Genomic DNA, 72089 nt, shown 5'->3' on the forward strand with positions numbered 1-72089 from the left:
GTTAAAAGTCATAACTAAGGGTACAACTTTCCGAGGAAAAATTTTCCTTCAATATTTTAGCGAGCTTTGGAAAATATTCACTTGAAAATCATGGAAAATATGAGAATTTCGGAGGATGCATTTTTAATTGAGGGTTTCCAGCTCTAAAGAAAGTAGGATAATGATTATTGCAATTAAATGGTGTCTTTCAAACTGGTGACAACCGGTGCCTCACCTACATACTGCTGCGTTTGGCCGAGTTTCGTTTGCGAAATTGAAAAGCTGAGGGCTTTTCAGCTGTGCACACCGCGTTCGATGCTATCATTAAATGACAGTCTACCGCCGGGAACTCAAATCCGGTATGCTGTTGAACGATGCAACTATTTATCTTTCAAAAAAATGACATCCTTTTGTGATTATTATGAAATAAATGACTCATCCATAGGAAAATTTTTTTCTCGGATTTTCGCTGAGGAACTTTAGTAAAAACAATAGAAATAGGTTCGCATTATTAATGAACATCCAATTCAATAGTAAAAGCTTTCCATGAGGTTTTATGCCTTCACCTAGTCAGCAAAACACTAACTTCTCGGAACGAAATCAAATATAATCTATTCATCGAACATTATTTAAAAAAAAATGTAGATCTTACTACAAAGGCACACTGAAATTATCAGCCTTTTTAAACCCTCCACAGGCAGGGAAATAATTGCGGCCTTGATAAAAATGACTAACGATCACGCGTGGATATAAATAAAATAAATTAACGATTAACATGACGAAAATTTCACAGCCTCGAGTTTTTGGCTCGGCCAAAACCACGGCACCACAACGCTCTGCTGCTTGAAAACACATTAAGCAGCACCCGGTGGGCCCATCAACCACAGCTCACCGGTCACAGAGTGACGCACTTGAAATTCTGTAGAGTCAATTCGGAAGGGACAGTACGTCCACAGATCACATCAGGGCGAACCGACGCTGGCGAGTGTCACAGCTACTGGAGCTGGCGAGATCTCTCCACCGTGTTCTGTACGTTCTCTTCAATCCAGTCCATGTATTCGGAGATCCTGGTGTACAGCCCGGGGAGTTTGGGCCGCGCGCATCCGATCCCAGTGGACACCACGCCGACCACGACCACAGGACCGTTATGACCGTCCACCATAAGAGGGCCACCGCTGTCGGCCTAAGGATGCACAGATAGAGAGTACGGGAATGAGATTTTCGTTTTACCAGACTCCAAACTGTTCCCTAATTAGGTCGGCATGACATTAGTACTGCGACCAATGGATGAACATTATATCCTATCTCAGTTGATGAAAAATGTCATCATCGTTTCATTTATATCTTCACCTAAATGACCTGAATAAACGTGATGGACCTGAATAATAACTGCTGGGGATCAAATATAATATTTTAATAGCATTATATAATGAAAAAGACCGAGAATCTCAGAACTCACATTCCTCAACAAACTTGATTATGTACACAAATGATTTTCTGCAGGTAGGAATTTATAGGTATATGCTGCCAATTCACACATATAGTAGAATTAATAAAATCTAATTCCTTCACGATTTTTTTACCTTATTTCTACCTTGTTAACAGATGATAATTTAGATAAGAACATCCCAGATATAACACGAGGGACTTGCCCACATAATCCCCAGTTCGGAAGTATTTGAAAATATAAAACAGCCCATATTTCCAATTGATTAACGCTACCGCAAACAATGCCTGCGTTCGTATACATGCGGGCGTGCAATAAATGGGCCTCAGTTCCGAAGCGCATATGTTTACTCAAGGTGCGGTGCCGATTATGTCGTTCTCTTAACTTGAGCATCGATACGAAAAATTGTGGCGAAATGATTTTCTCGAAGAGTCGATACGTTTTCACAAAAACACAACCTCTATTTTTTTCCATAACTGTCGGGGGAAATGACAGCGAAGAAATTTCAACCAGGACGGATGTTTCCGTAAACAACACACAATTTATGGAAAACACGGTAAAGAGGTTAAGGATCGAAAAAAAAACAAGAGAAGCCGCGCTGAGCGCTCCGACTTGCGGATGGAAATTGGAGCGAATTGACACGCCCACACACCGTCAATGTTTACCCTTTTAAACTGACGCGCACTCCCTCCACCTCCCACTCCTCTGATCCACCTCCCTCTAGCGTTACCACACTTAATAATGCCTTCGATAACGTCTTCATAATTTTTGACGATTTCGAAAATTGGAATGGGAGTAATGAGGGTATGGCTGCCACCACCATTGACACCTGCGCCCCAACGTTTTCAAAACAAACGGAGGAAAGCTGCAGAAATAAATAAATAAATAAAAGGAGAAAAACAAGAGAGCGTCGGAGAGCGGGCAGGAGTGGTGTGGGTTCGGGGGTCCCATTGGTGTGAGGCAGGTTATGAGCCTAGCGCCGGATGGGGTGTGGGTACGGTAAGTCGCGCAGAGGGGGGGGGGAAGAGAAAAGGGAAAACGAGGGAAACGTGAGGGAGGAGGGATGGAGTAAAAAACAAGGAAAAAAATAAACAGACCAAGTCGCGCACGAGCTGAAGCACGTGCGCCAGTTTAGGAAGTGAGAGAATCCCCGAGTCCGAGCGGGGGAATAGGGGTCAAAACATTGCAACTGCCCCGGGCTCCTTCATTTTTCTCCCCCACACATCCCACTTTTGTCGCCACCTTTTTTTTTACGTAAATTTTTTTTTTCGCTCGCGAATATTTATTTATTCCCACCCACCGCCCCACGAACACACCCACTATAATCTTCCTTCCCTCCCCCGGCTGATGGCACGCTTATGCACGGGAGAACGTATCTTTTGCTCAACAACGCGGCGCCTCTCCGCTTTCGGGAAAAAACTGGGGCAGAGAGAGAGAGAGAAAGAGATAGAGGAAAAAAATTAACAGGAGCCTCCTGCAGTAATCTGGTCCGGGGAGTGAGCCGATTGTTCCGCGGAATTTAGTGAAAGAGTGAAAGCAGGCGGGGGAGGGAGGGGTGCGATCGAGGGGAAAGGGAGAGGTAGAGAGAGAGAGAAAGAGAGATAGAGGGGGACAGGAGGGGGGGAACTGTATGTGTGAGTACGCGAGAGAGAAAGTTATGTAAGGGCGGAAAACGAGGGGGGAGGGCGAGGAGGAGGAGGCGCTGAATTAACGCCGCGTTGGAAGGGAGGAGCTGGGCTCCATTTGAGGTCATGCGTCCTTGAGAGCTTGAGTAGGAACGTGACGGGTGACGCAACGCACGCTTTAAAGGGAGCTGTGAATGGGCTGAGAAGGTTGAGTTTATTTTCTTCCTTTCTTTTTTTTCAGAAGGGCGGAGGGTCGCACCTCGGGGCTCAGCTGCAGTACTTGGAACGGTTTGCGATCGATTTTTTGAAGATACCACTCGCGAATGTGATTTTAAAGTCCAGAGCGTCTAACGGGACACTTTTTGATCGAAACGCTTCGCGTGGAAGAGGACTGTTTTTATTTTGGTCTGATTCGTTGCCCGATTGGCCTTTGTTTCGAGTTACCGATCTGATTTTATGGCAGTAGTGTGGCAAAAATTGGCGCCATTTAACTCGATGCTTATCGATATAGAAACCCCGTAATTGGCGTTTTTGAGTTATTTTCCCAAGTTGGCCCGACTGCAGTACGACACAGCTATCGTGAAATTAATGCAGCAATGACAGAAACTGTTCAAAGAGTGCATTTTGTCGCCAATTTTTACGTGAAATGACGAGAAAATGCGACATTTTTCTTTGAAAAAATTTATTGGCCATCGCACACGTAATGTAAGCGGAAATATCTCAATCAAACGACGGACCTACACGAACCTGTCCATTTAACATTGTGTCGCTTATGGCAACATATTGCTTTTAGTCGTTTTATTTAGTGGCTCAATACTTAATAACATTTTCTGGGACTACATAAAAAAGGAAACCTTCTTTAGATAATTTTTTCAATCTGTGGGATTAGATTAAAACAATATATGATAATACTGATTTCTACTATCTTATATTATAATTTAACGATAACTATGCTCTTAATCATATTAACAAATAATCGATCACTGAGTTAATATAAATTCTGAAATAGTCAATATATCACATTAGGAATTCAGCGATTATTAAATCCCTTTTTACATTAAGAAGAAAAATCTGGTTTTCGCTAATGTTACACAAATCCTTAATAATAATATCAACTAATTGAACTAATCACATACACGAGATTCTATTTTCAGTTTTAAACTTGTAAACTATCAACTACTTTAGAATGAAAATTGAATTTTGGTTTTTATTTTAAGAACCTTCAAGAAAATAAATTTTATTCGTCGGGATAATTTATAAACGGCGGTGTTTCTGTGAGCAATCGAAAATACGCATTAATCGTTATGGGCGACTTGAACACTTAAAATCTTAACTTAACCTACTTAAATCAGCGTATACCTACATGTTCAATTCTTTTCACCTTTATTAGCTATGAGGAGATGATGTTGGTGCATTAGATAATGTGTGGAAAGGCGCAAGAGGTGGGCGCTCTAACAATCGAAAGTATGAGACGATCAAAACCGGAAAACTTGGATCAACGGCTGAAGTAACTACTTGAATCATTTGCAGAGATTTCCATTTCAAGAGATTAATTACATATTGCGCAAAAGAGAGCACGGTTTAAGAACGCCAAGGATCTATTTACTTATAAGTCAAAACAAACTGGAGGTTCTTATACAATGTTTTCCTTACAAATGACGTATTATTAGTAATTCATTTAAGTTTACCATGGTTTGACTAATATTTTAGTATTTAATTCAATGCATTCTTTCTACCGGTAATTATATCGGTTAACAATTTAATATTATTCAGTCGGTAATTTTATTAAAATCATGTTGTCGTGTTAGTAGAATTATGTTTTAATACTTGGATATTCTAAGTAACATCTCACTGTAAACATTGCGTCAAGAAAAATATGATAAAAAAACAAAAAAGTCCAAACCGGGTGGGGCTTTGCTTGGAAAACAATGATCAAAATTCTTTTGAGTGAGTCACCAATAGGGAATCCATCTAAAATTTTCGATAGATTATTTGCTCAAGCGTTCTATTATTTATTTAAAAATATACGTTCGGGCCCACTACAGTCAGCTTCACAGATAAGCGATGACATCGTTAACTCTCGAAAGAATTTGTCAGTGGAGGGATAAAATTGTTTTTCCTTGCAAAAAATACGAGAAATTAGTAGCTCTCCCATATTTCCTCTTTTTTTAACCTGTTGACACAAGTTAGTAGAGTTTGTTAATTAAAGTTGACGAACGATGAAATCATATACTCGAGCTGGATTTAAAATTCATATGGGATTTCGGTGAATTTTATCTGATCGTGCCTGTAAAATCCCTGGACGTAACAATTACACGTTCTTTATTGAGTAACGACAAATGGGAATTAATGTGAGAGGGTACTGATGCATAAAATATTATCTGGAGACCAACCGAACACTGACCGCCGGCATTCTTTATTTGAAAGATTATTCTTTAGAGAAATTTATTTCTATGCCAAAATGCTTATGCCTTCCTTATTACAACTGTGAATAACCTCTATCTTCCAAAAAGAGAGGGAAAATTACTATATAAGATGTCTTTCAAGAAGCAGATGATATTTTTTTGGAGGTTTCTATTGTCTTGCAGTGTGGGATGAAATTATTTAAATTTCACGGAGAAAGCAGTAAGAGTTTCCCTTTGCTCACATACTAAATAAACGTCAAAGAGTAAATTTATACCATTTCATTGCAATGGTTGACGAAGCGTATTTTCTACGTTAACCGACTTTATTAAATGTTATACATTCGTTGCTAAAACTTACGAATTTATGTTTCTTTTATTTATCCGCATGACATTCCTGGTATTTATACTTAATAGGCATTGACTTATTCCGAAAAAACCTCATACAGTAAAGTTCAACAAATTTTGCGCTATTCCCACCGAGAGGGCCCGGGCTCCAACCCTGGAGACAACAAATTGTTCAGTGGTATCCCGATATCTGTTTGAGGTGCTTCGTGGAGAGCACTTGGAATGAGCACGACGTCCGTCGGATGGGACATTACACTACGGACCCCTTGGCACCTTTCGACAAGAGTAGGCTAATGCCAACTCCGGGTTAGTCTCCACCCTTCATCCTTTCCCGCAAATGACTTTAGCTGTCGGTCTTCTACTATAAAAACTACTTCTAATTTCACGCTTACCCGAATGGGACGAACTGATAAACATTCATGTTTAAGGAAGTGTCAATCCTTACTAAACAAATATAGCATAACCAGGGAGAATTTAACCACTTCGTTTAGTATTAATTTATGGCATTGTGGAATATTGTGCCACTTCATTAAGTCACTTAATTTAAGCACGCAAAAAATTATCTTAGTCAGAGTCACCATTTTCAGCAGAAGGGAAGCTATGTATGAGAATGAAGCGTCCAAATACTTGAAAAGAAAATAACTCACTATAGTTTACTTTTAGGGGAATAAAATACCTTGCAAAAAATTCTGTCTATTAGGTTGTGTTTAATACTAACCCAGCAAGAGTCCCTTCCTCCATTCTCGTGTCCGGCACACATCTGGGAATCCAATATCTTTATTTTCTTTCCCTGGGAGTGATACCAGTCAAGGCACTGATCGTTGTCGACGATGACCACCGAGACCTTTTGCAGTTTGTCCGCCCTTCCTCCCTTGGCGGAATTCTCGTGAAGCCAACCCCAACCCGCGGCTGTTGCTTCCCATTGGATGAACCTGTGGCGAAAGGAAACAAATCACATTTTAATTAAAGGTTCGCTTTTTTTGATTAGATTTTTTAAGTGATACGGAATAAATGCCAAGTTGATTAAAATCCAAGCAGTGTCGCGAAAAACTTTTATAACGATAATATTTCTGATATTAGCTTAGTTATCATAAATGTAGACTATTCTTGTCAGTGACTGTTCCTAGAAAAGATATTGCACCTATTTAATGATTTTAGACAAAAAGACGTATTCAATTGTGTGAGCGATGGTGTAAATAATTAAAAACACGATCGAACGAATACATATTCCATTGCTTTTTATTTAATGTATGATATATTCAGTGAGAGACAGAGGAAGCAAAGTTATTATTTCGATGTGAAAGGAGAGTGAATTTTCAGCAGGTTTACTATTACTTTAATTAACTCTGGATGCACGGAATTGTTATAACGGTGAGAAACATACTGATAAATTGCAAATGAATAGTTTCTGGCCATAATCTTTAAACAGACTGAGATTGGATGCTGTATAATTTCCGTAGATTTATCAAAACAAATTATCTCTATTCCCAGAATTTATCTCTCCACGTCTATTTTGATATTCATCGCATCGACTCCGAGAATCATAGCATTAATAACAGAGCATCCGACAGTAAATTAACAAGGAGAACGTGACATTCAGTTACCTCGGGCATTTAATTTTTCAACTCTCAACCCGTTTTTAATTCGTCAACTCTTTCCCCGTCCACTTCCATTTGGAAACGCGAGATTATTTACCTCTCTCCACGTGACTGCCCTGCTGCAGACCTTCGAATTTGTTGGTCGTCTTCGGAGATGATGCCGACCTTTCCCAAGCCAGTGGGTTCGGGCAAACATGCCGGCCAAGCGGAATCCGACCAGACTATTGGAGACTGGAGCCGGAGTAAGGCGATGTCATGCGTGTACCCGGGGCACTCATAGGCCGGGTGCAGAACAGCTTCCGCCACTGGGATCTCTTGTTTCCGCAGCGCCGAATCTTTGTTGGTTAAATCGTATTCTCCCACAGTAACTCGGATTTGAGTCATAGGTAGCCGAACTGGACCACTAAAAAAGGCATGGGTCGGACATGTTAAACAATGTATATGGCAATTGAGTGTTCCTTAAGCTGCTATTTTTTTAATACATTAAATCAATATTTTCGTTTACTTTAGACAGTACCACACTCCAAAAGCCAATATCAGACTTATGATCGCATCCTTCTCACAGAACTTTTTTGGTAAAAAATTGGCAAAAGTAGGCACATATCCAGGTTCATGATTGTTCATGAATGTAGTGTTGTCAGTAGTTCTTACAAGTTTTTGGACGTTGTATCAGGGAAAGCAGCGCATATTCAGCATAGAGAATTAATGGTGGATGTGAATGCCAATGCCTTCACTAAATATGCTCTGACATATAATGAGAAAGAAGGTAAAAAATATGAATTAACACAAATACATGGTCTTAGGCATACTATGGTTGCAAAGAAACCCAGAATTCCCAGCTATGTGAAATACTTAATACCAGATGCCGCGAAAATCGAAGTGCACCAGTCTCAATAAATGCGATCGTTTTTGAATGCCTTTCTCATTCATTTTATTCGGTACCCCTTCATCCCCATGTGATGATACATGTAGCTCAGAGTTTTAAAGGGTTTGCTGCCCATAGAATTTAGTGACGTAACCACAAAGGACTTATGCCAAGTATTTTACAACTATCAGATGAAATCTTGCAATTGCCTTCCATTATGACCTTATTTTGGTCAAGTTTCTCAATGTTAACCAAATAAGGGAAACTATTGTTTACTGGAAAGACTTTTTTACTCACACAACGATATTAAAAGAATAATCTCAATCAAAATAATTTTATTCTGCCATTATTCCATCTGTTGGGGTGTCTGCCCCTGGGATACACACGAGCCACTCTCGGCTTTTCCCCTCTCACTTCATCCCAAGGGTGGAACACACAACACGAATGACCAAAGCGGGTCTCGAACAAACATCGAACCATGGGTTACCAGATGGGCACCTCACCCTCCAGAATAACCCGGACACGTAATCTGAATGTTTTTTCCTTGACGAATATCAGTTTTCTGGTGTTTTATCCGATGCCGATCAATCACCAAGACACATTTCTCCTCACCTGCAGAGGCAATGAGCCGCGGTCAGAACCCAATTCTTGTTGAGCAACGTGCCGCCACAGAAGTGCCCTCCGCGCCGTGTGATGGACACTAGCCACGGGAATTCTCCCCGCTCCGCAGTCACACCCCCAACTATCCTCCCCTTCCGATTGGATCGACCACACGGCACGTCCGCCACTGAAAGAGAAGATGGGAATTAGTTTATTTGTATATTCTCCGCCGTCGGAACCATCCGGTGTACTCCACAGTACACGCCGGTTTAATATAAGGCTCCCTTGACCTATTCCCTTCCAGTGCCCGGGGGAAAAATCTCTCACCGAATCCACCAGCCGTAATTACTTGCCAGTGAAAATTTCTAAAGTTAATCATGAGGCAGTAAAATTTGTGTGGGTCCATTGATCGACTATGGGCTCGAAGCCAAAAGCATACTACGTAGATAATGAGCGCTTGTGCCAAGAGAAAATGCTCCTTATTTCTCACGAACCATTTAATCAATTTTAGATTAAAATGAACTGGGAAGAATTCCTCGGTTCTAAAGGTTTGGATTAATGCCGTTTCAAAGGGTCTGGATCCTCTAAATTAAAAATTTATTGCTGTTTTAACTTCGAGTTCATTAAAAATAAATCTCAATTATCGAAGACTCTTGAAGTGGGTCATTTTCTCTAAAGTGATTACATTAGGCATTTCAAAAATTTCCAGCACTACGGAAAGAAATGTTTTACCTTGAAATTAATAATTAATCAATAATCAAATCGGAACCAAAATATTCTTCCCAGTACTCTATAAATTTACAAGTCCCTATGTTATTGACAAAAAGAGTCATAAACTAAAATTGATATGTCATTAAACTATAATATGTAAAATATTTGACCAGAGCAAACAAAGACCCAGAAGATCATATTATATGAAGTCGCTTTATGTTTAATGAGCGAATCCATAGCGAAGAGTAAATCTTTGTTTTGTCCCCACAAAAAGTAAAAATGTTTAATTATGAATGAGATCCTTTTGAAAAAGAATACTTTTCTTTGTGTTGGGAAGCCTAATGATGAAAACCGGTTAGGAAATAACGAGTTAGCCTCAAATAAAAACATGAAAATTGAGGAAAAATCTATGAAAGATTGCGTTTTGGAGTAATTTTATTTTATCGGCGAAACTGTTCCCATCCATGATAACGAGCTACAATTCGTGAGTTCTTAACAATTGTTTTACAATACCTGTTAGAGAGCTTGATTCCAAATATAATAATTTAGAGTTCACTGTAAAGAATTTATGAACTACTAATGAACTACTTGTGAACGGATAATTAATCATTGAGATAAATAAAATCCTACGAATCCATATTTTGTGATACAATAGTTTCAGATACCAACTACGGTGTCAAATATTCATCCCTGTTAGGTATATTAAATGATTTTAAGCTGAAATTAAGTTTTTTCTTGAACATAAACTCGCTTAAAGGGTGAAAATTCCCGAGATATAGATGAGAAAATGACATTTTAAATGTTCTTTTTAATCTTTTACACAAGGTCGAGGACAATATATTTAATTCAATAACAATCCTCAATTTAATGGCCGCCTTAAAGTTAATTTCTTAGACATAGAAATAGGAGCTATTCATGAATGATTTTTAGGGCATTAGTCGAGGATTAGTGCCGTAGATAGGTTTGGAAAGTTAATTATAATGGCACAGAAAATTTCAAATTCGCTCGCGACCTATCCGAATCTCTTTACCAAGGACCTACTACCCCCGTGTCCTTGTTGAAACTGTCTCCGAAAATAATTGCCTACTTTGCCCCGTCTAATTAAGTTTATTTATCTTATGATTTTAACGGGACGGGCATAAAATCGACAATTTCGACATTCAGAATTGCATTCGAACAGCCTTGACATAATACAGGTGGGTAGGAAATTTCACTGATTGAAGTGGGGCATCTGCTCCTCAGATCGATAGCGCGTGTCGACAATCCTTTTAGGCGTGATGTGTGATAAAGCGATGCGGCTCCGCATCAGGTGCCATTTCACTCACCTGCACACATCGAGTTTGATTGACGTACTTGAGAACAAATAAATGTTAGAGATAAATTTTGTTCTGAATAGAAAGTGTGTCATGTTTCGAGGTGAAGTGACGTTACGGATTACTACGCACCATATAGTACGCGCTGATTAAGTCATCAATCCATCTTCAGAGCGCGGGATGGTGTTGCCGCCTACATCGCCTGTCGCAGCAGCTTTTGCGAGTAAACTTAATAATTGTGATCTAGGACAAACAATTTCACCAAAAAACATCCTCAGAATAATATCGCCCGCCCTTCACGATCGATAGCATCAGCCTCTCGAATAATTAATTACTCAATGGAATTTCATTTTGACATAAGAAAATGGATTTTCAACAGGTGGATTCGGTTTCGGTTTTGATTATGAAATACCACAGGAATGGATTTGACATTGGCAAAGCACTTCCGTTATCCGCGCCATTAATCTTCGTTTAGTTCATAATTAACTATATTATTTGGTTATGAATTTACACGAAATGGCATGTCATGGGCTGGCGATAGCTACTACCATTAAATACCTAGTATATGTTTTCATGCATGCTTTTAAAACTATGCAATTATGATTTAAAGTGCAATTTTTGTCATTTTTGCACTATCTATTCTCATTCGCCAAGTCCAAGTAGTATGGTTTGTTTTCTATTCATGAGAAAACAGTCAATCTCAGGGGATATTTACATTTAGAAGTTTGACACCGCTTCCTAAAGTCTTTGATTAAATTTTTAGTAGCACATAGGAGAAATTGAGACTTGTGGAAAAAATAGAAATTATCCTTTGGTCTACTTACTATTTCTGGCTCCCTCCGCCCATCCTAATAGAGCAACAAAGGTGCCGAAGGCCAGGAATTTCAATGCCGACGCCATGACGAGTCCGCGATGATCAAATCGCCTCGATTTAATGCAAATTCTTCCGAAAATTCCTATCAACTCGAACATAAAACACTCTTTATCGCCGTATTTCGCTGCTCGTCCGATGACCGCTCTGTTATCCCTCCTTAATTTGTCGTATCCGGTCGTTCAGTACTCCCGCTGCCACTTTCAAACTCCTTGTCGTATTTGTTCCGGAGATCGCTCGATCGAGTCGTAATATAACTAACGCTCCTCTTGGATCCCGAAACCGCAACAGTCGAAGCCCGGATGGTGCGGGCTTGTCCGAACCGCTGCTCTCTGGGAGAACGAATGCTTGCCTGACAAACGTATCGCGAGTATTTAAGAGTCGGAGCTCAAGGACGGGACCTACACCTTTTTTTCTCCCCACCACCAGCCTACTGCCATCGGCGCTGCAAAGCCGTAAGCGAGAGTGACTCCCTCCCTTCCGCGAACCCTCTCCCAACGCACGCCCCCTCCCCCCTCCGCGAGAACCCCTCGACACGCGCTGACAGAGTTGGCTTTCCTCGTTCACTCAGAATTTGAGACAGCCTCGGGGCACGAAAATTTCTTCCCATTCTCCCCTCCTTCGCCCCCACTCTTCCACCAAAATAGGTTTACGGTTGTGCCGTACTATTTTAATTTCTATATATCGCAAAAGGTGGATATTTCTGATTTTACTGGCGGATTCGTAATTAAATATTTGCCACATTGCTATTGCAATAAGTTTTTACAGCGTGATAACATTTTTATGGAGTGTAGTATGCTTATTTTCCAATTTCCGTTTGATACTAGCGAATGTCATCAAGTCAAATAGTGTTTATTTTTCCAAGTAGTTGTGCAAATAGTAACAGTAACAAAAATTTATAAAATAACAAAAGTGGAAAGATAACAGTACAGCTAACTAGGAAGCCCTGTTACAGGCAACATGACTCTTTAGGGTATATAGCGGCATCTGTGGAAGTCTGACTAGTCAGCATTTGCAGAAAGAACCAAAAACAAATTGGAATTATTTTCGTTTAGTGAATGACATCCATATTGCCATTTTATATAGTGACTAGCGTGCATAATATTGCTGCATATACCCACTCTCTCTCTTCCCGTAACTTTGATTTATTACACATAAAAAATCGACATAAAAATGAGAGATATTACGTATTAACATAAGAGATATTTCAAATATTTATATTGGAGGTAATGCTTGTGCAAAACATTGCATTTAAGTCACATTTTTATTAAGTGGACAACATCACAATGTGATATCGCTTGCACTTCACGGTCGATGCAATGCAAGACGCAGAGACATCAAAAAGGCAAGCGCGCCTCCATGCCATCCATAATTCCCACCTTGTTCTCGTGCGCAAGGACTCTCGAGGAAAGAAAGGGAAAGTGAACAGTTGGCAACACCCTCTCTCACCTTTCTCCGTGGCCTTCCATCACTAATTTTCCCTTCCCATCTCTGAAAGAATTGATCTTCTTGCCCCAATCGATCGCCAATAACGCGGTGGTACCATCCCACCTCTCCCGCCTTCTACGGCACGTTTTCGCGTGTCCCTACATTTTTTTTATTCATTCTTTTTTTTTGCGTTTTGTGGGTCTAGTTCAAACCACTTTAAGGTCGCGCGAGGAGGGATAAAAAATAAAAATTAAATTAAAAACCACAGAACGAACACGACAGCAATGCAACCTGCAACGGCGCCTTGAGCTCGGTTTTCCTTTATTCAATTTAGCGAGCTTCCGTTCGGCGTGAGTGAAAGTGACGGACGTAATAGAGCTGACTGGATCAGCTGGGACTGTACGCGTGGGTGTGTGTGTGTGTGTGCATGTCTGCGTCGAGATGTTTTGACGCGCGGTGAGAAATAGGGAGGAGGGGGGGGTGGTGGGTCTTCCCAAGGTGCAGCGTGAGTGAAACGAATGACGCATTCGTTTCACTCACGCTGATTCTCATACGAATGACGCTTCGTGCATTATGCGCGTGCATACGAGCATAATGCACGAAGTGCATTATGCTCGTATGCACGCGCACGACCGGCTTTGGCTTTATCCCAGGCGGTGCACTTCGTCCTGAAAAAAAATAGCAGGGAGGGTCTGCCCTACTTTTTTCAATTATCCCTGGCCCGCGGAATAAAAAGGAGATCAAAGCCGCACGAGGATTTCCTCGATGTCTATCAAACGCGAGGAGAAGGGAGGGGCTGTCAGCTAGCTTATCGTTTGGTAAGCACTGTTTGCTGATGACATCATCTAAGGGATCGTTTAATTTCGGATATGTTCTGGTAATGGCTGAATGTAGGTCATCAGATGAGGTTAAGTTGGATCGAGATTTATTCATTATCTACTTTCGGAGACTCTTCCTAGTAATGTCTACCAGTGATTTATCATCACAAAACTTTTGAGATGCTCAAAAAACTCGTCAGATATAGGTCATAGGGTGAAAGTAACGTAGATGTGATTTATCACTGCTCCATTTGTGGATTTATCTGTCCCGTCTTGTGTTTCTTTGCATATTGGTTGGATATAAGATGTTGCCTGAAATAAATTCTGTTCGTTTAATATCATTTACGTCACTTAATTTTATTCTCTTTGACATAAACAGAATTATTTTATGAATATGAATAAATGTGATTTCTAGCCAAGGGTGCTGCTTGCCCTGGGTAATACATTTATAACCTATTCCACTCAATAATTTCCAGCTCAATAAGGTTTTCACGATAAATTAATCTTTGGGGTTTTTAATTTAATTTTATGTGTTAATATAACCGAATAATTAGTTTCTAGTAATTTCTATCAAATCATCTGTCTTTTTTCAGATTTTAACTTCTTACATGCACGTTATAATATGAATGAATAGCACTAGCAATATCAGTTACTTATATTAACTACCGCGATACACTTTGTTATCGTTTTATATTAGATGCAATATTTTACAAAGGGTATCGCAAATTAATAGAATATGATTGGCAGCAAAGGCGATGGTATTAACAGAAATATACTACTCGGAAAGAGATTGGATACTCATCGTACTAAATGTAATTATACTATCAGAGAAAATAGGAAAGTTATTATTTAGGCTTATTTTTAGAATACACTGGCTACATATCAGGCATGTTGAAACATTTGCTCAAATCTCCATAGAAATAAATACATTTTTAAGGGGAGGATTTCGTCAAACAGTGTTATGGTCTATTTCCACCATGCCACGCATGATTCTCAGCAATTAATAACTACTAGATGAACTTAGATGCTAATTACTGAACTATTTTTTAGTTTTTATCACTCGTGTCAAAGTTAAAGGCAAGAAAATGCAAATATTTATAGGTCTTTTATGGTTAAACTGTTGATTCAAAACCAATATTGGGGAAATCGTACTATTTTCCTAAAATATTTCAATTAAATTGAAGCCCTTTTTGAAATTTTGATTAGCTAAATACTTGGGCACTTTGAAGAAAAATATTCTCATTATTGCGTGTCAATTTTAATAAAAATACATTAGCCCTATAATGTTTCAACAATGTGGTATCAGTCATTATATCATAGGTGGTAACATTAGCTAGCATTGTCCCTCGGCCATAAATTAATCTTACTGGAGTAGTTAAATGGAAATCATATTCAAAGCCGGAATTAAAACATACAAGCTTTGGATTAGTTGATGAACTAATGGATGACGGTCTAGACTGGTTGGCTAACCAAACATTGATTTATTATACACATACGATACACAGAAAATGATATGAGAGGAAAACATTTTACTATTTCCGGCTAAGCCACACACACTACCATTAGGATCTACGGCAAAGTACTCCAGCACCTGCGACACTCCCAAAATGGGTAATTAATTATTATCATTAGGCAGTCTAATGTTTAAGGTAGGTTTTGGATGGGCTCTGCCTAAACTCTGTTATATTTCTGAGTCTGAGTATTTATGAGTATTTAAAACGACACAACCTGACACCCTACACTGAAATAAACCCTTTCTCAATTCTGTACACTTTCTGCATTCCTTCATTAAATGCCTTGCCTAAAATATTTCTAGAATAGTTTTCGTTCCGAAATTCATCGCAAGTGCCCTAATTTGAACATGATACGATACTGACACCGAAACAGTCACCAGATATCTCGGAACGCTTGGATGTAGATCTGCGGGAATGCTCCTCTTTTCATGGGAATTAGGCAATCGCCGTTTTCAATAAGGGTGAGAGAAAAGTGAAAATTCATTGAATTTTATACAATCAAGTTTTATGTACAAAAATAATTGAAAAGGTATTTAATATCACAGTGATTGCCATTTTTATTTACCTAATAATAATCAAGATTAGTAAAAATAAACATTATACATATATATTATCAATAATAGGCTTACGTTAACAATTCGCGAATGCATTGCGTTTTGTTAAGAGGTTGATGCTAGCGATTTCATGCTCAAAGAATGAATTTAGGAAAATATAAATTAATTTTTGGCTAGTTTTATTACTTCACCGGTTAATATTTTGCAAAAGAGATGAAAAAAATCTGATACAGATCCCTAGTATTCTTGTGCTCGTTAACGAAGTGATACGCCAAAGGTTACATAAGAATATTACGTCGATGCAACATAGCTTGAAGAGGGGAGGGTGCAAACAAACTACTTGCAGAAGAAGAAATCGAAAATCCACTTTCACCCTAGAAATAAACACCGGTGTTATGAAAACTAAGCGCTCGGTCGGTGAAAGTTCCTCTTTTTCTAATCATATTATCGCATTGATATTAGTATTCATTTTCACCGTTCATTACCACCATCTCCTCGATGACTTTAAGAGATTTTTGAAGGTTAGAAGTGATAGTTTGTTTTAATGTTTAAGTTCCCCTGGTGGTCTGCATACGAAAACAATAACGATACATATTTTAAGTAATAAAAACCATCCCGGAACTATGATAGAATAACTACATAACCTACAGGAATCTAAAAATTTATCATGACAGAGAAGTGTATGTCCCACCTTTGGGGTTAAATATTTCTATGATTAGTTAGTTTGTAATTTAATCTTCTGCCTCAGTACTCCAAGATACCCGAAACATTTTCAACTCTACTCAATAGTTTAAATGCTGGTAATAAGTCCCTCCCAGGCTTTGGATTCATTTTCCTTACCTTAACTCTCCACTTTACTGGTAATATCTTAATCACGAGGCCTTCCTCATTTCTCTCGCTTCCATCTCACAAACCAACGGATGAAGAAAACGAGAATTGACCGCAGCCGGAGTGCTCAGGGAGAAAGGGTGTCGCCCAACTCATCGGAGTCCGCAAACACATTCTCCGTTGAATCCATTGTCGTGACATCTCTAGATAACCGCTATATTGGTGTAATCTCACATGACAACCCTTTAGGACACAAGGAAATAACGACGACCATTCTCGTCCAGGAATCCCTAATATATATTGAATAGATGGCAAGTAGTACCCCTAGCAGGCATACAATATCAAGTTTTCAACCTCTCATTACCACAGTAAGAAACACCAAATAAGTTTTCCTCAAGGCCTTACCTTCAATTACCGATATGTTTGATTTCTCGAACGGTGAGCTATATAAGGTATAAACTCTTCCCCCTAATTTTTCTTCAACGGCTAAGTAGTTCCGCGGGAATGTGTCTACCCCACGGCCTTGTTTGATTTCGATTCCCTTGATACTCGTATCCTATCTATCTTGCCGTCAAATATGTTTAAACCAAAGCTATCCTCATTTACGTAATATCCTCTTTCAATACCTAAGCTCGCTGGCCTAATATCAATACCATATAGTTCCTCTACATATTCCTTCCATATTTCTTGAATTTTCCCTGGTTCAAATAATATTTTTCCTGACTTATCATTGATTGTGTACAACGATTTTCCCATTTTATTTCCTGACAGTACTGTCAACTTTCCTCATATCGCAGCAGTTTCACCCTTGATTTGTTAACTTTCGATCCCCGGACTGTGTTTTCCACCACAAAACTTTCTCCCAATCATTTTCTTGCCTCAGTTTATTGTTAACATCTTTGTACATCTACTTACTCATGCCTCTTTTTTACATTCTTCCAATCCATCCTCTCGTCTATCTTTCTAATAAATTTTCTCTGCAATCCATGTTTTTTTTGTTTTACTATTGCCTTGCCTGTAGTTTCTTTCGAAGCATTCAATATCCCTTTTGCGATATGTTTCTATACGAGATTTCTCGTGGTTCTTATTTTGTATCCCTCAACTTTTCCCGACTCAATTTTTTCTCTACAGACTGCTGGTGATTTCCTGACTCATAGTTTTCTCTACAATTTTCTTACAATTCCGATTAACGCTTTCCCATTCTATTTGCTTGAGAGTCTTTTCCATTTTATCTTCTTAAATCTGACTTTACACTTCACTAGTAACAAATTGTGATATGAATCTGCTTCCGATCCTTGAAAATTGTGCGTATTCATCACACCATTCTTAAACCTGTGATTTACCATTGCATATTATAAATATATTTTATCAATATGTCTCCTTTGGCATTTCCCATGAGTATATATACCTCTTATGGTGCTTAAACCAAATGTTCGTATTGATTGAACCCTATCCGATGTAAACCTCTATTGTTTTCTTCCCGCGGTCCATATATTTAAACCGTAGAACCCTTACTCACTGGGATGTGGATGGTTCGGGGGCTAAGCTACTGGCATACCACCGAGAGAACCCGGGTTCGAGTCCTGGAAGCGGAAGATATTTTTCAGTGGCTTTCCCACTTGAGTTGCTTTGTAGAGAGCATCGATTATGCCGTCCGTTGGATGAGACAATAAACTACGAACCCCTTGGCGACTTTCTCTCCGCCCTTCCTCCTTTCCCATCCATCCCTAATTGCGCATTTAACGTAAGCTGTCGGTCGCCTTTCCTAAAACTACTATTGCTACTCTTTCTAACTACCATCTCTTCCCTCGCCAACCGCACCGTTTCCATCCCCAAGTACTACAAATATACCTATCCTTGAACATCCATAATGATCGCCTCTAATCGATCGATCGTATTCCTTGTCGACCTCTCCCTCCCTATCATTGCTTGGTGGTAAATAGGTTGCAGGTGAATAGTGACCAAGTAGTTGAGTTCAACTTTTACTTCTAATAATAATAGTCCATCACTCGCATTCTCTACGTTTATTACGCTTCTTCCTACCTTTTTTCAATAATATTTCCACCATTCTCTTTCTCCCTCTCCGCTGTTTATTACTCTTTGACTGTCACTCCTGTATTCCTTGCTATACTTCCAGCAAAACTTGCACAGCCCTTACATGTGTGTGCATATATTTCCTCTCTCTATTTGCCACGTAATGATTTGTAATTTTCCAGCATCGCCCTAATATTACGTCTCTATTCCGACCGGCTGTGTTATTTTGTGTATTTTGCGCTGCTGCTTTCGCTCTGTAAGGAATGCGTGAGATGACTACCACAGAAACATTGCCTCCCATTGCCGGGCATAACGTACCGCCGATGGGGCAGAGTCCTGTGGTTGCAAGGAATCGTACCAACAATATTAACCTTCATCGACTTATGGGATAACAATCGAGGTAATTTCTCGTTGCCGTGCTAGCGGGACACCTCTCAAATGACTGGCCTAGGGTGGCAGGGTGTTAAGAACTGGAGTTAACGTCTTCGTAGCCGTCACGCTGCGACACAGATACTGTTAGGACTACCTATCTTTTGGCTTCTACCCCACTACCTGGCATGGGTGACCAGTTCAGGAGAAATTCTTATTTCTGCCCCCGCCGGCAGAGCCCAAGCGGTCACTAGAATATTCAAGCCCTTCCATCGCTTCAAGTTCATAGAAATATATGAGTGTATATTTTTGCATATATATAAACATATATATATATATATATATATATATATATATATATATAAATAATTATTTGGTTTGGTTTTTATGATTTATATATATATATATATTTAGTAGGGGCACCTTTACCTTGAAGACGAGCTAACTAGTTTGACCAGAGAGGCCGACTTCCTTCGTCTGTGCCGGGAGATACATAGGGGGACAAAATTTGGTCCCTCAAATGTCAATTATTATCTGAATTAAGTGTTTAACAAACTGACTCCAAGGTAGGGGCGTAGCATGTGCCTGTGATTTGGTTTCAGCCATTATGCCCCCATGTCTGCAGGGCACTTGGTAGAAGCGAGAGAAGGTTCTTCCGCCCTGGGCGCTTGAAAACCTTGGTTCGAGGTCCTGTTAATGAATACAATTAGTGATCTATTATGTGAATAACATAGCTGGGAATGCAAAAATATCCAAAATACATTTTGAGTCGGTAGCATCAGGGGAATGATGAAAACTCGGTTCAAAAATTTGATCAAGTATCCTAGTTACCAAGGCAAAAATTGCACCAGTTATTACTGTTATAGTGTCCATGGATACAGAAAAGGCTGATAATGAATTATGAACTTCAGTAACTTCTACACCAAACATTATTGAAAAAGTTTTCGTTAACTCATTCACAGTGAATGTCACAAATTCAGGATTACTTGAACAGTGTTTACTAAAACGTAAATTGTAACCGAAGTGATGAAACGTATTTAAAGACTAAGAATTTAGTTGTAACATAAAATGAAAACTACTTTATCCGTAATAACTTAGCACCACTCGTCCCGCAGTGACAACAAATTTTGTTGTGACGGTTTTTGCGAAAAGAAACTCCACGACAGTGATCAACCACAATCTCTCAACAAGAATACCGTTTTCACTCAGGCGAGGCAGTAACATTCCCACACACTCCTACAGAAGGGTATTCTGGATGAGAGGTTGTGGTTGGTTACTGTCGTGGAGTTTCTTTTCCCAAAAACCATCACAAAAAAAAATTGTTTTCACTGGGGGAATTGTGGTGCTAAGTTATACGGCTATAGTATTTTCATTTTATTTTGTAATTCAAGAGGCCGTAGAGCTCAAGTTTACTAGATTTGAAAAATTTAACTGTTTATATGAAAGTGGCTTACGGGTAAGTGTCTCGCAAAAGTTTAAAAAATATGAAACTGGTGAAATATATCCCGGTATGCAGTACGGAGTGGGACTGTATAATTGCATGCGAATGTCTTCAAGTTTCTCGGTAAAGAGAAATCATCAACAATATTTGCAGTCCTTATTCCTATTCATCACGCAACTGCGGTGAATGACGGGAGTATGAATTGTTCACCTCAATGCATTGATTTATCATGAAAAATACGTGGTATGAAGTATGAGGGCAATCGAATGATTGCGTTGGATCATTTCGTGTTAACTATAAAAATCAGTTAGTTGATAGAAAAAAAACAGATAATCCTTAAAATTTGATCGAGATAAAGAGCACAATGACAGGTTTTTGGAGGACGGCGCATAGCAGACACAAACTGACAAAATTCAGTTATCAGGGTACCCGTAGCCACGTTTCATTGAGTCACGCGTCCCCAACACGCGCGAAAAAATTTGGCGATTACGCCCATGGTCATGGTTTGTTTTCCGGTTGTTCTTCCGGTTGCTGCTCAATGTCCGCTCCGAAATTGACTTATAACATCTGAGACCAGCGAGAATGACGAAGCACAGGGCAGAAACGCAAGCAGTTATCGATACCTACTGGATTTTTTTTTCGAAAATTACGTAATACATCGTAACGTCCCCACGGAAAAATGTGCATAACGTGAATTTAGATGCAAAAATCAAAATCCCTTTATTGCTCACGCTCATTCCGAAATTTTTTTCTGATTCTTTCTTCAAAACCATCCTTAAAAACAGAAAATTCTATATTATACAAATTAATAGGCATTTGTTTTAGCCGGATTAGTTTTTCATAAATTGAATGAAATCGTGTTTAGATAGAAATGTGATATTTATTTTGCGAAGGTCAAGGAATATTTTAATCTTGATTTTCAGTTCAGGCATCTCACTCTAATCTTGTCTTTTTGGAATTCTAATGGAGATTTACTTTCAGGTAGATGGGAAACATTCGAAAACTTTTAGCTGTTGCTCTTCAAGTATTCTTGGTGTTATACACGTTATCCCCATTAGTTGGAAGCAGTCATTGGTGATGAATAAAAAGGAACATCTTTTGAATGTGAAAAGCATGCAATTAGGAGGGAAATAGGGAACAAAGCGGCGCTACTCAATGCGGCTTGGAGTCATTATCATTCGACATCCTATGTAGCGGGGTAAATGAAGTCTCGAATCTATTTTCTACTGGAACGAAAATGCACTTCTTGATCATTTACTGCATTATTCCATTAAAAAAAGAGTGTAATTGATGAAAGCTAAATGCAGTAATATTCATAGTAATATGTTATTACTTGCCGCTGAATCTTCACGGATTTCATAATGAAATCCCAAAAAAGGAAGAGTAGTTGCACAAGCCTTTGTTAGGATGAATAAAAAGGCTGAAGGATTATTTATTTGAAGCATGAGCAGTTCAACACAGACTTCAAAAAAGCCATGCAATGCATACCACTTCGATGCATGGCATTATGCATATAATGTTAGCAAAGTATATAACTTTTATGCATTACATTATAGTGTCCGAGATTCAATAAACCGTTATCGAAGACAGAAGAATAATTTACCAAGAAGTCCCAGTAGTGTTCCTACTGGAAGATGAAATAACATTGTAATCATGCTTATGATTGGTTATGAGATATCGATGACTTTTTACTACAAAGAACAAAGACAAAATATGAATGAACTAATGTTTAATTTCAGGCAACGAAGGCTAGTTACCCAAATACTCGGGTTCAAATAACGTATTGAGTCTAATCTTGAATTTTCGTAATTGAGGTGACGTGTTAGAGAGATATTGAACTCATCTTAAAATTAACCCATGAAACGTTTACATTGAAGCTAGAATTTTTATTACCTGGAATAAATCCCGCAATTCGATTTTTCATGCGTGTTTACTGTGCATACGACATTGCTGTGGACAGCTTCTTCGAAGGTCGGGAGATATAAGCTTCAAGTTTTATAGAGCGCCCTTCAATGCAGATTCGTAATTAGGTTTTTAAGGTGTTTGGACAGCTGAGGTCATATATCACCATAAACTCATCCAAAGAAACTCCATTACATGAAAACAAACAACTATGTCCGAGGCACGATTCGTCGTCCTCCATCGAACACAGGGTACGTTTCGGCCACTGAGTTATGACCGCCGCCAAGAACCATTCACATATAACCAACCGTCCTTAAAGTAAAAATTTCAGAACTAGAAACTAATTAATTATTGAGGAAAAATAGAAAAGTTTGAAGAATAAAGCCTATCGATCATCAAAAGGTTTTACTTGTTGCTTTATTTTCGTATGAGGGTCGCACGAATTTAGAGAGCTCACTTATATGCTATCATAATCAAAAGACCTGCAAAATAAGGGGTTTGACGTAATGGAAGAGCAAAATTATAAATATAAAAATAATGCAACTGTGATTAGTGAGTTAATTTTCACATGGTGTGCGAGAAATATCTGTTTTTAATTACGTTGGAGATCATGGAAACTAAAATAAGAAAGGACAGTTTTGGCAAACGTTTTTGCCTCTGATGCATAGTTAATGACACTAATCAGTTCGTAAATACCATGTTGATCTGATAACTGCATGTTCCATGTCATGTGCTATCAATTCATACTCATCGTTTATTATCTCTGTCGCGGAGTGGTTTATCATTTCTAATTTCAAACAAAAAATATGTGCTTAACACCAAGTCTGACTTTAAGGGCTCGAGGGAATAGTACGAGAAACAACAGTGGGGAAATTTTGAAATTTAGACCTTGTTGCCTCATCCTTTTAAAGAGTGAAAGATTTTTTGCGGCAAGAAACAGAACGAGGGCCCAACGGCTCTTTGGTTCGTTTGCTCTCTCTGAATATTGCGGTAAAAGACCATTCTCACTTGGTCGTGAAATATGGCCAAACATTGGCGGAATTATGGGAATAATTATGCTGGAAACTATTTATTATATTTCACAAATGTAATTTAGACCATGAAATTTTCTCTTGCAACATTTTGAATGAGGTTGAACGAGCATATTTATAAATACCCAGCCTATTGTTAGTGTGGCATTTTGCAGTGGTATCAGTTCAGCGCACAGTTGGTTATTTTGCCCATGTATTGCTATTAAACATGTAGAACATGTTAAAATACAGCCTTACAGGCTTGGGCCTCTAATGAATTTCCAAAATAGTTAAATATAAACATTGATGGAGGATGGATGTCGAATCACGTGACGGATGACTTAATGGTTTTCGGATTCATTCCGCGTTGATTTGCATGTATATATGTATACGCAACAATATCACTTTGGGGGTGGAAAAAGTTATTAGTCGCAAGGAGATAACCAAGACATTACTGGCAGTTTTGGGTAAAAATGTGAGGTTTCGCCTCTTTGATTAGGTCAGACGAAAGTGATGAACGTACGTAACTTCCGGTCTGAAGAAATTGGTTGGATTGTCAGCGAAACTGTGCTCCAATAATATGGGTTTACGTTATCGGCCTATCAGAAATCAGAATAACACCGCAAGCCTCCATAGCAACCCAATAAGTTTATGTGGTTAGAGTTTGCTCGCACTTGGGTTATCAATTTCATACCTAAATTGAAATAGAGTAAGGTTGAGGGTCATAGGTGAACTTCAGAACTTCATACAAACTAGAGGGTATCTATTATGAGTGAAAAATAAATCCTTGGACTATTCATTCATTGAATATTATTATTATTAGTAAATAGTAAGAGTACAATTAATACCAAAGAACATTCAGATTACATCTGGTTTGTATGAGTAGGAACATTAAAAAATTGCATTTTTAGCAGGGGATTTTGCAGAAGGTCAGATTTTGTTATTGTAGCCCAGTAGTCCATTTATTTCCTAAAGGCTTCCACACTCAACTAGTTTCTAAAGATAAATTAATGAAATTAATACGAACTAAAATGCATACTAATTTATCATGCCTCTTTTTCATGAAATCAATAATCTTGCTGGAAAGCACGTGATCTAAAAGGTTACTCAGTGATCAGAAATTCTATGAGGGCAGATTATTCTTCATAAACCCTTTGAAAATACGCACATGATAAGAGTCCTTAGAGAAGGGAGTAATTTTCGTTCCTTTTGTTTGCCTAAAAATCGACCCAAAGAACAAAAGGTCCATATCCGAGTTCAGGATTGGTATTTTCTTTGTCTTGTTTCCTTTCCCATTGTTAAAACTCAGAATGATGGAGAGATGGGGAAATCCCAGCTTCAACAAAAAAAACCTTTTCCCTCTCCCACTCTTTTCATTATCAGAGCCTTCTCGTAATTAATTTATTTTCTCTACGTAAACAGACCAAAACTAAACACTGAGAATCTCCTCCATAAACTATTCCGGAGCCTAATCTCCTCCGCGAAAGAAAAAAATAAGAAAAGAGCATGCAGGAATGTACTGCTATAAATTCGTGATCGGCGCGCTAAAAAAATGAATAGAAACGATGGTAGAATCGGGGGGAACAACAGTATGGGGGCACAAGGGGGCCGGGAAAGGGGGAACGGGAGGAATCGTAGTTCAAGTCGGGGCAACAGGGAGATAACGCCAAACTGTGAGAAAAACAAAAGGCGCAGCGTGGAGCCTGACCCACCTAACGCTCCGCGTTATCCAGGAAAGTGGTACAGTGGGGTGGTGGAATTTTTTTTTCTTTTAAGAGTGCACGTTGAAATGAGAGCGAGTATGCGCATTTTGTGGGAAAAAATATGAACTCGGGTGGAGTGAGGATGGAAAGTGAAAGGGGGGGGGGAAGGGAGAGTCGGAGGAATAGAGAGATAAAGTGAGTGAATCAAGTGGGCAAGGCGGGTGCCGGTTACGAATGGAGGGAGAGGAGGGGTAGGAGGGGAAGGAGTGACGGAGGAGGTGAGGGAGGGAGAGAGAGTTGAAAGGGAATTTATGCAACAAGAGTCGAGAATTGCTTCAGCGATGGCGACTCTTTGTGCCTCCGTGCCCCTCTCCATTAGGCTATTCAGCGCTGCAAACTCCCGCCTACCCCACTCCACCCTTAACCCGTACCGGCATAGGAATAGGAGGGGTAGCCGAAAAAAAACAAACTGCAGCCATCTCCCGCGCATTGAAAGCTAATAAATTATTTGCTTCCCCTCTAGGGATGCACAAAAAGTTGTGTCCAAAGACTTTATTTTTTCCTCTCTCCAGAGGAGAGCATTTCATTCCTAACTCGGCCGAGAAATTTTCCCGCGGATAATTTTCAGCGGATATGAAAGTAGATTCCGAAATCGCCCACGGACGGTCGATAGGGCTAGCATTAGTTCGGAATGTGGTTGATATCGCGTGGAGAAAATGATGTAACGTAGATATATAGTTGAATCACCGTCGTGGACGAGCAAGTTTGGTACGGAAACATAACGAACACTTCAATATTGTGTACTGCCGGATTTTTGCCACCCGTATATACAGATACAGGTCTTCGAAAGCTGGTCTCAGATTGGTCAAAGAATTTAAATTAATTGCATTTATTTAGGAGCGATTTCTCAAATGTTTTTTGTTAATTATATAATCTTGGACTTTGAATATACTCGAAGGTGAAATTCTATTTTTCGAGACGATTTATCTTATTTAGGTAAGACAAATAATACAAAATGGAGGATGATGATATTGAAGGGAGAATATTAGAAAGTAAGATTAATAAATAACTACGGAAAATGAATGTGAAAAATAATCTTCCTGCGCATGCTATAATATTCATGTAGAAGGAGTTAAGCGAGGAGACATGACGATCTCAATGCTATCCCGAAGGCGCGTATGTAGGACTAAAGGACCATATGCTAAGTTTCGCATCTGAGATACGTATATAGAACTGAGAAACTTCAAACAAGGGTGTCAGCGGATACCCAAAATACTTAGTCGAGATTCACATTTTGCGGAAAAAGCGGAATTCGTTGCCTTTGGACAAAAATCAATGAAAGCAGTAAAACTGGATAAACGAACTTTTTAGAGGTAGGCAGGGTAAAGCGCGAATGAGAGAGAGAAGAAATATTCCGTTTTGACTTGATGAATAGGGCTGTAAATTATAGCGGAAATAAAATTTGCGATGAACTTAAAAAGGAAACTGTGAAGAAATGTTGATTGCTTCATTCAGATTACTTTAAGATATCTCTATGATGTGCGTATGAAGACATTCAGGGACCGGGGTATACCTGGCTCCATTAGTTACCTACGCTTAATATAGTATATAGTAATGATATGAATGACAGTGAAAATACCAACCATGCATCTCCGTTTGCGAAAGTGTACTTAGGGTCATAAATTATCCTGAAATTCTTGCGTGACTTGATGCAGCGTCGACGTACAGCATATTTGGGGCAGAAACAAATATTGTAAGCGTATTACTGATATACCCGATAATTATGATATACATAGGTGGTCTGAAAAGTTACCGACCTAACAAAGATGCCAGGCATTTTTTTTTGAAATTTTTGAAAAAGTTTCCGACCTCAAAAATTTCAGAAAAAAATGTCTTGTATCTTTGTTCGGTTGGAAACTTTTCAGACCACCCTCGCATAAATCATATTTTGGCCCATCAAACTGTATAAATTGTTGTTTTCCTTATATATTCGGCGTAAATTATTAAAATGGAATTACATCCACATCTAAATGATACCCTTTCTTTTAGCCACTGGTAAGATGTGTGCTAGGAGGGGCGCCCGCAACAGGCATCCATAGTGTACCAGGAACACGTCTTCACGTTGTTGTGGCCACATACCAGATATGCATGAGATATTTGCCATATCAGGTAATAAACAGTACGTGTCAAAATTCATGAAGAAGAGAGATCTGCGACTACATGAACACAATACACCACAAGCCGTAGAGAGAGCGTGTGGCGAGTATGTCCGGGTACCTGCCATACGTGCACAACAATTAGTTTATTCTTGAAATAGTAATATGGAAAGTGTAATAGATCTACTGGCAAACATACAAAAGAAACACACATCTTTATCGCTATTCTCTAAATAAAATAGGTTCAAATATGTTCTGAATGCGTATCGTACGAGTGAAGAATGAGAACTTGAATCTACTGGGACAGTTTCTCTCCCATTTTATCCCGAGGCTTCAACCTATCAATATTGACGTCATAATAATTTCCTCGGTGTTGCAAGGAATCTCAGGTGCCCATTGAAGGTACCGTTCTAAAAGTCTAAGTCTTGGCTTCTCCTATTAATAACCAAGTGGCTCGTAATTAATTCCTCCAGCATATCTGTGGAATTGACTCTTGTTTTCGTAGCAATTTTTTAAACAAACCTAGCGAATTTTCATTAAACCTTTTCCAAATCCTTAACTGATATTTTTTCTCATGCATCGTATTATCTGCTTTATTTTTCCAAATATTTTCCAATTTTATCCAAAGAAGACCTAATAAAACCAAAGCATTGAAGAATTAACTGGGCTGGGAAATTAACAGGGTGAAAGAAGCGCAGTGGAAGACGCAGTGCGAGAACATGAAATGCTTACAAAGAAAGGATTGAGTGAGCGCACTGTAAAAAATGGTGAGAGCACTGTCAGAAAGTAGGAGGGTACAATCCGGGCAAACAATCAAAGCTGAGGCAGGCAAATAACTAATTTAACCAGGTAATGTTCAAGAGAGATGGAAGGAATATTGCAGGAACTATATGTATACAAGATATACTTGTATTTCTTGATATATATACTTGTATAGATATTAGATCAGCAAGCTCAGACATGAGAATAGAAGGATAAATATAGGGAAAGAGGAAAGCTTAGTTAAATTGAAATAGAATTCCGTGAACAAGAGCAGATGAAACAGTATACCTATCTTGGAAGTGTTTGAACCAAAATAGTAAAAAGAGTAGGGACATGCGTTTCACAAGGAGGGAAACGATGATGTTGATAAGGATGTTAAGACAACTCTCGTGGTAATTTTAACATGGGCTATGGTTTTGTACGGCGCGGAAACAGTCGCTGAGGCAAGACGATAGATGTTGAGTTTGTGGCTTTTGAAATTAAGGTGTGGATAACGATGTAAAATGTGAAGTGGACAGAGAGGAAGAGGAAGAAATGAAGGATAGGCATGTTGGACGGAATTAACTAGGAAAGGAGGTAAAATTGAAGAAGTTTTTATGGTAGCATCAAATGTCAGCATTTGTTTTGTTACGAGAGGTAAGGCAATGCTTAGATCTACCATTGTGTACGTCTACCATCGTGTCCATCAAATTCCTACCTTATTGGGTAGAAAACCAGTGATAAAAATCGGCATAGGACTTATTTTATCATCAGAGTTACCAAAACCTGCCTGATGAAACCTAGCTCCTTTAAGGCTGTCCCGAATATTTTTCTAACACGTGTACGTGTACCTCAGGAAAAGTTTGATGCCAGTGTAACAGCTAACCATTTGACCTGTCTGATTCCTTAGCTTGGTCCTATGAACTTAATAATTTCCATATTTTTTGTCTTTCCTTTTATTGCAAATTGTCAGTACTCCACATTTTCTGATATCTAATTTAACTCCCATTCCTTTCATCACTCCAAAGTCTAGTTTAATTCGCGTGAGAATAACACGTAATTTACCAATGTCCTCATATCTCTGTAAGTCAGTATTTCAGAATTTCTCTCAGTAATCCCCTCTTCTCCCCCACCATATCTAGCACCTCCTCATTTGATTTGCTTTCTGCCCACTTAATCTTCTCCATCCTTCTCCACACTTTCATTTTAAAGCCTCCAATCTACTCGAATCATCCTGCTTCAATTACCATGTTTCCGGGCCGTGAATAGCTACTCTCCATATCAAAGTTTTAACGAGCCTTTTCTTTACATCCTTACTCAACGTCCCTGTCATCAATACCCTCCTTCTCCTGAAAGCTTCTTTGCCTAACGAATTCTAATCCTTATGTTCCTACTACTTTGACCATTTGGATCCAAAGCACTTCCGATAGTTGTAAACTGTTCCACCTGCTCTAGTTTTTGCCCTCCTTCTCTAACTATTAACTTAGCCTTTTTCTTTCTGGAAAACCCCATATCCTTTGTTTTATTCATATTTATTCTCATCCCATATCTGTGACCCTAATATTTCTACATGTACGGCTGAAACCCTAACACCCCCGTGACATGCTCTTGTAGCGGTTTAGCGTTTCTTCCATGACAAAAAGGTAGGCGAGAAAATGCCAGACAGACGAAGGTAGTCCGCTGAGCGTCTGTTCCTCAGTGAGACGATTGCAAAGGCGTCTGACCCTATTGGAGAGGGCAATACAGAGATGGTGCCATTTTAGAACAGAAAAGTAATGGGATATGGAAAATCAATGGAATAACCGTTGACGCTAAAAATACTGCCGCGTTTTTAAAATGTAACGCATAGTATATTATTATATTGCTTTGTGAAATGGGCTGCCTTTATCGCAATAACATGAAATGTATTCTTTAAAGAATTAAAGCTTCGAATGACCCCTTATAATTCTAACTCAGTATTTAATGTTACATGTTTATCAATTATATTTCTTATTTGGATGATTAATTAATTAATATTAAAAGGATAATATGAATATGCATTTATTACCTAATTCATCCCAAGTCACCTCAAAGAACTACTAGATGAGAATATAAAATAATATGCTATTATGAATGTCATGCTGCATCAATTAAAAACATTAGAAATCAAAAGACAAAAACTAGTGCTTTGAAAAGTCCGTTAGGAAAAAACTGGTCTTTAAACTTGAAATTTTACCCATTTTATTTTTTCAGCATGCGCATAAACCAATGTTTCAATTAGAAAAAAAATATTTGATATAATTTCTTTGCAGAGTTACTATAGCGGATAATTTAAAAATATAGTCATTAAATTTCTCCGTGACACAGAGCGAATAATCTGAGAACGAAACACTGTGACCTAATTTACAAACATCATCGTCCTCATAACGCAGACGGCCTTGGCTTTCGGTTAGACTTTGATTAAAGAGTCGCTTGTTGTGCGTTAGACGGCGTTTTGATCAATTAATTGGTGCAAGTTCACGCGGAAGGGAAGAGGATGAGATTGATGCGGATGCAACAGAATCGGGACGTATATACGCGTGGACTTTGAAGTATGAGAATAGATGGATTGCGCAATTGCGAGAGGGGACCGTTTGATGATACCCGGAGTTTTTGTTTGCCTATTATTTATCGTTTAGACTCACTGGATGTGCGATTTCTTCACGGTTTACTGAGGACATATAGGCAGAGGAGGTCCATTCACGGGAATAACTTACGGGAAAACAGGACTGAGTTGCCACGTGAAGCGTATCACACTGAATCGTTTCTTTACTTGCGCGTCGCTTAACCGTCATTGTAGACTGAATTTCACGATAAAGCTAAGCAGCTGTGCTCGAAAATCGACACGAAGCATTGAGCTGAATGCAGAAAACTTGGAACGCAGTTACACTGTTTTGTCAAAAAATAAACTGAAGTAACATCCCTTAAAGTTGAACTAGTATTTAATAAAAGCATTACTGTTAATACAAAACTTATTGCAATAGATTCTGTTCAAAATGAACCAATATTTAGAGGTATTCTTTTGAATGGCACATGAATAGTTTTACCCAACGTTAGGATTTCGAAGGCAGTCATGCACAACATGAAATGCTTGCTTTTTCCACACTATTTCCTTCTTTCACCATTAAATTCCGACTTCCTTTTTGCCATTAGACAAGCCCCTTTCTATCTCAATTTACAATGTCAAACTCCCAAATAATCTCCATTCAACGGCACCGTTTATGATCGTTCTTTATTTAAAGACTTCTAATTATGCTTTCAGGTTATTTCCTATGTCCTTCTAAAGCTAGCTTTCTCTCTTCCATAACTATTCATAATGCATCTACATCTTGTCTTTCGCTATTTCTAGCTCAATTTTTCATCCTCATGCTCACCCATACCAAAAGATTTCCTCTTGCCTCACGAACCACGGGAGTGATCACGATATTTATGTGCGCATTATCTCTATCAGCAACCCGAGTGTCCTCTGAAGCACTCAGTTTACGCTCGCAGATCTTCTAATCCCGCTCTAACTATTCGTGGTATCGTGGTTTGTTGGTTTCCTTAGCGCTAAAGATACAGAACGGTGTAGTTACTAATCGTGCTTTACTTAACGATAATAGTAACGAGCTCCTATAATGTGGATCCGAGATTTGTCTCAGGTCTCCGAACACCACGCTTAGCTCCATACAAAAGTCTTCACCGTTACGGTTTTTCTTTTGTTTGAAATTCGTTTACCAGTCCCTTCTTCTCTTTGGGAATGCTGATTTTTATGTCCCAATCCATCTTTCTATACAATCGCTTTCTTCCTGATTAACTATAAAAAATCCGCCGTAGCCGACGATTTATCTTCTTTATTACCTTCTACTTTAATTTTTGCCTCATACAGTTTCACATTTTCTAATAGTTTCTTCATTCGTTTTCCAATAATGCTTCTCCATTTAATAATGTTCGCATCTATCATGTTTTGCGCCTTTTACACAAGACTGTAATTACTCGGATGGCGGTCTCATTACTTTTTTTAACATCCACAGACATAGATCACTAAGCGAATGCTAAGCACTATTCCATTTGCCACCCAAAAATAGAGCCGGATACAACGGTTGGGACTAACATCCCACAGTCCATGAGTAATATCGTCGGCTTTAGTACAATTGAAAATTCAGATAAATGGTATGCGTGGAACTACTTTTGAATAACTACTGTCCCCTGATCTTATAATTGTCAATGATGGAGTGCGCGCTGCAATCTTTAAATTAGTAACAACAAATGAAGATGCCATTCAGCTTTAAACATAACTTTATTAAATTATTATTTGAAAAAAACCCTCATTAGAGGTTTCCTACGTATTTATTATTCTAGAATTCCCACTTCAGAGGTTTCCATTTTTTTATTTGACAACGCCCTCCTTAGAGGTTTCCTGGATCCGCTACTGCTCCAAACCCAATTTTACAATACAAATCCCTTCTCTCTCGTTGTCTCCTCAGCCAATAAGTGAATAAAAACGAAATATAGAAAAAAAAGCATACGTTGCTCCTCTCTCTATCATTGATAATTCAATTTGCCCCTCCATCAACCTCAGCTGGGAATTTTATTCCATTAGGCACCTCAAAATTCCTAATCCTCATTCTTGCGCGATATTGTCTGCTTTTTTTATTATTTGAATATGCTGCCATATCGACTGCTTTTTCGTAATTTACGAAAAAAAGAGCCCTTTCGGTTATTTTTTATACCAATTCTACATATATTTACACTGGTAAGGAAACTTCAATATGGAAAGCCAGATAAAATTTTGATTGTTGTAGAAAAAATAGTTAAGATATAGTTCTGGAGTGATCTACTTTTGTACTTATACTCCACCTAGCTTTTGTGCACAGTGACTTTAATCACCTAAGAAGGTAACGAATACTCGCGTATGACTGAGAACAGAGATCTCAATGCATCATAAAGGCGGCTTGATAAAGGCGGCTTGGAAAAGGTCTTTAATTAAGGTGGATGTAGTCTGAACTGAATAATACCTCGAACGATCTCAAAATAGAGAAAACATATTATCCCAATGGCTACACATTATAGCAGATGACAAATTTAAATAGATTAAATAACTTAAAATATTTTAAGAATCTCAAGACTATTGTAGTTTAATGGTTGATTCTAATTGAATATCTATGCTCCTAAAATTAAAAGTGTCATTGTCATTATGTCATCCCCTGATCCCTAAATCCCCTGATCCTTCATCCCATCCCCATTGGCGTTAAATCCCTTCCCATCCCATTCATATCACACTTTTCATTGGGCTAAGTTATGACTATAATCCCTAAACTGAATGACCGAATAAAGTTTGGCCATGCGCAAGTAAAACTGATTCGATTACTTCTCCCCCGAGTTCTTCCAATGCATCACTTACTACTTCCCCCGCGTTGAAAAGCACGGGTTCTGATGGAAAAAACTTACTTACACCCCTACCAACAATACTCTTCCTCATTCTCCAATACCCACCATTATGAAGTGAGACTTTTTCAGTTCAATTTCCCAGAATTTGTCATAATAGAGAAACTTTATGACTTAGGAAGAAATTTTGAATCGATCATGATACAAGTATCATGTAGTCTACTAATGCTTATAAAATATACGCTGAAAACGAACAAAACGAGTTTGACGAAAGGCTTTCTTGAAGATATTTTGCCTCTACGAAATCGATTCCGATTTCGTTTTCCGGAGAAATCATTGGAAAGATGCGCTAAAATTAATATTTTATTTTATTAATTAAATAAATAAAAGAATGATGAAGTTGGGTTACTGCATCGATAATCACTCAAAAATTTATAAATACATATTTTTAAAAGGGAGTTGCCATGATTTAACTTTTAGGTCCACAAAAGGTTTTGCACAATGGGGTAAGTCAGCTTTAATTAAATCAAATTTAATTAAAATTTAGATAAAAAATCAATGCGATTTCAGCATGCGAAAAAGTTAATTAGCTATCTTGACTTTGGAAATACTCACTGACGGAAGATGTTATAAAAAAAGAGGAAACGCTTGTTTAATAAAAATATATATGGAAAAATTAAATTTTGGGTTTTTGAACAAAGGCATAGGTTTTATGTTTAAAAAATAATTTCATTTCATTCTATTGGTTCTAATATTAATTAAAACATTAGAACACTGATGATTCATCATTGCTTGAATGTTGGTTCATCATATTTTCCATCCAATCCGTCCCATTGTAGGAGTTTTAAGAATAAGTGTAAAGCAGCCACTGGGTGATAAACTTCATTGATCAGTGATTATTATACTATTTTACTCATTAAAATATTATTTGTATGTGATGTGAATGGCGTTAGAATTTTTATTGCAAAAGTGAATGATGTATTGACAGTGCGTGATTTTAAACGGTATACGAAATTGAAGAGTGCGTGATTATGGACGGGTTGCGGCGATGGACGGTGCGTAGTATGAATTCGTGTGGTGTGAACCTAGCCCATGTGTGAACGTAAAGGTGTGGTTGGTAATCTTCAAGTGTCATAGCATGTAAGAATATTTTGTCTTCTATCTGTTTTTCTTGTGCGTGTATGCATTCATTGTAAGAGTGATCATTGATCATACTTGACCGTTGCCACCAGTACAATTACCTAATTGCAGCGATATATTCTTAAATAAATAAATATCTCTGATCGTTCTCATATGATTAACCTCTATTAATTTCACTCACTAAATCACTCATTAGCAATTACACTGCGAAATATAAAATATTTCATAACTACTTTTGATACTCATCCCAACTTTACTGAAGAAATTTCGGACTTCCTGGAACTTATTGTATTTAGTTAAAATGCAAGCAATTTTTACTTTCTGTTGGTGATATCCGAATATTATTGTCAGCTTCTATTAGCTTTCTCCCAATCAGGATATGGGAATCCATTTTACGTGAGAAATAACTGAGCAAGTCTTGGCTTGCAAATTTTAGCCGCATGCATGTGAAAGAAGACTCACAAAACAAGGACTTGAATATGGGACTTGGAAAGGGTATTTGGATGCAGTAAATTAAAGTTTAAAAAAAAATAATATTTAAATAATTCATATCTGGGAACCCATTCTGGGTCCCCAGATGATGGCTTAATTCAGTGATTGTTATCAAAATAACTTGAAGAAGATTTGCTGGGCTATCGGTCAATTTTGATGTGTAATCTCCATATTAATAATTGGTGTCAGACTTCCCTGATAAAATTGATTCCTATCAAAAACCATTGTAACTTTTAAATTGCGCACAAATGCACACTATTTACGGCTCGGCATTCGTTGCCGTATGACATGAACAATGAAATTAATGTTATTCCTTCGCTTCTTCTAGAGGTCTCCAGAGCAATGAGTCTCGAGGAGTATTATAGCCAAGGGTGAAAATTGTTTAGTCCGCGGGAATAGCTAATGGTGTGATCAAGGGGAAAGATTAAGTTTAAAGAATATCCTCGTGAGAAAGGCGCATCCAGATGGATCTATATGGAAGAGTATCGTTTCCGGACCGAAATAAATTTGATATATATATATATATATATATATATCAAATATATATATATATATATATATATATATATATATATATATATATATTCTGTATATATGAGTATTTATTCGCCGTTTGGCGGGATTTCGTGTTTGAATGCGTATTTGGCCAATGTGGCTCATCTCTTTCTTCTGGCTATGCGTGCCACGAAACGCACTGTTCCTTTCCTGTATGATGTTGTATGAATTCTAACCCACTGTCCTTTCCTTTCCTTGTGTATTGTCTATTTCTCCTTTGGTGGGTGAAACTGCCCCCTGACGCCATCTCTTGGCTGAAAGAATCGGGGCGCTTGGCGACATATTAGACCCACGGATCTCAGGGTAAATTGACTATCCTCGATAGCTCAAGTGGTTAAGAGCATCCGGTGTTCGAGTCCCGGTTGAGGAAATATTTTTACTCTTGTGATCCGTTCGATTCCGCCTACCCCACCTCTATTGTGTTCGTCCTTTATATGTGTTCCTATCCCTTTTCCTTATATCTGTTTCTGTATATATGAGTATTTATTCGCCGTTTGGCGGGATTTCGTGTTTGAATGCGTATATATATATATATATATATATATATATATATATATATATATATATATATATATATATATATATATGTCGCTGTATATGGTGAACAAATGAGAGAAATGAATGAATGATTTTTATCGGCAAATTATCAAAGGAAGTGAGGAACTCATTATGAGGGAATTCAGGAAGGCAAAATTAAATCAGGATTGGGGGCAATGAAAGTGAAATGATTTACTTAATCGTTTGGTTGGTTACGTGATGTCTGCTCGGCCGCTGAGTAGGCCATAACAAAAGGCCGAGGCGTGTGTATAAGTTCTTGACTGTCGTGTGAGCACGCGTGTTCCTTTTACGAAGTCGCTGTGGCGTGACAGTTGATGTTGTCGTACATGAGGGTGAGCGGAAGGGAGCACGGCGGAGGAAGGTGAGAGTATATGGAGGTGCTGGGGAGGGTTCGGAAGGAAAGATAGAGACGGAGGAAGGGATGATCCGAAAAGGGAGAGGATGCACGGTTGCTTCGGAAGAGAGAAGGTGGGAAGTATCGTGTCGCTGGAGGGAGGGCCTTGTGGGGGGGCCCGTGGAAGGGGGATGGGTGGAGGAGGAGCCAAGGGCAGGAGGCCCGCATATTCCGATCGCTCGGGAAAAGTTATTCGAGGAAAGGGTGAGGGGGGGAGGTGAGGAGGGGAATTTGGGATGGGGCGGAGATGGGAAGGTTTTGCAGTTGGAGGCGAAGAGTGGGGAGAAAAGAAAAGACGCAGAATGTCATGGGGGGGGGAGGGGGCAGCTGGAAAACAACCGGAATCCGCGAATCGGTGTAGTGCGCGGGACGATGTTGGCTAAAATGTTTCGAATGACTCGGCGGATAAGGCCGTGAGAAAGTGCGCAGTTATAATTTCAGGAATAAAATCGAACATTTATTCATTGACATCATGCTGTGCCGATCAATTTTGTTCTTTCATTACATTTGCGTACATAGGGATAAGCAATTGAAGCCACCTTATTGAAAAAGTTCTAATTAATGTCGATCACTGATGAGCGACCATATATATCAATCATATCAATCAATCCATGCACGGTAGCTACGTTAAAACATCATGATATAATGACTACGATACATGTGTTTGAGGCCTATTTCGAATACTTAAAACTTGACCAATGTTTGGTTCTACGATGTACCAGATAACCATAGTAGCCAAACCGAGGGTTGGTTGGGTAGTTAGGGTAGAGGCCACCTCATATTAAGGGTTAGGCGTATGCAATTCATTATTACTGGATGCTGAAGTGTCAGTTTCTTTCCCTGTGCTTCTTGTAATATCTCAATAAGGTTCCATTCCATTTATCGAAGCTACCATATTCCATTTCTCAAAGCTACAAGTCACTTGATAATACTCATGTAATTTGCACAGATCGATTCTGGTGAAGGTAATAAAAATATCGAGCGCCTGTTATTTTTTTGCGCTGTGCAGAACACGAAATTGGAATTACATAGACATATTACATCGTAGAATGCTTGAAATGCATCGTAGAGTGCTTGATATACACTCATAACTTCGGGAAACGGGCCTTTACATATGTAAAAATTATTATACCTTGGATGAGCTTCGTGAATTCAAAGTCATCGGTAATATAAACGGGAAACTCTAGTCAGTTTAAGATCACCCTCCCCGCTCAAGCTTCTATAATTTGTAAATATGCCGCTCGGAATTTGCTGTAAGCGGTTCACTAGCTGTTTTACACCAGTTAGAATGGATGAACGTGAAAAAAGGCAGGAAGATTTTAAGTTGAAATTTCCATGGTGCAAAAACTTATACATTTTATAAAGATTTGCAGGGAATAAACAGTAATATACGACTAAAATTTGTGAAAGTTTTGCAGTTTTTCTTACGGATCGACTGGCTTCAACGCATAGCCTGCATCGATCAGAACAAACGTTTAGCATTATCAGGTGTGTGCAAATAATGGAGTCTTTCTCTATCGACATAAAATTCATAGTATACAATAATACATGTAAAACCAACCCTATATAAACCATATATATGCAAAATAATGTGAAGTGTTCGTTAACGCCTATTCTGTAACTTAAGCGATAAATATTTATTCCATTGTTTCGTCATATTAGGTTTATCGTTTAGATAAAACGTTTAAAATTTCTCTGGAATAATCTCGGGTGGAGTGTTGAAAGTAAAAGAAGGAACAATGCAAATAGCATGAATATGAGCACTGGCAACGTGTTTAAGTTCCATATTTGCGCTGAGAATTAAAAATAGGGTTCACTTGTATGTCATATGCTTTTCCATTCCATTGTAACATAGAGATGGTACAATACTCGGAATGAACCTATGAGGACCTTTGTCATTCATTCAAGAAAATGGCAGTTTAGTTAGGGATTCATTCCGTGGTTAATTTGCTTTTACCGCCTGTCGTAATTAAATCATTATTACTATTTATTGGAATGCTTAATTATCTCGTATTAACTGTTGATGTTGTTTTGGGAAACGGTGCTGCGTGTGAGTGCCTCTAAAGCTCATATAGTATATGATCTTTCGGTTCTTTCGCTTCTAATCATTAGTAATCAAATTTTCAGGAAAAAGAATTTCATTACAAGATGAGTGCCATTTCCCGTTTTCTCCATTTGCATCAGAAAGATACGACGGAAACACGCTAAAACACCAAAATAAATTTCTCATGTATTTCTAATAAATCTAATTTATAACTAATTAATCTAATTTAGTATGCCCTTCATTTTTATTCTTTCCACTTTAATTTTCCTCACTTAGTTTATCATAGGCAATGGCAAGTGAAGTGCTACTCTAAAGCAACTTAATTTGCAAATGCGTAGAAAAATACCTCAACCATAATTACACCATACGTCCTCCACCAGCACACAACTGGGTGCCACACCTACTTCAACTACAAATTAACCACATGTTTATTAATGGCAGATAAATGACCAATGAATGACCAATCATTCGAGAAACATTTCTTTCTAGCTCCAATGAAAAAACAATGATTAACACACACACATTAATTTTAACTTTTATTGCATATGACATTTTTCGCATAGAAGGGCATGTGATAATTTCAGAAGTGGATTACACTTTAATCCGAAATCTACTTTTTCATTCCAATGCTCATATTGGGGAAGATGAAATCTATGCCTATTCCCGTAAGCTATGAAATATTACACTGAAAAATAATTGCTGAAGGCAATTGAAGCATTGAACGAGGTTTGGATTGCGACCGTCAACGGTGATATAATCTAAGATAGTATAATTCTGAACCACCTAAAATTGTTTCCCGTTTCGGTCTCAATGCGGCTTCATCGATTCATTGCTTTATCTTTGCTGACGCTCCCATTAAAGCAATTTCATTTCCAATTTCTCCATGTCTTAATTCAATGTAAGGCATGCCACTAGTTGGAATGGAACTGGTGAAAATATTTTTTTTACAAAACACACTGATATTATATCTGATAACCCGTGTCCGACGGTTAAAATAATCGAGCAGCGAAGGCCGTGGTTTCGAATTCCGTTGATAATGTGGCAGTCGGAACTAAGTAAATTAAACAGCCGGAACAGCACGAAATTTGTCTGTTACTACTACCATTTCATTGGCTGTCTCGCTAAAGAATAATCATTACGCTATCATGCGTACGAGAGGACTCTTATTCTAACAATAGACAGTTTTTTAAAGCGGAACAAATCATATTTATTGCATCCTCCGTACTTATCTATCTTCCGTAAAAATTATTCCACTGACACATAAACAACATTTGAAGTTTAGTTTTTTTCCAAACGAATTCACCATAGCCTCGGGTCATAAACATAGAGACAATGCCGCCGAGTAATGACAGTGATGCACGTGACTAAGGAAACCAACTAAAGGACCTCATTTAAGGTAAACGAAGGCACCTTTGTAACAAACATGGTCACCCGCGGGGTAAATGTTTGGAAGCGTATATTTTGTCATTAACAAAGAGACCACATGTATGTTCCATGCCCAAAATTGTTTTTGTGGCATGACGTTTTGTCCGCGAGATTTCCATCGGCGCTGCTGATACAGAAATGGGAACACGGCTCTCGCCTCAGGGTTTGACCAAGTTTCTAGTTCCCACGAAATCTTGTTCACTCACCATACGCACTGCTCTTTATTAGCCTCTGTTGTAGGATGGATCTATTGTGAGTTACGATTGTAGGAATAGGAGGTAAACGAAAATTAAAGTAGAGAGACAGTTAAAAGACGTAGTATTAATACAGTAAAAATACAATTAGAATTATTTAATAGCTCTAGTCAGAGATAACTTTTAACTAATATTGTTTCTAGGTTATATCATTGTCAGAGATATAGTGAAAGAAATAAAATGTGCAGTCATGTACAAGCGAGGAGGAGAAAGAGGAAGAGTTTTGGTGTATAGTAGTATTAGCTGAGATACCCAGGCAAGAGGGCCAGGAAAAAATGGATTTTCACATCTAAATGCATTCTGTCTGTTTAATCACGGCTGGGATTTAAACTGTAGGTTGCGAAATGGAAAGTCTACACAATAAAAATATCATTCAAGTGTATAACGTTCTCCAAAAAGTGAACCTAAAAACAATGCCTTACTATATACTGATATGTTAGCAAATTAATTTGAGGGACAACCAAAAAGAACGATTTTGACTCATGTTCTTTTTTTTCACGTAATATGTAAAAAAAAACTTACTCTTTTTGATTCTTACCACTTAATTAAAATAAATTTATGTTGCACAGGCAATCGAATGTCATTTTTGTAAATTAAATACAGTTGCATTCAAATGTTTTTCGAAATGGAAATTTTTCTCACATGATAGCGCACGGGCGCAAGGCGAGTGAGTTTATTTTGAGCTGAAGGGTTAAGCTCATTCAGCTATTAAATCGTATTTATGCGTATTTGAGTGAATGTTGGATCAACTTGGGATAGCTTCAACAAGGAAAGTGAACAAAATATAGGCTTACCAAATGAGTTCATATGCATATTAAGGGTATAATTACTCTTAGAAATTTTTATTTATTTATTTATATACCCTGAAAGCCACCGCAAGAGTGTGTGGCAGGGGTTGAATACACACCGGACTAATTTTTACCCAAACATGATCCTACCGCAGTTAGACCATGTTATTATGATCACTTATCATTCGTGGAAAAAATTACATCTTAAATCTATTTGGTCTACACTTAGTCTCTCTAATTTTATATACGAGGGTCATCCGGAAAGTAGTACCCGTTCGTGCCGCATGAAGTGCTGACGACGCGAGTAGCCGCTGGACGAGGTCAGATAGCTTCAGTGGCTTGTCTGCCTTCTCTGAGCCAAGTTGCGTGACGCTAGCATTGCCTGTGTTGTTTCTGTGATTGTTTACAATGTTTAAAAAAATTGAGAACGCCGCCAGTTGTGAAGTGAGGGCAGTGATTAAATTCCTCAATGCAAGAAACGTTCGCCCATGTGATATTCATCGCCAATTAAAGGAGGTGTATGGAGACAATGTAATGGACGAGTCGTCTGTTCGGCGGTGGTGTCGCAACTTCAACATGGGGAGGGGGAACACACACGACGATGAGCGTTCGGGGAGACCGTCTGTCATTACAGACCAACTGGTGAGCTCAGTTGACGAATTCGTGAGGAACGATCGGCGCGTCACAATTGATGACATCTGTGAGCATTTTCCCAATGTTTCTCGAACAATTGTTCATGAAATTGTTAAACACCATCTGCATTATGCAAAAATTTGTGCAAGATGGGTCCCTCGCGTATCTCAATGAGCTGGCGGCGAAGGACTATGCAGCAGGAATACAGAAACTTGTCACACGTTATGACAAATGCCTTAATTTGCTTGGAGATTATGTTGAGAAGTAGTTTAAAGTATCCTCTTTCAAATAAAATTTTTTATGTTTGTTAATATTTACTTTTGTGTCTTTATTTCACGAACGGGTACTACTTTCCGAATGACCCTCGTACATGATCTCTCCTACCGTAGTACGAAGGGGGTAATAATACATTTTCTGCATCACTGTTAGAGAGATGCCCTTCCAATTTATGCAAGTGCTTCAATCTGCAATTTAACCTTTCGTGACTTATTCCCAGCCTAGCTCGTCTAATGTTTTGGATACGCTACTAAGTTTATCATAACAACGTTTTACAAATCTAGCTCCTCTACGCTCCCCGCGATCAATTTCGGAAATTAATTCAACTTCGTGAGGATCCCCTCGCATCATATTCTAAATGAGGTCTAACCAGCGACAAATAACATTTCTCTTAGACCTTTCCATCACTTTTACCTAGTACTCTTCTAATGAATTCTAATTTTTTGTTAGCTTTGCTCACATTTCCCGAAAGTGTTTTACCCAGGAGAGATCGTGAGTGAGGGTACCCCTAGATATTTGAAATGAGTCTATACATTCCATTTCGGTGTTCCGGATACAGAAGGCATTCGGGAGGGAATGTCTCTTTCTCTAAAAATTTATCACTAAGAACTTTTTAAAGTTTTACTCTAATTTCCAAGTGTCGTGCCAAGTGCCGTCTTGTTTTTGTATTGTTATATTATTTTTATCCATCAACCGTTTTTAGGATCATGATAGCGTTAACCTTTCAAATGAAAATATACATTAATAAGAAAAGAAAATTGTGCCTGAAAGCCTAAGTCAAAATATTGAGGGAACTTGTGAATTTAAAATAACTAAAAAAATCTTGGCCTTAAAAATTAACATTAGTGAAGCTCATCTCTATTATACTTGGTCTGGGTTTTTGCTAAAACCCAACATAATAACTACCTCCTTGGGTAAAAATGAATTTTCCTAGTGGAACAAGCCGACTTGTACTCTAAAATTCTCCTTCAGCTATATTGACTTTTTTACTTATGATGTTGATTATGGTGAAAAGAGATTCAGCACCTTCCATGAACTTTTTAAAACTTTGTGTAATGTTTCTAACCAACACAGATATGTTTACCACGCTGAATTAAAATGTAAACATGCTCTAACGAACCAAATTAACGAATTGGTTTAGACTTTTCCGTCATTATAAAAGTTTGACATGAAAACTTAAGAGCACATGGTTATTTTGTATCAACAAAGAGGCGATCCCGGGCAGAGGGTGGTGGTTCGAATTAAGAGATTTATTCGGCGAAAATGAGCTACTTGGTCAGATTTCGGTGAGGTCTGGATTGAGGAAGACGATAAAAAACTGTAATGATGAAAAAAAGCTTTCAATATCTCTTTTAGCACCTTATTGAATGAGGATCAGACTTGACCGATAGTTTACAAAAAATCCAAAATAACAATGTCAAAAAATGTTTCGCATAAGCATAGAGAAGATAGACCAAAGATATATTTAGGTCTTCTCTCAATAAAATACGCGTTTGCCAATGAAATTCTATCAAATATGTATTATTACATTTTGCAAGTCTACTTTTTTCTGACATGCTTCCTTTTCCAGAAAGAAAATGCTAAATTTCCTCTAGCGGTGTGAAAAATTGCTGTCCGCTTCACCGAAATTTAAAATGTAAAAAAAAATCAATAGTTACCAGAATCCTAATATTTAGGATTACCATTAGGATATAGTTTTAAGAAATTACTGTCTTTAAAATTGATCCTATCCATTGTCATTTTATGCATTATCTTTATAATAATATGAAGGCAGACACCGATTGTTACCTAAGTAATTAACGAATGTGGAATATCAGAAATTTAAATTCCTTAGTTACAGGTATTTTTTCATTCCACGATCTACTAAGTATGCCATTACCTCATATTTAACGCAAACATGTCAGCCATCATTGCTTGCTCTTTATAAGGGTGAACGTAACCCTTGGACATTTTGAATCGCAAACGTAATTGTGTTAGCACTGGTGTACGGTGCAAGACATTTCCATTCATTACGTCCAAATAAATTGAAATAAGTTCTCAAAATACATCCCTGGGAATAAGAATTAGGATATTTTCCTTTGAATTGAGAGTATACCTTTAGCTATATCTTTCAGATATTTCTTTCCTCTTTTTTCAGTGACGGAGAATATGTCTATAGTCGTCTTTTTATCGTGTATCCATTATTTAATTTGTCTTCATTAGAGTCACAATTAAATATTAAATGACGGTATTAAATAAAAAAAAACGAATTTATAAAAGCAGCATAAGTGAAATTAGTTCAACAAATTACGGGAGCATGGCTGCAATAAATTGCTGGGTGATTAGCAATTAAGCTCATAGACTAAACAAAATCAATTTTTTCCAAATTTTAATTTAATTATCATTTATTTTGTTTATCATCGCCCATTTGTGACTACTTTGTTTTTAACTACATAAACGTTCCAAGTAATTAATGATTTATGCGGTTGACCACTTATCTGAATCGAATCAAATTATCCTACATAAAGTATACGCAAAAATAAATCTAAATTTGTATCTAATGGCATAAGAGCTATTAATTAAAGGATGATAAGTATTGCAACTTTAACAATCACTACCTGGAAAAGCCACAGATACTAGTAAAAGTGTTATATGTAGAAGAATAAATTGACGGATTTAGTCACTCTCAACAAATTATGTAAACATAACTGCGATCCTTAAATCCGCAAGCGCATTTTAGAATGAAAGGAATTACGGCAGTATAACATTAAAATAGGAGGGCAAAAACTAGAGCAGGTAGAATGGTTTACGTATCTCGGAAGTGTTTTGGACCAACACGGTCAAAGTAGTAGGGAGGTAAGGAAAAGAATTGCGCTAGGCAAAGAGACTTTCACAAGGAGGAAGGAGTTGATGACGGGGGCGTTGAGTATATTAAGAAAAGACTCGTAATAACTTTGATATGGAGCGTAGCTATGTACGGCGCGGAAACGTGGTCATTGAAGCAGGAGGATAGACGTAGACTGGAGGCTTTTGAAATGTGGGTTTGGAGAAGAATGGAGAAGGTGAAATGGACAGAGAAGAAAACAAACGAGGAATTACTTGGTATAGTGGGCGAAGGGAGGGGTTTGTTGGGAGCAATCCTATGGAGGCAGGAAAAGTGGATGAAGGGGGTAGTGACCGGCAGCGGGATGTTGAAGACTGTAATTGAGGGTAGAATGTTGGGCAAACGAGGAAAGGGCAGGATCAGGATAGGGATGTTGGACGGGATGAAGGGAGGAAAAAAGTACTCAGAGATGAAGAGGGACCTGATATATAGTAGGATGCTGGATTTTGTGTTTTTTTAGGAGTCACTAAATGTTTTATTTAGTAGCTGTGTCCATCCAAAAACCTAAATAAACCGTTGGATTACCTTATAATAAATTAATAATAATGGAGCAAACCATAAGCATAGTCATCACGTGATACAACTTATTAGTGCCTGTGGTGGTGAAAATAACTAAAATAATGGTTTTGATGAATTGCAAAGAAAATGTTTCCCATTTGAAGATGCCCGAGGGCGGTCGTTAAACCTAAATTAAAATTCAAGCGAGATTTTGCGCGTGAATAGTAGGTAATTTATTCCTTGTGCCAATTATACATGCTATTTTAATGGCAAGATAAGGAAGATTAATGATAAAGTGTTCGGCGACTGCCTGGGCTGCCGTTTCCACCAGATAATCCTTGATCATTTTAGCGAGAAATGTAACGGCTAGGCTTCATCTGTTAGCGTTAAATATGCATTTTGTGCGCCAGTGATCCCGATTAAGATGTCAGAGGAGAGACGGATTTGTGTGTTAGTCCGTACGATGAATTACCAATCCCCCGAATTTCCAAGTTCGAATCCCGATATGTGGAGGAAGTTTCAATTAAACCGGCTCTTGCTTCGATGCTTTGTGGAGGGCATATCAAGTGACGGTTTACCGACGTTTGCACGTAAAATCTATGCCGGTTTAGAATCGTCGAATCGGAGGTAAACGAGGTGATAACCGTTCAGTTATAGTAGGACTAGACCTATTTGAGATGGGAGTTTTAATTATTTATAATTTCTCTCGTTTATTTATAATTATTTTGTAGGGCTCCGAAATACGTATTTCTCAACGCAATGCAACCATGAAACGAATCTATTGCAAACGTTTTCTGCAGTGTTAATGGTCACGTACATTAATTGGAAATTCAGTGTAAGCGCTTTTTCTAAAGCAGTGTAGTTGAATGTACTCATTGAGTGAGGAATAACGAATTTAATGCATTTTTCCCCTCTCGTAATCAATCACCAATCTCCTGAACTCATCGGTGAATTAATCAAACAGTTTCCCAATGAAAATTAAATGATGAATTCACTTTTGAAATTCGGTTATTTGAAGTAGCTCTTCAGTCACTGTTTGAATGATTTTTTAATAATTGGGGACAATATCGCGGTCGAAATTTGAGGAAATTAAGTAATGTTGGATCAAAGAGAAACAGTAATTGACGCATGAATACAAACTCGGGATGCAATACTAAATGAGACACTACATATTTATTATTTCGGAAATTTTGACTGACTACTTTGACCATACTCGAATGGGTGGCAGAAGGTCATTCAGGCTCTTTTATCACCGGGGTTGATGACTTAACTCCCTTACAAAAAAGTACTGAAATTAATTCCTTTTACAAAGAAATTAATACCTTAAGCAGACAGTATTTGCAGTGTTTATAAGCACGGTGAAAATAAAAACATCGTTTCAGCACGCGTTTAGGATCACCCCGTACATTTCCAATGTTATGCAACGGGGCCACCTATGGATTTCCTCTATTCGCTTAACTCGGGGTCAGAATTTAACCGGAGCGTTCTTTAACCTCCTGCTGCACCTTTCCAAATATCAGCTCGAAGGTCAATCTAATTTCCACGAGGATGACTCCCATCTGGAAATGCATTTCAAGAGGTATCCTTCAAACGTCGCGTTATTTCGAGATTAGGCTTAGTTTTAACGGCCGTGTCCTCGGAGGTAGAGCCAAAAACCTTGCCATTGTTTTTTTTGCAGTCAGTTCGCCCCTCCATTAACCCGCGAGGATAGAAGTGTCACAATTGGGGCGGGGACTAAAGGTCATTCATTGCACGAGCGAGCGAGGGCTCGTGATATCTCCTCGTTTTACTTAACGAGAGATGCTCTCCCTTATTGAAGTACGTCCTGAATGAAATCTTCCTTCTCCGTACTGTAACGACTTTAGGAAACGTGCGCATTGTCCTCGCGCTACGTAATGTTTCTGTCGTACGATCCTACTGGGACAACATTTGGGTATTGACTCGGTGATAATATTCGGCTCCTTTTTTACTTTTCCTTTCTCGTTCAGATTAAATCCTCTTCGGGGAATTCGATTATTTTCCTAAGGACTAAAATAAAAGCTTTCCAAACAATTACCTCATTATAGTTGGTCCGAGATTTTTTTTGGTGTAGCCCACTTGTTTTTCTAAGAGCTCGCTTCCGTTATTTTATTAAGGACTCGTAGTTATTTCGCATACGAGGGTCATCCGGAAAGTAGTACCCGTTCGTGCCGCATGAAGTGCTGACGACGCGAGTAGCCGCTGGACGAGGTCAGATAGCTTCAGTGGCTTGTCTGCCTTCTCTGAGCCAAGTTGGGTGACGCTAGCATTGCCTGTGTTGTTTCTGTGATTGTTTACAATGTTTAAAAAAATTGAGAACGCCGCCAGTTGTGAAGTGAGGGCAGTGATTAAATTCCTCAATGCAAGAAACGTTCGCGCATGTGATATGCATCGCCAATTAAAGGAGGGGTATGGAGACAATGTAATGGACGAGTCGTCTGTTCGGCGGTGGTGTCGCAACTTCAACATGGGGAGGGGGAACACACACGACGATGAGCGTTCGGGGAGACCGTCTGTCATTACAGACCAACTGGTGAGCTCAGTTGACGAATTCGTGAGGAACGATCGGCGCGTCACAATTGATGACATCTGTGAGCATTTTCCCAATGTTTCTCGAACAATTGTTCATGAAATTGTTAAACACCATCTGCATTATGCAAAAATTTGTGCAAGATGGGTCCCTCGCGTATCTCAATGAGCTGGCGGCGAAGGACTATGCAGCAGGAATACAGAAACTTGTCACACGTTATGACAAATGCCTTAATTTGCTTGGAGATTATGTTGAGAAGTAGTTTAAAGTATCCTCTTTCAAATAAAATTTTTTATGTTTGTTAATATTTACTTTTGTGTCTTTATTTCACGAACGGGTACTACTTTCCGGATGACCCTCGTAGTATCTTCGTTTCTCCACCAGGGATTCGATGTAAAACATTTCAGGAGAGAAATCCCCAATGGCTTCTTCAATATCCCCACAAAAAAGCTCTTTTTAATGATTTTTCTGAATAAAGACAGGTAGAAACTACGAAGAAATGAGGAAGGAAATAATGTAGGAAAAACAATAAAAAGGTCTCATGCTTCGTTGAAGGTAAATAGGTTTTAGGAACTATTTGTAACCTAATTTTTATCAATGAAAATCCTTGAATGTAACAAAATCATGATATCCTACGTGCTGTACAATTTACCGCCGTGGGTATCACTTCCACATCCTGGTCACCTAGTTAGAAAGATTTTGCGTAAATGTCGTTGCGATAATAGTGATTTAATTTAATTCGTGGATAAGTGCGATTAGTGAAAGGGCATTAGACATCGGCGTGGTCCAAAATAATACGCCAAAGAGTCATAAATCAACGTCCCAGTCGAGAGACGATTTATTCCAGATTATGAGCTCCGAACTAGGATCCTAGTAATAATTTATGCTAAAAGAAGACTACGACGGAAATTTATTTTGGCATTCCGTGTGAGAATAGGGGGACAATTTAATCATCAAAAGATTAGCCATTAATTCTAAAGAGGATGGTTGAAAATGAGAGCTCAATTTCAGCCGTGTTAATGCATCTTCAGGTGTGAAATGCAACGGTTCACTACACGCTGACTTAATCCTTGTACATATTTGGTGAAAAACATCTCCCAAGTGGAGAAATGGAAAAGAATACATTACGGAATTTTCCATCAAGATAATCACTAAAAGCGTCTTTGAACGTCGGTTGAATATTTAAAGAGGCTCTAAACAAGCCAAGTCACTACGGTGGAACCACTATTTGCCGATCATACCTTGCATACTAAAGACGGAAACAAGAAACCAACCCAATAATTTTTTTAAGGTTTTATAATGATTTATTAGGAAGTTTTGGATGGTTCCCAACGACTATCTACTCTTATGTGATGTGAGAGCTTCCTTTTTTTTCACCATGTATTATTTATTTCTCTAATTTTTTGGAAATACTTTATGTTGTCTATAAGACCTACTCTGTTTTTTCCTCGCACTGCATACGTTAAGTTTTCCCTCATATTATGGCTTTCAACATTCCTTTTTTTCCAATTCTACATCTTTATATAACCATATCTTTCAACCACTTTCTCAAATAAAATTGGTGAGTAAACGAGGCGATTATGAGTTCACAGGTGATGGTGAAATGTATGCGCTGTTGCGGAAGGTAATCGAGCACTATCAGGAAGTAGCAAGGAAAAATACGCGCTCACTATTAAAGATAAGACAGAAGAATCGGTAATTGCCCGAGGAGGTATTCAAGAGAGATGAAGAGAACCTAGAGAATTTATATGCTAAGGATATATGCGTGTAGCTCAACAAATTTAGACTTAAAAAAAAGAGTAGGAGGAAGATGAGGATACCTTAGAACCAGATAACTTTGATTTCGTGATAGAAAGTGTAGCAAAGGATTTGAAATAAAATAAGGCATAGAGGTTATCTATCAACTTCGTGGAACTGCTTAAGGTTTAGGAAAATATGAACCAAAGAGTCATTAGGGACAAATTTGTGGAATTTACGAAAAGAGAACTTGACGTATAGATTTCCACAGATCAGTGTTAGCTCTCACATGAATAAAGGGAAAGACAACCGTATCGACCATAGTAAAATAATTTTTATTTAGCTGGCAGCTAAGGATTATCAAGAATAGAACGGAGAACAGGGCAAATGATTACTTAGGAGATTATCAGTTTGGGTTTATGAAGGGGAGATGCACGCGTGGCACTACGGCAGTAATGAGATCACTAATAGAGAGGAATCTATAATACAATCAATATGTAGTTGTTTGTTTCGTAATTTTCGAGAAGGCCTACGATAAAGTGAATTTTGTAGAATTATTGAACGTAGTTTATTAGAAAATAGGAGTAAATGGTGGGATACGCTCCTTATTCGAGACCCGGACATTCCTGAAACTGCTGAGGTGAGAGTGGCAGATCGACAGTCGGGATGGGCAGTGTTAAAAAGAGGGGCAAGACAGGGGTGTCCATTATCATCCGTTCTTTTCGATGTATGCATGAAGAAAATGGTATTAGAGGCATGGGAAGAACTGGAAATAGGAATTGAATTAGGGGAGAATTCATGAAATCAATTAGGTACGTGAATGTTCTAATTTTAATTAGCTGATAAATAAGAAGAAGAGTTTCGCTACGCAAAGAATCTTTTCCACGTTTGAAGTAACAGAGGCGTTGAGAGGGAATGTAAAGGAAAGATAAGTGGAAATTTTGATTTTTTCTATCATGCCCTCTAGTATTATTTGGACATAGGCTAAGTATAATCGTCTATGTTGAATTCCGTATATACAAGCTAGCCGATCTCTTTACCATAAAGCTCAATTACGTATTTCCTCACTTTTCCTGAATCTCTTCTGGTTCAATTAAAAGCTACCTTGCCTTACACATAGTTTAACTCCTGCTTCATCCTGACCATTCTCTAACCTTTCACACAGCGCTTACACATTTCCTCGCACCTGAAATTTCTCCACATCATATTATAAGTCTTTCCATCTCATTTTCTTGACTCTAATAGGTTTCTTAGCAAAAAATATTTATTTCCCATAGATATCTATCTCGATTTCCACGTTTAAATTCTTGCGTGGTCTCCTTAGAAATATTTCTTGGGATAAATATTTGAGCTGGCTTCCCTTTGAATTTCTCAATAACGTGTTTAACGTGGGGCTATGACTGAAATAACTTCTCCACTTGGGTCAGATGCTATTTCCAACTCAATGTGGAACAGACACTGCGTGGGCTACCTTTCGTCTGGGTCATGCTCTTCGGCATAGCTGGGACGGTTATCTCTATCAGGAGCATTTATCATTGCTCTCATCAGTACAGATCTAGGGGTCACCTGAACGCATATGCCCCATCACCTCGTCAAGGTCGTATTCCATAGGCGGTGGATATAATCTAGAACAGGAAACCCATCTTACATGTTAGGGTATTGTTTTGGATAAGTTTGGGCAAATTGGTGGGGGCATCGAAAGAAGAGTTGCGTTATCAATGAAGCGTCTACAAAGAGACGGGGTGGGATGGCAGGCACCTCCAGTAAAGCTCTAAAGTAAAGCCCTGTGACAAATCTAATGAGCAGCATAGTTTTGAATGTACAGGTAGCTTGGATACTTGGTCTCCGGGGCAGACAAGATACCTGGGAATCGAAGGCCTTTGAGATGTGGGTATGGAAAAGTATTGAAAAAACAAAATGGGCGGAAGGAAAACAAACGATGAAATCCCTGGGCAAGGAAGGGGAAGAGATAAGGTTATTACTATAAATTTGAAGGTAGGGAAAGTGGATGCGGGAGATGGTGACATTGGTATGCCGAAGACGGTAATAGAGGGTAAGCGAGTTGGAGAGAGGAAATTAATTTGTATTTTGGATGAAATTAAATAAGGTTGAAACACGCAGAGCCATTACTTGATGAGTTATTTAAACATAAGAATATTTTATTTAATGTAAGTTGGGGCTTAGTAGTACCGTCCAATTCCTAGGGACAATCAAATACCTACCCTAAACTAGTAGGCTAGAACTAATAAAAATTATAGTACGTGCAAAAGATACATTTGTCCATTTCCTGTGTCATGCACTCTTTTATGGCATAAGAAGCAGAACTGAGGAATTGAGTTTTTTTACTTATCGTGGCTCACTGATTAAACAAGTCATTCATATTTAGGGGAATTGTTTAAAACCATCCAAAATAAATTGATGAAATTAAAATCAAATGATATTTATTGACTTTAAGAGAATGCTTAACAGGGAAGAAGATGAAATAAGTGCATTTTACATTGCTGAAGCGGATACAGTGGTTACACAAAATTGAGAAGTAATACGTTATGCGTAATAAAACATTTCTCAAAGACGATCCTGACCATGGGCTGTTACGAAGACTTATTATGAACTTTTAATTTTTCGATGCCATTCCCCTAAGCTCAACTGCTAAACAGTCATAGTGCCGAACTCAGTGTTCCCGTCTCGGTACCAAGATAATGAAATTAAATTCCACTCACCACCACGTCTATTGGTTGTTTATTGTTTTAATTGAAATAGGTCGATTAATGAGAATGATTAAAAGCTTCTTCGCAATGGCATTTCGATATATGCATGAAAAATGCTGGTAGTATCAATCACTACTAGCTACTTCATATTCTATCGAGAGTCAAGAAATGTAGCAATGGCCTTGAGAATCCTTGCTCTAATACTGCTAATTAACATGTCTTGATAAAACATGAACTTCTAGGAAGAGACTATTGCTTCATTAAAGGTAGGGTAACGCCCCCCAGAGTAAAGTGCTAGGAGGATGTAGGGCGGGTGGACAAAATTTGATTTCTGATCTCTTTCGTGGCACGGGTGAATTGTCTATGTGTTGATAGCCCACATCAAACATTCAAGGGCATGTAGGCTACCTATATGACCTGTGATATACCTCCAATTTGTTGCCTAAGTCCGAGTGTTATGAAACATGGATGTTTCAATCTGCGGGTCTCGTAAGATGCTGAATTTGAGCTGATCGTGGACTGTGTGTCCTTGAGAGTAGGGAAAACCCTGCGGTTGACTGCTTGGAAGACCTTGAATGGTTAATCGGACCAAGCTTAGAACCTATATGCCGTAATGTGGGAAGATAATGTGTTGATATGGAAATTTATAGAGAACACATGTTTTCTTGTTCTAAGGACTCAGATTTTGGCCAACGAACTCCCGTAAAGGAAATGTGTGTCGTAATCCCACAAGAAATTTCTTCATAGTATATTTAAAATGAGGGAAACGAATTCTATTATTAATTTTAACTCATGATATGTGGTTGAACAATTTTCTTACATTCTTGGCAAAACATAATGTAAATAAATATGTTGAGGTTCTATGGAAAATAGGTAGAATTGGTAAAAATGAATGTTTCAATTCCTTGAGGTCAAAACGAGTTATAGATAAGGATACTAAATTATTCACGTAGTACTTCATTTACATGTGACAAAAACTTGCAAAAATTAGGTAGAAACCTTAATTTCTGAATTTGGCTTGATTCAGTATCAATATTTAATCTGCCATCATTGCTTTCTACGCCACAGTAATCAACCCGAAGGTTGGTTTGGTAGGTGATGGTAGAGTTCACTCAGTACTAAGCCGTATACGGTGTGTGAAAATTCACACATCAAGGTAGGGGAGTTACGCCATCTAAGTTACAACAATTCCTCAAAGGCTTCAAGGCTGAGCTGCAAATTAACAGGCTTAATTATCTGCTCCTGTAAGAATCGGATGCGTAATTCTTATTATTTTTAAAGCTATGTAAGCAGCTTTTTTCAAAATTATTACAGAAGTGGGTGCTAAACTTTGGGAGGTACATCTAATTACGAACTTGACTAAATTATTAGAAACAGGTTCGGCAACAACCTCATCAACTCACACAGCTTCCCGAGATAAATATTTGGATCGTACATCTACATCTAATTGATATTTTACAAAGCCACCGTTAGGGTGAGTGGCAGGGGTGGTACAGCACCAGACATCCAACATCAAAAATTAGGTTTCCCTAAATTTTTGTTAACATAAATATAAAAAATTAAATTACTCAAATTGTGTAGTTTATGATAACTAATCGTACATATGCGACCGTATCTAATTGTAATATAGTTATTTAGGGATACGATACGTAGCTAGAAGAGAAACAAACTGAGGTTTCATGAAATAATGACAGAGTACTGAGCTATTTAGAATGAAAAAAAGAAAAAAAAACTTATTCCAATAACGCAGTTGCCTACAGTTCTTTTTGATTCATTATTATCAGTATGAAAAATGGCATCTTAAATACACACGTTCTACTCTTAATTTTCTAATCATATTTTAATTATTTCTCTTACCGTTTGATGGTGGTGGTAATATTTTTTCTAAATAATCGCACAATAGACCAGCTTTCAATTTATGCCATAGTTTTAGACATCAGTAATTTAGCCTTCACTCCGTGAATGATTTTCAACATAGCTTCTCAAGCACTAATTTTTATCCGCAACTCAGTTTATAATAATGTCTTTCCACAAATCTGCAGTGTAGCTCCTCTATGCTGAAGGCAATATAATTCAGCTATTGACCCGACTTCTTCAGCATCTCATACACTGGCAGCATATTCGAAACGAGTCCGAACCAGTAAATATTACTCTTTACCCTTCTCCTCATTCCCACTCTCGAACCTCTTCTGGTAAATCCTAATTTTTTGCTAGATTGTCCACATATTCCCCGCATATCTTTTACCTAAAAGATGTCGAGAGTTAGGGTAAAACCTGAGTATTGAATTGAGGCTATACTGTCTACTTCGTTTTTTTATTCAGCTGGCGTTTACTCCTATTCCAAAAAATCATCACTACACATTTATTTTTATTCCTATCTTACCAAACTTGTATTGTATTTAGTTCATTTGCTAAGGCAATTTTATCCTCAGGACTACGGATATCTATGTTAACCACTGCGCCGCCGTAATATTACGGCGTAGTAGCGTACTTTACCTTTAACCACAAAGTTTTTTTCCTTTACGTTAAGTAATAAAAGAGGTCCGGTGGCACTTCCCTGGAGAACACTTCAAGTGGCTATACATTACTGCATTAGAGCTAACGCCATCCATGCCTACCATTATTTATGGGCCTATTAAAAAAACTAATTTTCAGTCCATGATAATAATATCAAAGTTATGCCTTCTAGTTTATTTATTGGATTGCTACGTGATACATTGTAGAAGGCATTATTGAAGTCCAGAAAAACCGCATCCGGGAACAATTTTCTCATAATTCCAAAAGTCATGAGCAAAAAGCGCAATTTATGCTTCACGGGTATTTCCCTTTTGGGAACCGTGCTGATTTTACGTTAAAATTCTGACTATCTAGATGATTCATTATCAAACTAACGGGCATATATTCCATGAACTTGCATGATATGGATATGATTAAGATAGGAGTTTACTTACTCGGATCCTCCTTGCCACCGATATTAAATATAGGTGTTACATTAGCTCTTTTCCAGTCATTCATTATGACCTATTAGTGACTAACGTGTATTAAATTCGATATAGATAGAACACAATTCCCGAAGCTAGTTTCTTAATCTTTCAAGATAGTGATATAATCGGGCACGGAGGATTTATTTGGGTTAATGCTTTCGGTAAACGCTCGATTTCTCGACGAGAAATTTCAATTTCGTCACCGTGAGGAGTAAACGATTCGGTAAGCTATCGGGTATGTTCGGTCAGAGTTTATTGATAATATTTTGAAAGAAAAATTACATAAATTTTCCTTTACTGGGATGTTGGTTGCTCTTTCATGTTCATTTTTTTTGAGCAAATTAACTATTGACGAATTTCTCTGAACCACCCTGGCAGAGGGTCAAAATGACTTTTGACTATCGTTTGAATGCTAAGTTAATATTTTTCTTCTGAATTCACGTGACGCGTTTCTAAATCATTCCATGGCGTTACTTATTTGAAGTTACTTCATATTCAAGGTTTGTATACAAAGTATCGGTAAACGAGACTTACGTAGGAATTTCTACAAGGCCTCAAAGTTCTTCAAAGTTCATCCCTTGAGCGTCGACACACTTTTGCCAGCGGCATTTCCAAGAGTCGAAGGCTCACTTGTGTGCGGATTCCGGAAGGTCCTTGAGGGTACGCGTGCAAAGCTTCTTCGACTGCACTTAGGGTCCCATGTTGGTGTCCTTTGAGGGAGGATTTCCCTTTTGAGGATAAGAAATAGTCTGCTGGTGCCAAGTCGGGACAGTAAGGGGGTTGGGAAATCGTCGCGATGCTATTGCAGAAGGTCTTTGAAGGCAAACTCTGCGGGACGTCGGGAGACATGTTTAGCGCAGATCTTTTGCATCGCAAATAATAGTGTAGAGTCATCTTATCAATGTCAATACGAACTGTGATCGTGCCCACGCTAAACCGAAACGGTCTGAATTCAGCACTTCACACGTACGTTACACGTTGTCTTCGGTTCTTCACGTCGACGGCTGTTCAGCGCGGGGCTCGTCCTCCACACTCTTTTGGCCGCTTTTACAGAGTTCTTTCCTTTAAAATGCCGCATTTTTTGACATGATTTCATCATAGAACAATAGGAAAATCATGCCCAACATCTCCATACTCTATTTCCCCAGTCCAATACAAAATTTGACGGCGTACCGCTGTTCAATATTTTGCTGCAATTTACACTTGCTTCGAGTCACTCGACAGGGGTCCAGTAAAAAATATGATCTAGCCTAGACGAACGCTCGCAAGCGATATGCCCGATTTGAAGGTCAGAACCCAACCACCAATACGATGAAAAATTATTCCTAATACTTCTCATACAACCCTTGTATTCTCAGTATTTCGGTGCTTGAAGTCTTTTTTGAAATTGTCCCAAAGAACTCTGTTAAACGCATTTTACGGCAACGAAGTGACCATTTTAAAACAATGTGGATTTTCCTTTTTAGCTTTTTATTTCTGATACCACGTTTATTGCCAAAAAATCAAAAATATTACTGACCCTAGTGGGTGGAGCGAAAATTTTATGTGTTGAGTTCAACGTAAAAGAATCTAATAGCGAATCGCAGATATTTGTCTTTACCCTATGTTTTAAAACTTTATGTGCTCCAATATGGGAAATTGAAATATCCACCGATTACTTTGTCTCGTTTTTTTTGGAATGAGAAGCTTATGATTTGCTTTTCAAGTTTTAGTACTGTATTAAATCTTGTCTTCTGATGATGGTCTGTAAAATAAATGTGCATGTGTCCATAGTTTCTTTTGCATTGAGGACTCTTCATTGAACATCAAACATGCTTCAAACAATTATCAAGTATTAACACAGCCCAGTTGATGCAAGAGTTTTTAACTGCAGTAAATCAAATACCCAGATTCTATTTACTCATTCTATTAACGGAATGGGATTTTTGTAAAATTTCAGTCGTAAATGTCAGCGGATGACAAACTTTAATTTTCAATGATTATGTCTGCGCCTGTGCATTGGACAAGGTGATGATATTCCTTGACTTAGTTCTTCTGAATGTAAGTGCTATACAAATAAAATTATACTGAAAAATGTAAGTATAGGGGTAATACCTAATACTAGGATTTCGAGAAGGCGCCAGACTACGTTGACAAGAGCATTGCAAAATGAATTTATCATCAGAATAAATTGCTAAGAATGTTTTTTTCTAAGTTCTATATGAATCTGTAGATAAAACTGCGGCTTACGGATGGAGAATGGGGATATAGTGAAAGGAGAGGGATCTTTATCGGGATGTCCGTTATCGCCCATTCGTATTAATATATTCTAGCAAATGGAGAAAGTAGTCATAAAAGTTCTGAGAACGACTCGAATGTACTTGAATTTGGAGGAGGAGTTAGATTTGCGGTCGATAAAGCTATGCCATAAAGTGACGAAGGGATTTCTTGTTTAACATATTATAGGATCAAGTATAGATAGGCTAGAAGTGTGAAATTAGAGATAAATTATGAAAAAAGTTGCCTAGTTCAGATGGAGTGAAGCCAAAACTAACGCTAAATTGGATGTCATAAATAAAAAAGGGATATATGCTAGCATTTGTGACGACATATTATGGACAAGAATGAGCACAGTACTGAGAAAAATAAAACAGCGAAATTTGGTTAAAAAACATTGAATAATAAAAAAAACTGGAAGGTGTAATTAAAAAACCGAAAATAAATTTAAGAGAACAATTAATATTATAGAGATGTGTCACCGCATTGTACTAGATTATATGCATTGTCCCCTTCCATCTATACTCGTATATGACTGCTCGTAAACAAATGTAAAACAATAAATGGATCTATGATTAATGGACCTTTAACATTAATATGCTATCCATCGTCTTGCCTGTACATATTCACCATACATGTGTGTAATTTTTTCTAGCTAAACGAACTTCATTCTGGATTTATTATCCTCCGTTATCAACAAATTAGTAACCATCGCTAAAAATGTGTGAATATTGAGATTTCGAAATCTGATACCTGTTATGAAGTAGTACAATCAATCATCGCGTTTAGAATATTAGAGAGTTTATATTTATCACCAAATATAAACTCTAAACAGTCGAAAAAAAACTTAAAAGATTCTAAAAGGAGTAAAGAATTGATATTATTTTCTAGAAGACATTTCTGAAATGCATCGTAGTTTTGGAAGACACACAGGACATACAAAATGTTCATAGGTACATTGTCTATAACGCAGGGTGGGCCTCCATCATAAGGCATCCATATCCCGTTTTCATTACCGAATATTCATGCATGGGGAAGAGAATAACATGAACATAAACATACCGAACGTAATTTCAGAAGAAAAAAATTCTATTCAAAATTCGAATCAAATAATCCGATATTGTCAACAGAAATTGGGGTTACTTCCCTAGTATTAGGATGAGGGAGACCATAACGATTTTAAGTTGGGTTTCAAAATGTCTATTACTTTTATATTGACCCAGAAACTAAATGCGAACACCAGCAGGGGTTTATAAATGACCTGAAACAATTTCAGCTTAATGGAGCTCACAAAATCGCAAGGGTGAACTTTTTTTCATGAAATAATCATAAAAAATGGAGTGAACATACGGTATTGTTCATTCTCTTCTGCTGTTCTTGCCCGAGGAGTATTTATTGCCCATTGGGACAGACCGAACGCTTCCCAAATGACTCTGACATTTAATTCAGTGCATTTATTTCCGTTGCCACGTATAATAATCCGTTTATTCTATTATTTTATCATAATATTCTAATAATAAATTATTCTGCACCTCCTTTTTGCTTACCAAGTCTCCATTTAGTGATATCTCATCGTTTTAAATTTGTGTCCCTTAGAGTTGTGGTACCTTTAAAATACGTAGTCTTAGGATATCATTGATTTGAAATGGGATATTTATCCTTTTCATTCAGTTCTCAGGGAAACCTGGTGTGGCTTTTTTTATTTTGTATTAGTCCGAAAGTAGAACTTCGGCCTTTACGTCGTAATTTGAATGATGATATAACAATTTGACAGTTGACTTATGATATGACAAATTGACATACATTTAAAGGCGTTGATTGGTAAAAATGACAGGTTATGTTAGTACTATTGCATTATAAAGAAAATTTCAGATCCATCCACCGCGTCAAGATCTGTCGGATGGAGTGGATTGTACGTGTATTATACTCGTACTTTTTCCCCCACACCACACCCTTGCGGCTACCCACTGGGTATAATGCCATGGTAGATGTGAGGGATGAAGTATAGAGCAAGCGAAAATATCTGTGCATTAAAATATGAATGGAAAAGATTAAGATTAATATCTTGTGGAATGTAAAATAAAATATTAGATATAAATACTTGGCATTAAAAGGTACAAAAATAAATTGAAATGGATGTGTGAGTTAATTGAAATTTGAAAAATTATCTGTTCAAATTTGACCGTCTCAGCACATATTTACTCAGAACACGGACATATGCAACGCTTCCCAGGGATCACATACGGATGCCAGAAACCTGGATTAATTATACAAGTGGTAGGTACATGTAACGAAATATTAAGAGATTTGCTATTTCAATCTCAGAATCTCAGAAACCTGGATCAAATGTACAAGTGGTAGGTACATGTGATGAAATATTAAGCGATTTGCTATTTCAATCTCAGAATATAATCCAAACATAGAGGTCCCATTGAGAATGAAGTTTACACAGTTACAGAAGTTGAAAACATAGCCAGTTCATTTGTGTAAAGTTGACGAGATAAGAGATTTAGCGTCAAGGAATAAATTTTTAGAAAATTAGGCAGGGTTTACAACTATTACCAAAAAGAGCAGGCAGATATGGAACTTGTAAACAAAAAACAATGCCGTAACGTATAAGATTCAAAATTTAATTCTTACTTCATTTAAACTCTGGCGATTAGGCTGAACGAATGAATTGATAAAAGTTTGCTGCAGAGTTTACGGAGACAGAAATTTGGTGATTCCCCTCATAAACTACGTTCAAAACAAATCAGGTAAAAACGAAATATGTATTAAAATTTGTAGCTTTTCATAATTAGGTATTCCATAAAATGCATTTTTTTACCCCAAAACTGTATAATTTAAGGAATAGTGTGCACCTAGCCCCCGGAATCTATTGCATGACGGAAGGTTTTACTATAAGTGGATGGATATTTCTTTTTATCAGTGTTAGGTAGGAGTAAATCAAAAGTTTTGGGTTGTGAAAATATTTTGGTACAAAATATGTGGTTTGATGATTTTCCGCGTCTATTTATTAAATAGCTTTTATTAAATTTTACCAAATTAATTTCCTTTTTTTATATTGACATAGGTTAAAATGGCTTCCAGGTGACTTCTTAAACAGAATAACAGCCTCATTAGCATTCAGTGTTGACAGTAATTTACAGCATTAAAAAAATGACGACCCGATGCCATGAGTGGGAGTGAATTGAAATGGCATTCATTAATCAAGTCAAGCCGCTTCTACGTTGAAGTTTATTCTGCTTTGAAACTCTTCTTGTAATCAAGATTAATTAAACGTTCACGTGGTTAACGCATCAAGATCGTCACTCAGGAAAAGGATTGCTGAATACGGAGGGAAGTTCGTTTTGGGAATTCCTAGGTTGTCTGATCTTAATGATGAAGAGGAATAATTATTTTTGGGCATGATCAAAACTGTATCGCGACTAGTAGGGAAGTGAAATTGTATGTAGTAAAAAAATACAATGTTGCATACAACAAAAAATAATTTTACACATCAGAAAATGCTCGTAGGAAGACGCAATGGAGATAACCTAAAATACAAGTTTAAAAAAATTGTATAATAGATTTGATTTCAGTGGTAACATTTTTAAAATTAAAACATTCTAGAACGTATGGTTTAATGTTTTGAATCAGAAGTTAATTCATAAAATTAACAATTAGCAGCAACTATATTAAAGAACGTATAAGGTACCATTGGGAAATATGATCGATCTTGACGGTCTCTTCTTAAACTTTACAAACTATGTAATATTATTATTTTATCGCCCAATTTCGAAATGAAAAAGAGATATTTGAACACTGAACTAAATTCGACCGGCACTAATATTTTAGTCTTGGCCAGTGTTATGTTTCAATTACTCAAAGAGCAAAAAAGAGGACGCAAAAAACGGAAATAGTTTCTCTTCTGGTGTAGTAGAGGTTGAGTGTAGCAGAATTATTGCGGCAAGGGTGCGTCTTAAGAGGGAAATAGTTTCTCACACTGTTGAGCAGCTGGAGGTGACTAGTACGAAATCCATTTGTCTTCGCACTTAGACCCAGCAGAATACATTTCCGTCTCCTTGGAATGTAATAGATTCGAGTGTTCCGGACTGCCTTTGAGGTGCTTGAGCCATTATTATCGCGTTTTATGGTATTCGTAGAATTTTGATACCCCCAGTGGTCTTTTCATAAACAATGGGGCAGGAAAATACGACTTTTGGTAGTTTTAAATGAAAAGGATATTCACCATTGTTTTTTGGCAATAGTTTTCCGTAATTTGTTGCTTAATATCTTTTGTTCCTTTGATCACCCCCTCAAGGCATTTAGGATATGCTGATTCTCATGTGCTGACTGTTATCGTCGGATGTATTGGACGAGGAATAAGCTGGCGCAAAATTTGGTCCGGCGTGATTAAAACGAGCATTCATATTCATTAGGATAATTATTCAAGTAAATTGACTTTTTGGTTTTATCAGGATGAATACTGTAGGACACTCAAAGTTGTATTTCAACATTTAACTAAGAAAATCTTTTCAATAACGGTTGTAAATTACGTTTACTTTTGTTTTTCAATCCATTTCCTCATGATGTCAGATAAAAAATATGACAATAGCTAAGCACGTAAGAAGTTAAATGGTAAAAATGTATGGTAAAATTAAGACCTGAGAAACAGCTAAACAGCATAAATAGACAGTATATAGGCAGTACATGAGAATGAATCAGGCCGAAGATATGTGAAGGCAAAGAAAGAAACGAATAAAAGCTATGGGAGTGAAACGAGTAGAAATCAATCGAATTCTCACTGGTATAGTCAACATCGCAATTCTTAAATGAATTTTATATGCAAGTAATAAATTAGAATAAGAAAGTTTTGAAAATTACCTAAAACACAGGTGTTCTTCCAAGATATATTTTTAAATATTTGATAATTGGTCATAATACTTGTTTCTTCTGCAGTTCAGTTTCTCCTTTGGTAGCTTTTGGGCATCTATCAAATGTTGCGGAATATTCCTCCTATTTGTGAGCAGCTTAATCGAAAACTATGAAAGAGAAAGAAGAGAGAGAATATTTGTTCTCAAGAAATAGTTCCCTCATCAAATAAATAAAAAACTATCGTATACAGTGGAGAAAATCGGTATTCGAGAACTTAGAGGAAAGGTGCCTCTAAACGCAGTCGGAGACCAGGGAGATTCGATGGCTAAACGCGTATGGAAGCATTGAATACGAGTAAATTTAACTCTGTATCCATTTCGCAACTGATTGCCATTTTCACGTGAATACATGGTATATTTACCTCTATAGTTAGACATATAGGGTATGTGGTGAGGATTTGAAGGGAGTAACATCATTGCTGAATTGATGGGTGGGGAAAAAGCGATTTTTCGAAGCGGAGGGTAGGAGGTAAAGGAAGGAAGGAGGAGTTAACTTTTGTAACAACGTTTGTTGATTATTGTTGGATATATTTCAGATTATTATATTTTCTGGTTCATTGTCCAATCCTATTTATGTTAATTGATTGATACTATTTATAGGTTGGGCCGATATAGGGGAGGCTTACAAAGAGGGTGAAGGAGGCGGGGAGGAGTAGTTTTCTGGTTGATTCAGGTAATGATATTAAAAATAGAGAGGAGTGGGTAACATTTAAAATATTAAAATGGGTGAAAAGATGGAACAGATTACATCAACAAGGAAAAAAGATTGGATCCATCGTACAAGTGAATAAACGGAAAAAATGATGTACTAAAGTGGGTGAACTATACCAAATATTTATTCGATGGCTTTTGGTTCAACTTTGTGGAAGTTCATGCTCGTTAAATGAAGAACAAAATGTATTTTTCCACTGTTCTTCATTTTGGTACAAATAGTTTAGACGCTTAGGCGTTGGTAGCTCGGGTACATGATGACGCCTAAGCATTGAAACTATTTGTACCAAAATGAAGAACAGTGGAAAAATACATTGTGTTCTTCATTTTATGAAAAAAACAAATATTTGTGAATTGCACACGCTTTATGGGGCTTAAGTATTATGTGAACTCTAACCTTACCGATTAAAACCGTTAAGTTTGCTGCATCTGGAGTTTAATGGGATGAAAAATTAAATGGAATATGTAAACAGAGAGGGTGGCGGTTAAAAAATTAAAATTAACCAATTTGATGAACTGATTTTGAATCGGATATTTGGTTAAATTACCTTCATTGTCCAATCAAGCAAAGGTGAAATATATTCTTTTCCATAATTTTTTAATTGAGGATAGTCTTGTACAAACCATCTTTTGTAATTCGGGAGACCAGAATTCTCTCATACCAGAGACTCCCATAGATGTTTGCCTATGAGGGCCCAAATTTTTGCGTGAGAATGTGTACTGCTCATGGGTAGAGGTGCTTGAATTTGGTATAGCTAGAAATCCTTCAGATCTGAAGTTTGAAACAAGTAATAAGATTCACAGGACAATTTTGAGTCCCTTTAGAATAAATTAAGTGGTGCGTAGATTTTTCAATGGATGGTAAAAATATGTAAAAATTTCGTATTTACCGAAGATCATTGAGGGAGTAGAAATAGAAGATTGTTAAAGCAGATAGCTCCTTAATTCGCGGATCGTTTTAAACGGTATGAGAGATTATTTCATTATAATTACTCCTAAGATTACAAATTTACTGGAGTAATAAAGTCATGGGCATCAAAAGCTGGCCAAGTTTGAGAAAGATGGACAAAACTGAAAAAATCTTGCAGATGAACAGTAAACAGTCTACGTTCAAGCGAATGAGCATTTGGGCGAAATATGGCACATAGTTTAAAGCTTTCAGGACCTTTTAGCAGCGGGAAATCATTTTAATTGTGAGCTAATGAACCTAATCAAGACACTTACAGTGTTCCCGCCTTATTAATATTTCTGATCTTCTGAAACTGTTTTATGAAGAATGAAGAAAACGAGATGTTTACTAAATTTTGCCAAAACTATTTCGCCAGTAATATTCTTAATTATGTCATAAATGACGTCAACTATGTAGCAGGAAGATATGCTTGCGTGTTTAAGTACCAAAAAAATATGCGCAACGAGTTTTCAGCCAGATAGCGAAGACGAATGATAATTGCCTGTTTACTGGGGGTCGTTTCTCTAGAAGGTTATTATAACGGCCGGGGAATTTAAAAATTAGCCATGTAAAATATGAAAAGAAAATTTTTCAAGTGCACGTGGTCGTGAAGATAGAACATCAATCATAAGAAAATACTTTTACTGTAATATTCGTCTCATTAGTCTAAAATCTTCCATCGCGACGATGTGAGACAGTAAAACTCTAGAATTCTCTTCGATACCATTTAAGTTTATTCTCCTTTTGCTTTTGTCAGGAAATTCACTCATATGCAATGCTAGGTATCCCTGAGTGAATGTTTCCTAATATCCCGGACAACTATTCCAGATAGTATGTATATTTTTGTGAAATGATATCTGACATTGATGAAAAAGTGTACATCAGGCAAGTTTTTCACACGAACATGTGCGAGTAGAACTATGGTTGAAGGGTTTTATGTTTTTGGAATCATGAATGCCTCTAAATGGTTGCTTCAATTTGTAAAAGGCATAAGCTATCGAATTTATTCGTCACACGAAAGAGGCATATTAAATGAGTGGAGCTGATCAGTGAAATGAAATTTTCGTAATTACCTGACAACTAGGCGATGACGATAGACCATAGCGTTGCCAATCAATGAATAAGCTTTGGGGTAAGCTCTTGAAAAACAGAATGGCCCTCAGTTAACCCTAATATGTTGAATAAATATTCGAAAATGGGCGAAATAGCGTGAATCTAGTAAATCCTCAACTTTTTATTTCAATAGTTAAAGAGGATTTAAACGAGCTATGCATTGGCGAAAAGCAAAAAAAAACATAAAAGTTTTACTACCCATGCATGAAACCGAGTTATTTCATACAAACAGGTTACGAAGGATCACTTCTAAAGTAACCCACGGTAGAAACTACGAGAAAAGTGGTTTTGGAATAAACTATTAAATTTGAAACAAAATAATGCAATGCCTAATTTCAAGTTGGACAATAATAATTTTCAGATACTAGTATTTTTTTCGTCTCACTTAAGATGTTAATCAATAAAAGCATTATTACAATTCAAAAATATTAGTTCAGAATTTAAAAAATACAGGAAAAAAGCACCTTGTAAACAATCTTTTATAAATATATAAACCTCGAGACTTAACCTATAATAATCCAAGTAAAGCGAAAATTTGGAGTTCAGGAAACTGGTAAATTAAAGAAAAATCTAGTCTCAGAGGCTCAGGGATATTTATTAACCTCAGAAACGACAGAAATTAAATTAGCAACACGCTGAAACAGAAATGCATATCTGCCTCCCACGGATATTCTTTTTTGGATTTTTAAGGTTTGTGTCCTAACACTCCAGACCTCACGCCCTTGTCGTGGATTACTTCTCTAGGTGTCAAATGTTAAAGTTATTGGCGATAAAACTAGCAATTAAAATAATTGATGTGGAAAAAATACTTCGAATATGATGATGTGGAATGATTACCAGTGAGTTGTTGGAAATAAATGAGGGACTGTTCAAATTACATATGCAGCGGAAGTTGGTGGAAATGGTTTGTCTGAGACAAGTATTTCCAATAATGCAATACAGAGCAGAACATGATTCAGTGAGTCATTTTCTATTAGGGTCAGTAAAGATATCAATGCTAGATGGCGAGGGAGTAAGAATCGAGCTGATTTTTACTAACGAGACCACGTTATTTGCAATATTTTACGGATTCTATAAAATGTCCTCTTTTCGAAAATACTAGGGTTCATTTTTTTGTAAAATAATTATTATCAGCACATTGTGTCCTAAAAACGCGCCTCCGAAGTCAAATATGGGGTTAGAGTCATTTTTATACGACTTTATTACTAAAAACTGGTTGTTATCCGAAAATATTGAATTCATGTTTCACAGTTTCTAGGATGAAATACAAAGATATTGGATTATATTTTGACCCATTCGATGGGACTAGAAACATTGCTCATTGATTAAAAAAATCGATACTAGTTAAATTTTAAGAAATTCATCAGGAAATATAAAACTTAGGTTTACTAGAAATATATTTTCGGTAGAAACATGTATCCAATTCCAAATTAACTGCAAGTATAGGTGAAGCAAGTGCATAAGGTCTGCATAACGTTAATTGCACCATACATTTTATACCTTGGACATGAAATACAGCAATTTTGTGGAACTTTTGTTGAAACATACCTGTAATATATGCGTAAAAAATTCAAATATTCAGTAGTTCGAAAGTAAAAAATGTTTGGTGTGGGGCATCAAAATTTGCTTGGCTCCTTAAAGATAGGGAAAATGGAAAAAGTAATCCGGAAAGAAAGAATGATGAACTTGTGCTTCCGTTTGTCGCTCTTGTGGCTAGAAAAATTGTAAAATCGTGACGCGGGTAGAAAGTACTTCAAGATTTGGAAATGAGCACAAACGATTGTTAATATATGTATAATATAGGCATTAAATTTAGAGAGAAAAATTTCATTTAAATATGGCTATCATATTCATAGTTTAAAGGCATTTGCGCATGAAAATTTAGTTATGATATTGCCCAAGGGGTGCTAGTTGCAAAAACAATGGAATAGACCAGAGATTTTGAAAAATAATTTTTAGTTTTTATAAAGGATATTTTAGACATTTTTAATTGAATATAAAATCAATTCCGTATGGACGAATCAAATGTTATTCAATTGCAAATGAGCAAAAAGAATTTATTATGATAACCTTGGGAATCGGGTAGAGAGTCAACAAATATATATTGCTTTGTCCTTCATAACTACGAGTCTTATTAAAAAGAAGACAAAAATGCCTTCTTTTTAGTCGTTTGTTAAGTGAGTACTCTTAAGCCCAAATTGAAAAATAAATTACTCATTGCACAATATTTCCCAACAAAGAACGTATGATAACATCAAGAATGGTACGTCCTTAACCCAAAATATTACGGTAAAGTATTACTCACTTAATATACCAACACTATCTTTTAATGAAGTACTAATTTATCTCTGTCCGGTGCCTATTAATCTTCTAGCAGTATCCTTATGGGCTTCAACCTTGACCCGCAAACTTGAGATGGAGGATTTGCTCGATGACCCATTAACCATGCACTGATGGGACAAATGAAGAGCGCTTCTGGAAGATTCGCCCGCACTAGATGGATCCCAGATTATGTGCCAGACGAAAGATTGTCCACAAAGCATCCCATCCGTAGCACGGCGAGGAAGATGCGAGGGAGTTGGAACCAAATGGGACGTCCATTAGAAATGATGGTATCTAATTACTAACAGTATTGCCGAAGACAATAGAAAACCAAGAATATTATATTGGCATCCAATTAGAAAAAATACCGCGCGAAAATTTTTCTGACTGTTGAGAGCCTCAACATTACATGGGCTATTGCTGTATCAGGCAACGGAGGTGGTAATGCCTCCGTGATCGTTATTAAACAAAATCATAATGATCAACCCAATGCAGTCCTAGAAGACTGAGATGAATAAGATAAAAACTGACAGGTCCCTATATTATAATTCTACTGTAGGAGGAGACGGGATATTAGGACGATTACAATGAAATCAAAGCTATAAATGATCAAACAAGAAGAAGATAATATAAAAATATGCGTTAAGCTTGCGTGAAGTCAAATTTTAATAAAACTGCGGCGATATAGCAAGGGTATGTCCTTGATATATCGCTATATCAAAGCAGAAGTTAGTAGATGCTACGAAGGAATCCTTTATAGCATAAGGTGACCCCATGTTTTTTGAGTTCCTGTTGCGTTTTTTTATTTAGGTGAATTTTTAAAAACTTTTTATACTTTTACGCGAACTCCATGGTTACTTAATTGCATTCTTATTAACCGTATCTTTCGATTCGTCTGAAACTCTAGCTTTCACCTTTTCTGTATTTTTCTCATCTATTTTCTCATGATTTAATGCTTATTAGAATTCTACTCATTAATTTATCTTATTCCTTCTCATTCATTCCATTGGAAGCTCTTGTACTCGTATACCAACTCCTAACCGGCCTTCCTCCTCACGTTGCATAATTTTCCTCTTAATAGCTATAATTATAAGCCGCATTTCATAACCATGGATGTATTACTCGCTTCGGCATCCGTTCCAGGGAAACTATGAGACTTGATGATACACTTTCTACATCTATTCCTCACCATTATATATACGTATTTTAATCCGAAGATTATTTAAATGCTGACCTCTATTTCTTCTTTGTTAACTCTCTCCAACAATATAATGACTGAAAATTTATGTCTATTATAAAAATATTTTTGAGTAATTTCCTGTTCCCCCTTGTGTGAATATAAATAAAGACATTCAAACTGATTGCAACTTTAAAAATGTAGGGAAATCTATCAAATTTCCAAAGTATTCGGAGAAAGTGTAAGAAAACAGCAGTTTCAATTCTTGGTAATTGCAATTCATACCATATATGATATGGAGAGAGTCTGAAAGTCGTTAAGCGTTACAAGAAGGAACTTCGAGATTAAAAGAGCTATTAACTAGTCTCTGAGATGAGTGTGAAGGATTGTACGATTTGTACACTCCAAAGTTTACAGTTTTTAGGGCCTCAATGCTTGTCGACAACTGTACCTTAGGTTCAGTAGCGTATTGACAAGCAAAAAAATTAGTTATATTTTGAAACTTAGTTTGTTCTGAATGAAAGGGAATAAGTAAAATTGAGGGTCTCAGATATCTTAATGGGACTGATAGAATGATGTAAATTCATAGTCATCGGTGGGCTTCTAATGTTTTATTTTTCCGCGTTGTCTAGCCTGATGAATTATTTATTTTCTACTGTGGGAAAAAATCCTACAATTGTAATTGTACAACTTTAATTATCCTAGATAAGAGCATTAAAAGCTGGATGGAAAGGATCTATACATGAAGTTTCCGTCTGTTGTGGAATGAAGTAAATTGAAAAATTTGCGTAATTTTTACATTACATGAAAGTATCCCCAATTATAGTTATAATATCATAAAAAATATAATTTTCAAATGGAGTTTACCTTGCTTACAACAATCATATTTCTGAAATTTTAACTTAACTTGGAGTCCAAATTTGACTATCGTGCGAGTATGAGAATAATTTTATCTTAAATATTTTAATACATAATTATTTCCGACATGGACATTGATGGATTCATTTAACGCTATAATTTGCTAAATAAGCTAAATTACATTGCAGGCGTCGGGTACGAAGGTGATTGAAATAAAATTATCTTAATGCCAACTGTTACTTTGCATTGTTTTAATTAGCAAACTGACTACGCATTATTTCATTTGAATAATAATAAAGAAAACTTCAATATAAAGGAATAGCTCATAGCCCTGGCTTAAACATAATATAGCCTTACATCATCTGATATATTGTACTGAAGGAGTGCATACGGATTATTACGTGTAGATTCTTACTTCAAAGCAATAACCTCACCCACACGATATGCCTTAGCATGATATAAATTTTGACGCAACGCATGGTAAATGAAATACTTTTGAAAATATAGAATCCATTTTAGGTATTTAATATACTATTTGTGATAACTTCCTCGTTTGCTCTGCTTTTCGTTCAAATTAATTTTCCTTTTAAAATGTCAATATATCGAAGTATATTTTGTTCCGTTCTGGACCATTAGGTGAATCAAACACCTTCATAGTTTTCAAATCAACTCGTCGGTCTCTTTCCATCGAACGTTTATTCTTGAAGAGATATGAAAGCTTTGCGGCAGAAAATCTTTTGTTAAAAGCCCTTCACAAAGGGCCGTGAGAAGAGGGCGTTGCGCGCTCCTTGGTATTTATTCCACGAACGTACGGTTATGTCATTTTTCGCGGCAGTTTTGTCACGCCAACTCCCGGTGCGGGGGAACAAATGACCTTCCAAGTGACGTAATGGTCCTGTCATCACCGCATTAAAGGCGACCGCGACGATGTCACCCGGCTGAGCGTAAAGTCGAAACAAAACAGACTCATCTTTTTTTTTTTCAATGCTACATTCCATTTAGTAACTTTCCACCTGACAGGATTACGGTGAGCGAGGGAAGGTGCAATACTGATATACGGACTTAAAAGCGAAATGATGACTGAAGGGAAGATATTATTTTTTTAGATCCCTCAGGCGTGAGAAAATCCCCTCCGTATCCCCGCCCTGCCTCACCTACGCCCCAAGGTTCGCCTCCGGGGCCATGAAACGTCACGAGCAGTGGACTCGAGAGAGGAATTCTAATGACAGATGAATGGGGGTCGGCGCTCGCTCGCCAGCCACGACCGGAAGGTCGTCTGGGAATGAAAAAAGCAATGCCATCGATGTAATCAAACGCGGAAAATGTCTTTTTTTTTACTTTGCACGACCTTCAAGGTCGAATGAGGTAGAAGAGGAAAAGGGACAAAACGATGTGTCTAGCGGTCGACTGTTGAATAACTGACTAAGGACAATGCATGCGCGGCGTAATACCCGTGACTCATTTAGGAGGTTACACTCAATGTCATAGGCCTTCCAAGGCTATATGTTGATCTTCACCGTGTGTAGGGATGGCATTGAATTCCACAGGAATGCTATAATGTTTTAAGATTCCGGAATAATAACGGGAAAAGTACAAAAAAGCTTCTTGGTAAGAGAAGAATTAAAAATTAAAATCGTGCCGCGATATTTAAGCAGCATATGTCACTGTGATAGTTGGTTGATTTCTCAGGATAGTAAAATATCAATGAATGATATTTCGTAAAATTATGTTACTTAATAGTCTTACCCATAACTTATAGCGATGCATGTAGTGGAAATTACAAGTTATTTTCTTATTTCCTCCTTGCTCACATAAAATTGCATATTTCATCATTCAATTAAGCAGATCCTTATTTCCTAATAAACTAACAACAACATTTTCGTCCTTCTATAAATTACATAAACTAAATTTTCTCTTCTACAACCCTCCGGTGAACTCAATAATATTAGAGCCTATTTTCATGAGAGGAGTCTCTAAATAAAGTTGAAATAAACGCGCATTGTTCAGAATAAATTTATGAGGACATGAATAAATTCCTCCATACATAGTAAATAGACTCCATTAGGAGGATTAGGACTCGAGATAGGAGTGATTGATTTCAGGAAAGTGGACCATAAGGAATTATTTAAGAGTCACACGAACATCTAATTTGGACTTGTTTAAACACTGGCTCTATCGAAACAAATTAGAATTATAAAGTTTAGCAGAGGTTTCACTTCGTGTTGCTTGGACCTCTCCGTGAATATCT

At 37.5% G+C, this 72089-nt stretch overlaps 1 protein-coding gene across 1 annotated transcript; it reads right to left on the bottom strand.

Moving 5' to 3' along the window:
- Window positions 1-973: 973 nt before the first annotated feature.
- LOC139691756 (trypsin-1-like) lies at window positions 974-12021 on the bottom strand. The gene is made up of 5 exons (XM_071589605.1): window positions 11713-12021; window positions 8877-9051; window positions 7497-7802; window positions 6520-6733; window positions 974-1162 (listed from the first exon to the last, which is right to left on the bottom strand). Exons 1-5 carry the CDS (start codon window positions 11858-11860, stop codon window positions 974-976), a joined length of 1032 nt encoding a protein of 343 aa, XP_071445706.1. The 5' UTR covers window positions 11861-12021.
- Window positions 12022-72089: the final 60068 nt, after the last annotated feature.

The sequence above is a fragment of the Hetaerina americana genome, unplaced genomic scaffold, assembly GCF_022747635.1.
Source record: "Hetaerina americana unplaced genomic scaffold, ioHetAmer1.1.p SCAF_393, whole genome shotgun sequence".
Lineage (NCBI taxonomy): Eukaryota > Metazoa > Arthropoda > Insecta > Odonata > Calopterygidae > Hetaerina > Hetaerina americana.

Coding starts and splice junctions, on each gene's coding strand:
- LOC139691756 (XM_071589605.1), bottom strand. CDS start 11,860: ATGTTCGAGTTGATAGGAATTTTCGGAAGAATTTGCATTAAATCGAGG. Junction 7,803..8,876: donor GCGGCTCATTGCCTCTGCAG/GTGAGGAGAAAT, acceptor TGCCTTTTTTAG/TGGTCCAGTTCGGCTACCTA. Junction 6,734..7,496: donor GGGCAGTCACGTGGAGAGAG/GTAAATAATCTC, acceptor CTTTCGCCACAG/GTTCATCCAATGGGAAGCAA.